Source organism: Macrobrachium nipponense, chromosome 39 (assembly GCF_015104395.2).
Source record: "Macrobrachium nipponense isolate FS-2020 chromosome 39, ASM1510439v2, whole genome shotgun sequence".
Lineage (NCBI taxonomy): Eukaryota > Metazoa > Arthropoda > Malacostraca > Decapoda > Palaemonidae > Macrobrachium > Macrobrachium nipponense.
The window spans coordinates 21,136,572-21,208,660 of record NC_061099.1 but is presented as its reverse complement, the minus strand read 5'-3'; the positions used below and the strand labels follow the sequence as shown (position 1 = coordinate 21,208,660).

The following is a 72,089-nucleotide window of genomic DNA, read 5'->3' as shown; positions in this document are numbered from 1 at the left end:
CTCTCCAGCCAGGCAGGCAGGTATATAGTTTCGCCCGGTGTCTCCGGTTTAGAAACCGGCGAGCGCGTGTGAATGTGTGCGCGTTCGTTTGTTTGTATGAGAGAGGGGGTAGAGGAGGAGTCGTTCCTTTATTGAATTCATCAACTATACAGTTACCACAGCATCATTCATGAAATTGTGTCTATTTGTGGCATAATATTACACGACACGGAATACATTGCGTGTACACATAGTACGTGAATATTTATATTATATATATATATATATATATATATTATATATATATATATGTGTGTGTGTGTGTGTGTATACATACATATATGTGTGTATAATATAATATATATTATATATATATATATATATATATATATATATATATATATATACACGTATACATATGCGCTCATCACAGGCCTTTTCAAACCGAAGCACATCTTGATCGCTCAGTCTACTGATAAATCGAGAGAAACTTCTAGAAACATTCACGGGAGAAACTTTTTCAGTGATAGAGAGAGAGAGAGAGAGTCCAATTCTAGGCCAAAGCTTTAAACAAACCGGTTTCAGTTAGCGCATTTTTTTTCTTTCCTTCTTTCTTTCTGTACCTCCGTTTTCTCAGAATCGATCGTTCGTAACCGTCAGCTAACGGGGACCACAACCAGCAAGGTCAATGCTGTTGTTGTTTATTACGATTGAGGCTCACTTGCTCGGTCGCTGTTCGTAGGTTTCGTCTGTAAAATAGAAACCGGGCCTTACACGATGGCAACAGTATTCAAATGCTATGGTTTGATAATCAGTTCATAACATCAATTCAATTTCACCAGTGCCAATAAGTCACTGAAAGTTTTGGACAAAAATTTTCAAGTTCACTCATTTCCTTTAGTAGCTAAAATTATCTGTACTATATACTATGATGCTTCAGAGGTTAAAGGCAATAATAATATTACCGATATATGCGGCACTGCAGATAATAAATTCGAAGAATTACAGCTAATTCGTTTTCAATATCGACCAAGCTTAAATCGTGTCTTCTTCGGGCACTTGAAGACTTCATAGTCTGCAGTACAAAAGGCACCACTAAGAATACCAGATAGCAGTGATTAACATATGAGAAAAATGGCACACACACACATATATATACATATACAGACATATATACATACACACATTTATAATATATGTGTGTATGTTTATATATGTCATGTAACTATATATATATATATATATATATATATATATATATATATATATATATATATATATATATATATGCGGCTCGATGAATCCAACTTTGCCTCACACAATTAGACACAATTCAATCCCAGCAAAGAGCAAACTACTTGGGCCTTTTTCATGCAAAACCGTTGCTCCTTTGTCAACATTAAGCAATGAACCTACAGGTTTCTCAACGGCACTGGGTCACAGCCAGAATGGGAAAGGGCACACAGGGGTTCGCAAATATAACAACTTAGAACCGGAGAGTTAAAACAAGAACATATACTTCGAAACATATCTCACATTTTTATGGACTGAACTTTCCATTATCTCCACCATATCGGTTAAGTACTTCATAAAAACGTCCCATTGTTCTCCAATATCGCAACTCGTCACACGGCAACGATTCTTCTCTCCTATTCTTCGCAATCAAGGCATTAACATCGAGACCCCACTGATGGGAACCTAGGAGGATGTATTCAGAGAAAGTTGCGCCAGAGATAGGAGGGGGACCTCCGGTAACCTAGTGATGGGGGTTGCGGAGGGGAGGAAGCAGTGACACGCAGATCCTCATTCTATTCTTCTTCTTCATTTTTTCTCGAGTTAATCAAACAATTTACGTCTTACTGCAACAGATGGACATCACGCCACTTCTCTCTCTTCAAAATCATGCAAGCTAACAATGCAACAGCATGTTGCAATCCAACAGAGATATATGATGGCAATAATTCTCAATGAGACGGCATGCACTGACATTCAAATCTACACGTGGAAAGCCTGCATCTATAGTGTCGAATTCCCATGATAACGTTCGCAGTCTTAGTCTAAAATTTCTTGACGAGACTTACGAATATGGATACTTGTGACAACAAATGAATTATTCTAATTTTGTGGCTCACTACTACAATTTCGTTCAACAACACAAACCGATATGCCATATTCCAAACTGCATTAACTATTATAATGTTCCAGATATTACCGTTCAGTTTAATATTTTCCATCCAATTCTTGATCCTTTGCTGTTCCTTTTCTCAGTTTCTTCCGTATTCACTAAAGGATTTGTTCTCAAACCTTAATACTAACTCGCTAAGTAAATGCTATTTCTAAACCTTTTAATGCCTGTCGATGTTTATTAATTTTATAGTAACAGCTTTCACAACATGCAAAGGTATAAGTACTGCAACCCACTACATACGCCAAAACCCCAGTGACTTGACTAGAGAGTTTCTGAGAATAGCGTTCATTTATGAAACAAAAAATATATGGATTAATTAAAGTCTTGTTTCTTAGCTCTAATCTACATTTCCTTGCTTACATTTATAAACTCTAACCTCTTTTAACATTAATAACAGTAGTCACCAAGTGAATCAACTCTTGCTAACATTAGGTGACCAGTCTTTGCATACCAAAAAACAGAACCAAAAAAGACACTGATCCATTCAGTGAAAAGGATCCAGGTGGAAACCAAGGTAAATGCACTTTACATTGGAAATAAATGCTAAACCCGAAACTTATGTTTACACTGTACAACAGTTCTTGCATTCGGACCAAGTTCCTTTTTAGCTAAGGTCAAATTTTGTTGGAAAACGTGAAAAATCAAGGTTTGAGGAATATTTGGAAAAATTAATACTATACTTAAAATGAAATCAAAACTGTGCAGCAATACTGGAAGTAAAATGGCAGCCTACAGCACTTTAGTATGGTAAAATGCATGAACGAAGACAGGTGGATAACTAATCATAATATGCTGAAGAAGTATCATGGGGCTATCAACTGTAAACAATTAGCATTACCTATACAGCACTGACTTTCCTATTTGGCATCAACACAAAGATCGGTTATCTGTACTAAATGTTCTGCAAAATTCAACTATATACACATTCACCTAACAGTGCATGATGTTGCATACACTGTAAGCACAAGACATGAGAAGCAGCAGCACAGCCACTGGGAAAAATCTGAATGATAAGGAAAGCTTGCAGCCTAACCTTTCCTGTTTAAAAGTTCAGTATCTTTTCTCCTTTCAAAAAATCGATTTCTAAATATTTAATACCCTCCTAGGCAAACCAATTAATGATCTACATATATGAAAAACCTTTGTAAGAGGAAAATGTAGTGTTTTTTTTTTTCATAAATCAGTGACAGTCACCTTGGTTCAATGTTTTTAGTTTCCTTTCCTTACATTCAGTTAGTCATATAAAAGCATAAATTACCTCTAAACTCATAAGTATAAAATGTATGCTAATGAAGAACAAAAATTTATTTTAACCAGAGCTTCAACCAAGCATTACAGACCTCCATTACACTCATTTTACGAATCAACTATTAAAGGGCAGGTCAAGTTGGACTGTTTTTTATAGTCTAGCATATGTCCACCCAACTGAAACCTACAGAGTAGCTCACTCCATGAAAAGTCAAAGCTCAGTCCTAGACTACCTAGTTACAAACTTAATTGGCATGATTTCTTCTTGATCTGGCACCAGTTTCTAAAGTAAACTGATAATGCGCATAAAACTTACAAAGAAAAAAAAAACCCATGGTCCATCTAACTTAGGGTTAACCATTTTGGAAAGCTGTGCTTCTCTGGTCTGACAGGATAGGCTAGGCTAGCCGTTCATTACTGTTCTTTTTGGTTTTAGAGAATTTGAATACATCATTTAGTAATTATATACATTATATAAAATGAGCAATAATAAACTAATTGACTTCACTTACTAGAATGCGAGACGTAAATGTGACGCATCAAAGAAAAGTATATTTGAACACGGATTAGGGTAGTACACTAAAAACCAGAGATTACTAAATTCCAAACAACGCTCGTTTACTTGTCGTTGTGTCGTCTGACATATGGCAGTCGTTATAACGGCTCACTCTTTCCGTGTGAATGTGTGCGTATGCCTGCATGTTTGGGTTTTTTGTCTGCTAGTTTATAGTATTTAAACCCCCCCCCCTCTTTATTTCCCAAACATAATATTAATGATAATTCGTCATTCGCAGGATGATCCGTGCACTTCTGTTGCTAGCTGTGCTGGCGGCCGTTGCAATGGCCCAAAGGCAGCTCATCAGGCCAGACCCACAGGCCTGCAAGAACCGTATCAAGCATGCAGCAACCTTCAGGAACGGGCACTACTACTTCTTCTCCTGGGGTCATGGACCTACCAAGGAACACGAAAGGGACTGGCTTGATGCAAGAAACATCTGCAGGTTAGTTGACAGACTATGTAAGGTATCTGGTTTCACACCGGATAACAGGCCTTGTTTGTTTTCTAGTGTCATTTTAAACGCTGGTTGCGAGTGGTACTTTATTGCTTCATATTATTTTGTACAAAATAATCTCCAGATTGCAAAATGACTGTCACGCAGTGTTTGTTATTTCATAACTTCCGGCATTAGATAATACGTCCTTTGTGTACAAACAGTCCTATGTAACTTTGCCTAAGGAACCTAGAAAACAATGCCATATTTGAGAGGAGAATCTAAAAACGCATTCCATAGAATATATATATGATATATAGATATATAATATATATATATATATATATAGATATATATATATATTATATATATATATATATATATATAAAAGTAGCTTAGACCACATTTATCAGTGAAAGTTCTACTATTGCGTTAGGTGGAATGTCAGAATTAATTAAAATATAAAAACCCTCTAGTAGAACGTATTTAAAACTCAACCAACCGTTTTCCTTTCATGATCATGGAATGAGAAAATGTTTTGGTTTATGCTGAATTTTACCTGCTGCTGTTATATGATTTACTGTTACATTCTTTCGTAAACATATCTTACTCTCATCAAGCTACAGTGATGTTACTACATCTAGACCTTGATTCTAATAGCCAAATCTATAACATTATACAAAGCCTATAATAATTCATTGAAAGTAGGATTATACAATTCCTAAACTGTTATTAGAGTAACGTGTTTGGAATGGGTTTTTCACTTCATCTAATGAAGTCAGCATAATTTACAAGTCATTTTTCGAACTTCAATGGGAGTGAATTTTACACTAAAGAATGTAGGTGCCCTTTGAGGAGCTAGAAAATAGTACACATAAAAAGAAAATGAAGTCCTACACTTGAATATCATCCTGCAGATTTGGTAAGAAATGAGATTTGTGTATTCATTTATAACCCATAAACATGCAAAATGAATGTCCATTGTCAATTAAATCGCAATCTTCATAAGAAATTATCCATTACATACGCTACGCACGTACGCGTATAGACATATTAGTCTTAGATGCGTACAAGTATTTTGATGCTGCCACACTGACATTTCATCAAATTTATTCTATTCTCAGGAAACATTGCCAAGATTTAGTCAGCTTGGAAACCCAGGACGAGGCCCAGTTCGTCTACCAGGCCATCCAGCAGAACAACGTCAAGTACATCTGGACCTCTGGTCGCAAATGCAACTTCGACGGCTGCGACAGGCCTGATCTCCAGCCAGCCCTCGTTAACGGATGGTTCTGGTCTGGTTCCTCCGACCGTATTCCCCCAACCAACTCCTCCTTCGGCTGGAGGGGTGACTGGTCTCGCACCGGAGGCGGCGGCAGACCCCAGCCCGACAACCGCGAGTTCGGAGAGACCGGCACTGATGAATCTTGCATCGCCATCCTCAACAACTTCTACCAGGACGGCGTCGTGTGGCACGACGTTGCCTGCCACCACGTCAAGCCCTGGGTATGCGAGGACTCCGACGAGCTCCTCAGGTTTGCCCGTTTCACATACCCAGAAGCTCAAATCCCCTGAGCTGATTTGGCCGCCGTATCTAGGGTATGATTCCCATCACCTACTCACCACCACCTCCCTAAACTTCTTCTTATTCGTTCTTTTCAAAACAGGAGGCCAGTTCTCAGAAACTTACAGCTACTAATTTTTTTTCTACAAATTAAATCCAAGCTGATGTGTTAAGGATAGCGGATGAGTTATTTTAACTTTTTCATATTTCAGTCAATCAATAAAGATTGAGATAAAATCTAATACCACTAATCCATTTAAAAATCTGGCATTCCTCTTCTTTTGAATCTTGCACCAGTTTCTATCAGTATCTGTAGATAGAATTCTTAATCTTTATCACTTATTATAAGGACTTATTCATACTTATTTAATTTTTGTTACTATTTAAAGAAGAATGAATGTTTCAAAAGAAATTATTTAATCGGCAGGACCCGGTTGATCAGATTAATACAAGGTGTAAATATATTTGGTAAAATTCAACATTCTAATTTGACGGTATGTCTGAATAAACTTATTTTTAAAAAAATATTGTGATGTTTACTATCCCCCGTCGTCTTACATCCCAGAACTAAAATGATCACACACAATCTACCAATTTAATGAGAAGAAGAAGAAGAATGGGTAAACGCCCTACTGGTAGTTTCATTAATAAAGAAAACGATACGACGTTTGAGTAAAGGACCTCCTGCTTATGCGACGCCAAATCCTTTTTCTTCATTCAAGGGAAATCATTATTAACTGAGAAGCACAGACGTTTGTTAGGAATCCTTGATAGAAGTTCCATGAAATTTATGAGCTACATCATCGATTCCTTTCCTAAAGAACATCATCAAAGCAGAAATATTTCATGAATCATGAAGCTTCGCTATAACAAATGCGTTCTCTTCATAGCTTGATTCTCTCTCTCTCTCTCTCTCTCTCTCTCTCTCTCTCTCTCTCTCTCTCTATCTATATATATATATAATACTATATATATATATATATATATATATATATATATCCTATATCATTTCTCCAACTTGTAACTACATAGAACATGAATTATGTTGAACTCAAATGCACTGTAAATGAAATAAGCCAACATAATCTAGTGTTAAAGGTGAGATTTAGACATTTATGTGCCAAACCATTTTTCACTTGATGTTCTAGTGGGTTAGAACATAGTCAGCTATCACTGGGGCGGTGGGGGAGGAAAACAGAAAGGTTTTCAAGTGCAGATGTAATAAGGAATAGGTGACACTGAGGCCTACCGGTAAGAGAAACTTGATAATTGGCAGATAGGTTGTCTGAGGGACGAACGAACCGAATTGGACAGAACTTGAAAGATAATGAAGGGAACCATCTTCGAATTAATAACTTTTCAAAGAAATTTATTGTTGCTCGGGAGACCATCTAAAAAAATTCTAAAAATGTGGATAATTTTATGTAGCATAAATTTCTTCATTACTTGTTATTTTTACTTTTTAAATAATATATGTTTACTGATACTGTATAATAACTACGTGCATCCATGGGTGCAGGTTCATTTATATTGTGGTTAAGTGCTCTTAGCATATTATCACGCTTTGATTTCACACACTGAATATCATTCCGCGGAATACAATAGAATTGACTTCCACCTTTTGTGTGTCGGTATATCTTCGTAAGTCTCTCTCTAAAACTGGCACAAGGAAAAGTCTTTTATCTTCTTGCTTAGTGATGTATCAGTAATTTCAGCTCTGCTTAATATTCAACAAACTGTAGTCATCAAGTTTGTAACAAAATATTATTGCTGTGATTTACGGTAATTAAAGTCTTTTGTTTCCTTCGTCTGCCAATACTAAAGGGTTTATGCTGCAATTTTCTGATATGCAATTCGTTATACATGACGGCGCAATTTTTTCTCTAAATTTTACAACAGAGTCGAAGAGTTGAAATTGTATATAAGAAATAAAAATCTTTAAAGTAATTGTCGGAGGATAGATTGCCATCGGCCAGTTTTGCGATTCTTGGCTCCGCAGGTAGGCATAAATCTATATATATATATATATATATATATATATATATATATATATATATATATACATATATACATATATATATATACATATGTGTGTATGCGTGTGTGTATATATATACATATGTAAATATATGTATACTGTACATGTATACACGTGTGTGTGCGCTAGTGAGTGAGCATGCATTTCCTAATAGCTAGTAGACTCTTACAGAATTCCTTATATTTTTTAAGACGTTAAAATATGTGATGAATCAACTTCTCTTTAATTCGAGGTATAACACTATTGTACAGCATTACGTAAGCAACAGCACCAATTCGCAAAATATTGCCAGTGACTTGTTGGATATTTCAATTTTTCCATTTCTTCCCTTTTCATGTTATTTACTTACTATTTGGTCAAATTTAGAGAACATAATATAAATTATTTGAATTATTCTTGGTTGGGAGTAAAATTTCTACGAAATAAAATCGAACGATGTCATCCATTTATGGATTTGAAACGTCATCATGTCGCCTTTGCTTTTCACCCGGGGCGCGAGAGAAACAGCGCTCAGGGGGTGCCGTTGCAACGGCACCACCTCCCAGCTGACCTACACCAGATACTGCTCGCAGAATGTGATTGGCCGTTCACCTGGTCACTGTAAAATGAAGGTATGTGCAGATGAGATGTGTGAGAAGACATTTACCTTTTATGGACATTCAATAGGCTTTGATATTCACGTCAATAATAATGATAATAATAATAAAAATCGGTCGTCAGCAAGTGTAATCTCTGCATCCACAGCCAAAATCGAAAGCTGTAGGTTTTTTTCTTTCTTTCTTTTTTTGAGCTTTGATTCAGGTCAGGCCACATTGTTTGAATATGACTTGGCAATATCTACTACAAAAAAGAGAGAGAAAAAGAAGTAAAATCTTATTTATACTCAAACCAGTTTTAGAAAGTCATGAGAGACGAAGGTCTCATGGCAATTTCATTAAAAAAGTAACACTCTGCTACTTATATGCCTTTCTATGTATGTGCATAGATCACTCTAATAATTTCATATGATGTAACAAGTCCGGATTAGAACACATAAACGTACAGTAACTGAATGAATGAATACATGTATGTTCCATACCCCTTTAGATATTTACGCAAACAATATATAGCATATACTTCCTCCACCACACACACACACACACACACACACACACACATATATATATATATATATATATATATATATATATATATATATATATATATATATATATATATATATATATATATATATATATATATATATAAAGTCACAAATGTCACACTTCAAATCTCATTTACTTTGCTTGAGGGATTAACTGAGCCTTACTCGCCCAACCAAAAACCATATATATATATATATATATATATATATATATATATATATATATATATATATATATATATATATATATATATATATATATATATATATATATATATATATATATTTGTGTGTGTGTATAAGCAGATTTCGACGTACCCTCCTGTCGAATTCAGGACTTGTACTTAGAACTGCAATTAACAGAATATTGCCCTTAACCTATTTTTACCTTTCAAAAAGCTTGCTTCGAATCGTGATCGTAGTAGTTCTTCTGTCTTCTTCCTTTCCTTCTTCTTTCTTCCTTCTTTTCTTCTTATTTCTTCCTTCCTCCTCTTCTTCCTCTCCTTCTTCTTCTTCCTCTTCTTCTTCTTCGAGAGAGACGTCTCAAACGCCTCAGATTAATATGACTCATAATTCACAGTCGATGAAACAAACCTACTTTTAGAAACCATAATCAAGCACAAACCAGCTAAACTAGACGCACTCAGACAACCCAAGGAGACAATTTCGTTTGAATATATTTACGAAAAGAATTGCAAAATGCGGGGCAGGTTGGGCAGGCCAGTTAAACGAAGGCAGGTCGAGCAGGCCGAGTGTGAGAGGGCGGACCAGCGACTCGTATTACTTTCCTGGAACGAAGGGTCATTTCGATTCGAGCGAGACTCAGTAACCTGCGGTCGATGCTCTCATGGAGTTCCCGAACTCGCTGCAAAATATGTGAGACATGGTTCCACTACGAATGTTCAGGCACTGAGGTCAAATACACACCAATACTTCAGAGTAATAACATACTATTGTACATCTGTAACTATTGCAAGAGGCCCGAACGCATAAAGAATAAATCACTGAAGATGAAATTGAAGAAATAAAAGCATACAGGCATTAGCAAAGTTGATTTAGGATTCGGCTCAGAAAACTAGTGACGTATGGAGCAATACTGATGAAATTCAAAACAAAATTGACAATGTTGATAAAGATGTAAAGATTATGACAAATGTGGACAAAACTTATGCCGAATCACTCAAGACGAAAAAAAGGTGCTTTTGATCAAATCTACTGACGAAAAGAGGACAGCAGCAAATGAAAAGAAACAAACTATTACAAGTAAAATAACGGCGCCAGTTGAACATGTTAAAACGACAAGAGACGGACACTTATTTTAAGATATACAGATAGGAAAAACTTAGAAAAAAAAAACAATGACAGAAATTCAGGGATTCAGTAATATATCGGTAAATGAGAAGGGTAAACTTAAACCCAAAATAAAAGTAGTATACGTTCCGAAGGAAGAAGATGACATTGTCAATAACATTATAAAGAAAAATCCATGGATAGGTACTCTCTTTTCTGAAGACGACGACTTAATAATTATAAAAAAAAGTGAAAGCCAAAGATGACAAACATAAGCACTATATATCATCAAATGCACACCACAAATACGAAAGGCTATCTATGATAGAGGTGATAAGTTGTGTACACTGTGTAGCCGATGTAGAGTTTACGACTGTTACATGCCCTATCAATCCTATAAATGTCAGGAATTTAGTCTCTGATTTGGTCATAGGGCAACAAATTGTAGAAATAACCAAGTTTGCCCTAAATGCGGCGAAAATCATACATCAAATGAATGTATGTACTAGCACCCCCTTAAAGTGTAAAAATTGTGAAAATAAGAGACAGCGAGACGGAGCATAAAACGTATGATGGAGATAAGTGCATAATACAGGTATAAAGAACAAGTATCAAAGGCGAAAAGTAGTAATAAGGATCATGGCTTTGACTGATAATCTTCTATGCAATTTAATAAATACACATCTTTAGGAAATAAAACCAACATTATTAGAAATCTTATAAATGATCACAATCTAGATTTATGCATGCTAACGGAGACCTGGCTAAGTAATAATGTAAGTGATTATTCTAAAAAAAATAAATAAATAAACGAAATGACGCCAGGGTCTCACAACTTTTACTATATACCGAGAGAAAAAAGTATAAAAAATTTCCATAATGAACCCAAATGTGTTCAATACATTCGAATATATCAACACTAAAATTACACGCATAAACAGCTTATAACACTTATAACACTTTACAAACTACCGAGCACAAGTAAGAGATCATTCCTAGACGAATTCAGAGACCTCCTAAACTTGTTAGTGGATAACAAGAATACAATGCTTTGTGGTGACTTCAATCTGCATTTAGATGATACTGATGACAATTATGTCACAGAATTTGTGGAGTTACTTGAAAGCCACGACCTTGAACAATACCATTGACTTGGTGATAAAAAAACAAAAACATTGAGATTGTGAGTGACATACAAGTGTAGCCTGAATGTTTGATATCCTCAACACATAAACTATACTCTGTTTTTTTTCATCTGTCCATCCGCCTGTGGTGTTTGTGTATGGTAACACTGCGTCTCGGGCTTTAGATAGTTACATTAGCTTACATTTAACGATTATAATAATATCCTATTTCGAATATTAACGGTGTAATTAGCATATAGTAAATTATTAAAACACTTTTCAGTTGGAAATGTACACCCAGATATTATTTTATTTACCTAAAACTTACACTCATCGTAACTATTTAAAGCCCGGAACGCAGTGTTACCATACAAAAACACCACAGGCGGATGGACAGATGAAAAAACAAAAACAAAAAAACAGTATAGTTACATTCAGTATAGATATATGGAAAGACTATGCAAAGAAAAATACTATCACTTACAGAAACAAAATCAACTTTTAAAGCTGATAAATTTATTGTTGAGAGCAAAAAGAAAATAAGAGAAAAAAGCCATGAGTACAAGTGTAATTTGAGGAATACCTGGACAGGTGACCAGACATGAGTAAGCTGATTTACAGACTACAGCAAAAGTATATTAGCTTCAAACTACAACGATAAATGTCCAGAAGTGAAAAGGCAAATAATAGTTGAAGAAAACGCCAAATGGTTTAATGGTGAATTAGGTGAAGCTAAGAAAAAAGAAAAGAAAATTGGAAGGCCTATGGAAAAGATCGAAAAAATCAAGAAGTAATGAAAACTGGTCACTATAAAACAACCAGAAATCAGCACAACGACTTAAATATGAAAACCAAGAAAACATGTTACAATCAAATGTTTAGTGAAGAGAAAAACCCTAAAAAAAATCCACGATAATTTAGCCGGAATATTGGAACTCAAAAAAGAAAATGTTCTTCGGGTGAGAGAGCATTCGAACATTGTGCAAATAGACTATACAAGAAAATGCCGCCTGTAGTGAAGAAGTGAAGATCAAACAAGAAGAAAACAAATTTTAAAAAAGAACTAAAGACTCTCCTATTCTGCAGGAGCTATGATACTGACGAGAAAACACTAAAAGAAAAGTATAAAATATAAGAAGTGCCTTATTTTGAAAACGTACAAGGCCCGCCAGAGAGGGAATCATCCCTGTGGAGGGCTGCACATAAAAACCAAACACGTAAGCAAGTAAGTAGGTAAACCCTTCAGCGGGTGCTCTTGTTTGTTGCAAACTTATTTTGTTAAAAAAATCTAATGTTAAAGAAGAATGACATTACATTTTAAGGAAGAGACGGAAAAAATAAATAAAAAGAAAAGAAGGGGTGTTGGTGGAGGAAAGAAAGAGGTAAGCGCTCTTACACACACACACACACACACACACACACACACACGCATGCTTTGTGATATACAGGGCTTATCCTAAGTTTGTGCAAGACTATTCCAAAGATTGCTGATCGAACCAGCTCTTGAATAATGGGTTAAAATGAAAGACATTGTAAGCCTTCACATAGACGTGACTTTCACCTAGGTCTGGCTTGTGCTACCACAATCCACTGACAAAATGCGAAGCTATGACGCTGCAACAGCAATTAATCGCAAAACCATGAAAAACTTTTCTGTGGCTTCATCTTATACGTAGGATTTAATTCCGACCTGTTTGTAGTTTCTTAGACTTTATTTCTCCGTTTATTTAGATTAGTTTGACATTTTTTCTTGTCTACCCATTAAAGTATGTCAATTTGGTGCATGCCTTATTAAAAAAAAAAAAACAGATGAATGTGAAGCCGAGTTTCTGTTAATAAGCTTTAACTACGAAATTTACTGAAACAAGCGTTATTAAATGCAAAGATTTTAAACAAGAATTTTCACAGGAGAATTTTCAGTATTAGTTGTAGAATAAGTGGTAAACATTTGAAGCAAATCCCTTCTGTCATATGGTAGAAACAGTCATTTAGGTGAGTAGGGGCGCAGAACGCCACTGCAGCTGTCAAGCATAATTATAATATTATGATATATGCCATAAATATTACCCTTATGAAGCAGTATAATCAGTACTTTGCTTATGATTTTTAGAGTTATATTATAGCATTTTCTATTCCACTTCATCTATTCTTGGAAAAAGTGAAAATGTTTATCTTCTGCAATTCCAGAAAATGGTAATTTATTTTTACTTTCTCCAAGAATGGATAAAGTGTAATGGAAAATGCTATAAGATAACTCTTTAAAATCAGTAGCAATGTTACTGATAATACTGCTTCATAAGGGAATGTTTATGGAATATCAGATTAATTCTACATAAGTTGTGAGCGAAAAAATGTCGAGTAACACTAAATGCGCAAATTTGAAGAAGAGGCGTTACAAGGATATCACATTGCCAGCAGGGCTACCCCGGATAAGCTCGCTAATGTTACTACTACTACTACTTCGCGTACTGGTAAACAAACAAGGCCGTACGGTGTCGGAGTCGGTGAACTGTCAAGTCAACGATGGCAGATACCGACAGTGGCCTACACATAACCCATCTAGCTGAGGAGATTGTTTTAAAGATTTTGGGCTATTTGGCCGTTGAGGATTTGTTTCGTATATCGCTCACGTGTAGTTTTTTCAGCAGATTAGTTTGCGACAGAGAAGTAGTGAGGTAAGAAAAGTGTTATCGCAGATTTGACGTGGCCGACCCACTATAGGCTAGCTATACCTAGTCGAATTCACCATGAAAATATATTAGTACATTTTTTTAAATTTTAAACTAAAATCGTATTCAGGGATTAAAAGTATGGTTCTCTCGCTTTTGAACATAGGCTACGGCGTTCATTTCGCTAGCAAATTACTAGTTGCTTTAGAGATAGGCTATCTGTAGTAGGTATATAGCCTAGTAGCTAGGCTACTACCTACTAGCCTAGGCTGTTTAATTTAACCTAAAGTGCTGGGTCCTTACCAGGCTGGTGTATGCCCACCTCCGGACAACGCCCCCCAACCAGAATAACTTTCAAGTTGTGTGTTTTGGCCCATTGGCCCATCAAAGGGACTTTATAGCGTAGTAGTTAGCTACAGTTTATAGTACAACCAATCGACCTGGTACATGACTACTAGTATTAGCCTATACAACAAGCTTCCTCTTGAACTGAGGCAGATTGAGGATTTGAAGCCTTTCAAAAAGAAATCTAAAACCATTTTGGTTTAATTGATGCTATGATATGGAAGATCAAACAGTGAATGTGGAATTTGCAGTGCGATTAAATACATCCAAATGGATAAACTGTTGATTTGATAATGGGTGTCCTGCAAGCACTATGGGAGTGGTGCGGGACCTGGATAAGCTGTCAACAAGTAAGATATAAATAGGACTAAGGCCTAACCTAACATAACTTAGGGCGTCGGGTCCTTGCCAGGCAGGGGAACACACTAAGTTCCATAAAAATCCATTTACTAGTATATAGTCATTCTCAAGATATTTTCATAACACAAAGAGGAATGAATGAAATTATGTATTACCACCTCCCAACTTTGTTGGTGGATGTGATCTGTACATTTTGTAAAAATCTTTGAAATACGTATTGCATTTTGCCACAAGTATGTAATTTCACTTTAATCTGGAGTTTTAGCATGTTACTGACAGTAACTTCACTGCTGAATTTATTATTTTCTATATGTTTTTTTTAGTTAAAAGATGTTAAATTAAATTTTAGTTTGAGCTATGCCAGATTACTTTGTAATTAAGTGCTTCTTTCTACAGGGAACTAGATTTCAGTAAAGCTTATACATATACAACAGAAGATCTCAAGGCATTCCTGGTTCCTCGAAAAAGATGCCTTCACATTTCCACTTTGAATTTATCCAATTGTTATTGGATAAAAGCTTCCAATTTCATTGTGAAGTTGAAGAATCTTCAGTCCCTGCAGATGAATGCAGTTCCCCTGACATTTGTACAGTTTGAAGCAATACTGAAAGCATGCCCTAAGGTAATGGTTATTTTACAGTCATTTCATACTTGCATGATAGACAAATGGTGGTGTTGGTCGATTTAATGGAATTGCTGACATAAAAGTAAACATTTAGAAAGTGGCGGTTACTCACAATATTTTTTATTTTACATTAACAGATTGAAGACTTGTCTATCTGTTGGCCTGAAGATGCAGTGCCAGTTCCTCTTAGTAAATGGAAGGAAACAGTCGACAAAATTGATGAGGTTCAAAATGTCATAAAGAATATGCACTCTGTACGAGCCCTAGTCAATTTTAATTTTGCTCATTTTATGGTTTTCTTAAAGCGCTGTCATGCTTTGAGAAGACTGGTTATAACTGGTCATCATTCAAGGAGATTCTGTGTATCTGCTAGCAGTCATTCTGAAAGTAAGTTTTCTTCCTGTTTTGCATCAATATTTTGCAGTGAAATTTTGTGTAGAGTTATGCAGTATGTGCAATATGTATACTTTTTTTGGTTTGCACATGCAGTTGATATTAATGACTACATATCAGCAGTGCAGGACATACTTTCAAGACAAAAGTTATCATATATTTTTAATACTGGGATTGATGATGGAATCATAGGGTGGCACTTAATGTCATAATCTGGTTTACAATTCATGTTAGAAAAGAAGACGCTTAGAGTCGTGTTTATATTTGGTTTTTTACGATATTCATTTCATTTCTAAGAGTGGTGACCTTCGGGTAGGCTTTGGGAAAGCACAGTTGTTCTAACATTTGGGAAAGTTTGATTTGTAAAGAAATTTGGGTTACTATCATTGTCTAAGATACCTGGTACGTACATCAAATTGAAGGGCAACTGCAAAGCTAAACTGCTATTTCATTTTTTTCATTTTATGTTTGGCACAGAAGTTTGTACAGATAAAGTGGATAAGTATTTGGACCAACCATTATCAGGAAGACTGCTATGCTTGTGGTCTCTATTGAAATAGGCATGTTTGTGATGTGTAGTATTGGGTTAGATGTGTGCGTAACCTAAGACATAAAATGATTCCTCAGTTGTATTTCACTGTTCATCTTGCTGCCTCTCTCTCTCTCTCTCTCTCTATTTATATGTTATTGTTTTGTTTATGTTTGTATGTATTATAAAAAGCTTGTTTGGGATGTGTTCACCACCAAGACTAATTTTTATGTAATATTGCCTCTGTCATATTTCACCATTCATTCCTTAAGCATCATAATCATAAAAGTAGTAAGTGGGTCATTGGGTAAAGACTTCAAGTTGGATAAGCAATCAGTTGAACAGTGATGATTGCTTTTTGGGTTTATGTGAAAAAGATTACTTTTTTTCGAAATGAGAAATCCTAGTTAAAGGTATAAATTTGCATCTTATGATTTTCACTTTTGGCAGATATTGTTTAATATGTTAATTTTTGTCTTTTATAAGTCTCATGTAAACTTATCAGTGTATGATTAAATTCCTTTCAGATCAAGATAAATGGAACTTTAGACTTCCGTATCTTGAGAAGCTTGTTGTGGATCTAGAAGATGTTATGTTTCCCATTCCATATCTTGGGTGAGTTTTATATGATCCATTCCTAGAATATAAGTGATAGATTTTTTAATGTTGAAACCACTTTACTGCACAGTTTATATTCATGTATTTTAAGTTGTTTATTTCTTATGGTAGAAAGAGACAACAGTCTAATTTTATTTGTCTGGTTTGGAATTATAAGATAACAACCCTTGGTTATTATATAAAGTTCTTACAATTGATTTCTCAGTGGACATGAATAGTTTGCTTACCTAGTTATCATGATAGTGTATGTAGCAAAATTCATTGTTTTAATGAAAACTGAATAGTTCCTGAATTGTGTTCATACCTACTACTGTTGTTTCTTATGATTATTATTCCTCTTTTGTATTTACATGTCCTTGTATTCAGAGAAAATGTTTTCGTTGGTGGTTAAATCCTCAATTTTAATTACTATTGTAACATCGCTTCATCAGAATATTTGACTCACATTTCAGACTCCCTTGAGGTTGAGCCTATAGCATAGTCTCCATGTTAATATTCATGCCCAGCAAGAGTATTTTAATTATATTGAAACATTTGAATGAGAACAAATAAATTAATCATCTAAAACACTGGAAAGTTATTGTCAGAAAGCATGATCTGTAGTATAAATTGTGTAAGATGCTCTCCTTATGATAAGGCTACTGGGTGACTGCCACTTTCTTTCATTTTCTTTATATTATGTAAACAGGGACTTTAATGTCTGTGTCTTGATGACTATGACATTGAGGTAATTACAGGTAGTTTGTTTCTATTAAAAAATTGTGGTAAAAAGATTCAAGAAATATTCTGCAAAAAAGACACTTTATAAATGTAAAACATTTATGCAGTAAGATCATGAGAGTTAGTCAGCATTTTTTAATTTATTTTTTTATATAAAGTGGAGCAAGCACCTCAGTGTGGGTGTGTACACTTGTTAATATAAATTGAAAAGTATTGTACTAAAGGAGTGTAAGGTTTTAATGTTTAAATTTCTATGTTTCTGTATTATGTTCTTCTACTGCTTTTATTCATGTTCTAAGATGCTGAAGACCTTTATAGGGGTATTCTCTCTGGAGCCAAGAGTGATGAGAATGATGAAAAAGGTGGAGATGATAAACAGAAGAAACCTGTGGACTGGAAGATTTGTTGGATCAACAATCGATACCCAGCAGCAAATATGGAACTTATAAGTGAGTACTGTAAAGAAAGTTTAGCTTTTGATTGCATATCCAGCCATGATTTTCACTGTTATAGCAATTATTGTTTCATGTGGGAAACATAGTTATCCTTTTCCAAGAAGAATTAAGACTAGAATATTGACTGGAAATTTTTCAGTGCTCAAGAGTAGGAATTATGAATTTTGAAATTAGGGATAGGTATGTAACCTAGAACAACATTTTCTAATTAATAGTACTTACTGTATCTCGTCCATTTTGAGAGTTCCGTTGAGGGATAATGTCGTCAGTGCACCTCACATGGTGCATTGCAAGCATTATTACTAAGGTTTATTTTCATTATTCCTTTGGCCCCCAACTGCACCCACATTTTAGCCTTTTATTCTACCTGTTTCCTACTCAAATCTTTTATTTTATGGATCGCCTTATCATGCTGTTCAACCACTTAAACTCTCCCTTTTCACTGTTTTATTGACAGCCTAAATTTCTCGAAATTAATAAGTCCATTTTGAAATTTATTCATGTAGCCCACATACATTTAGAAACAGTGAAACTGAAGAAACAGTCAAAAGAATAAAAATATGTAACTGAAGATGAAGTAAAAAATAGAGAGGAGTGCACCAAAAACCTTCAGAAAATGCATGACCAAAAACTAGGAGAAAACTGCTGATAGAAGGCCAATAAAAGGCAGAAGTGTGTGGTATTACATCTGGGAAGGAGATGGGGGAGATTCATGCTTGTGGAATTGTACAAAGAGAAACGGAAGTGACGAGAGCCATAAAAGTTTGGTTAATGACAGGCGAGGAAAAGGATAGATGTATACAGAGGGAAGGAGGAAAGTTAAGAAGCAAGGGAGAAGAGTTTGAAAGAATGGTTTCAGATTGGTAATTGTGGGAAGGAAATATTCTACACCTTCATGCTTGGAAATTATCTAGTCACAGCTCAGCTTTGACAGTCAGGACATAACAGACCTACTGTACAAGTTTACTAAATACTACTGAGTGAAGCTAGTGTTCTTAACGCCTTTGGAGTGTTAATCTTTTGGAACATTTTGACAAATAAGATTGGCATAAGTTATCGGTTGATTTTAATCTTGGTTGGTAATTTTAAAAGAACTTTTTTTTTTTAGATATTGTTTTTCATATGGAAGGAAATTGAATACTAGTCAAACAGTGCATACTTTAGATACATTTAGCAAATTTTTTAAACAAATTTCTTTATTTCAGGTGGTGAAATTTTTTCCAAGTGTTCCAGATTGTATTTAGGACTAACATTAGATTCATTTGAAAAGATCAAAAGCCTTGGGGTTCTTCCTAACATCAGAGAATTAATGGTTGTAGGAGCTGCTGCTGTTACAATTAATTTAACAAGCATTGTAACTTCTTGCCCAAATCTTCAGAGTTTGAATGTTCTTTTTGGACTCAACATAGCTCTTGTAAGTCTTTGAGTCATTTATTTTTGTATATTGTCATTTTCTAAGTTGTCCATTTTATGTCGGGTTTTAGGCTGCTTTAATATTTTTCATTTTATTATTTTCAAAAGACATTCAGGCTTGTAATTTTGTGTCACACTTTTTACATGTAAAGTCATATTTTTCATTCTCTGTAAGTGCATATGGATATACTTTTCATTCATTTGTGCCTGTAAAGAAAATCTCAGTAAATTTTGATAATTTTCCATAACTGAGGATGCAGCTTAATTTCAATAGAAAAGTATACCTAAGAAAAACATCCTACAGAGTTATACTTATTTAGCAAAGCATTGGTTTAAATTCTTTTTCATTAGCCATTGAAGCACATTTTACTGTACAATACTTAATAGTTATGGGTAAGAGAAATAATTATAACAGTTGAAGTTCAAAAAAAAAAATTAAAATAATTATATTCATACAAACCCATTGTTTATTATATTAGCCATTTTTGTGCACACAACATTATCTCAGATATGTCAGTCCCTATTAAAATAAAATAGTTACCTGGTATACTGCCTAAGGCAGTTCCCTTTATCTTAGGCAACCTTGAAAATTATTATATTCAAGATGTGTGTCCACAAGTTGTGAGAAAAAGTAGGACTGGGAGGTGGGAACTGACTTTATAAATCAGTTCCTCTGACATACAGCTGATTTCTATTTTGACTAACCAGTCATATTTTAATGCTAAAATGAACATACATTCGACCCCCGTTTATTCATGGTTCAGCATTCGTGGATTTTTCTGTGGAACATATGAACATTATTTGCAGAAAATTAGCCTAGTTGCAGATTTTTTCTTAGGACTAGATGTTTTAGGATGATAGTCTAAGTTATATTTGGTGTTTGAACTATTAGAATAGGCAGTTATAGTAATTTTAAAGGGGTCTTTGTTATTTGAACTATTAAAATTATTTGAACTATTAAAATAGGCAGTTATGAGGGTTTTTGGAGGAAAATTCAGTATTTGCAGGTGGCTGTGGTACACATCCCCTCCGAAGACTGGGGGACGACTGTATATTCAATACATTACAATTTACTTTAAAAGAGAGTAGAAAATTGTTAATTTATGTGAGAGAGAGAGAGAACTGGAGTACGTATCATGTTCTTTGCCTCTGTGAGACCTACCCACTATGAGCCTCAATCATTCACATTTTCGAAAGACAGGCACAATGTTAAATATGTGGCAACACCAAATGTAAAAAAAAATTTTTTTTACTATTTATATTGCATTTTAACCGACAGTGTTTTTCAGATGTTACTGCTAATAGTTAAGTTCTTTGTAGGTAGCTGTTTTTCATTTTACCCAAGTGACTTTACCATATTTTTTACACTTTAGCCTTAATACTGAGTAGCCTAGGGTATTTTGAAAATTTAGTACCTCTAAATTCATACTCTATCCGAAGCATGCATTGATGGTTGTAAGACTTATAGGTCATAACTTTGGAAGAGGGGGTGTAATGGCTGTATATTAAGAAAATTATTATGGTTTAAAATAATTTAATATGTTACACAGCAAACCTAGTACTCATTATCCTAAATCTCAGTGTTGTTTGGAAGTATTGAGCTATTAAAAACATGGATTTGGTGGTTGAAACCAGTTGTAGTGCCTGAAAGTTCCTAAGGATTGGTCATGTATCAGAATCCATCTTTCAAAGATATACAGACTGGGAGTTATGAGGCAAAAATCTTGTTACACAAAAGTAACTCCAATAGATTTGAAATTTACATGCTCTTGAATTAGTGTGCCACCTAATGCCTCGCCTCTATCAGGGAATGCTGCATATTGGAAGACCTATCTCAAAATTGTGCCCATGAGAGTACCGAAATGGACAAGAGAGGATAGTTAATTTAGAGGAGATTGAGACTGCAGATTCAGGAAGCTCTCCTAAAGCAGGGACCATCGATCTCACTGCAACTGCAGGATTTATGAGCATTACTATAGCCACCTGTGTGTTGCAATCCTGAGATAGAAGCTTGCAAAAGTATTTAGGCACCTCCATGTGCATACTGTGAAACTACATTGACATTACAATGAATTAAGAGGTGAGAGGTTTGAAGAACTCTGATCTCATGGAAATGCTGGTTTCTGTCTGCCCTGCAGACAAGAGAAGTGGAAGTAGTACATTTTCCGAAACCCCTGGTTGTCTGAGATACAGATGAATTTCTCAGACAGGGTAATGGGAATATTCTGTATGTACTTGGCATATTACGAGAGCAACAGGATGACAAGTGTGCTGGGATAGATCTATCTGCTTCCATTTCTTGGTGTATTATCTTTGTTAGTGCTAAGATTCATGACCAGATTATAGTGAGATCATATTATAAATGAGAAACTGGTGGAGAGAAGTGGCATTGAGAGGCTGAAAAAGACTAGAATATCCAAGTACCCAAGCTTTCTTATGTGTATCCTCATTTTTTTATTATATGCTTTATTAGGTATTGTAGCATGATTAAAATAAGTGGAGAAAAAATTAGAAATATTTGAGACTTTTGATAAAGTTATGAAACCTCCCAGTTGAAGGGTATTACCTGTAGTAGTTTCCTTTGTGGTACAATGTACTGAGTAGTAAAGACTCTGTGCAGCTTCCCTTTAACACACATCAGATGCTTTTTTTCTTTAACTCTTCATGTGCTCCATTCACTCTTTTCTAATTGAAGTTGAATTACAAATTCATTTATTAGATGATTCAGATGGTTTTACTTAGTTTTGATGTGTCAGCCATTCTCAGTTGTATATTTTTAAGTGACACTCCGTTATGGATCCCATTGTCAGTCTTTTTATTTTTGTCCTTTTCAGGATATTACTAAGGTTTTTGAGAAATTACCTGATATTGAGAAACTAAGCCTGCACTGTCAGCCATTGCAAGGACCACCCAAAATTGCATCAGGCATTGCACAATTTCATAATTTAACCCATTTGTCAGTACCTGTTTGCGCACTGATCGGTGAGTTAACATTAAGCTTGTATTCCATTTCCATTATGTTGAATTGGGCTAAGAATTATAATTGCAAAATAATCTTGGAATCATGCAGTAGTGAATATTTTGACCAGTTCTTTATTGTTAGAAAGATAATTAGATGTCAGTGATGTTCAAGGTTTAACAGTTTTGATTTTTTTTTACTTTCACATTTTTAGAGTTGTTTTGGCATCATAAACCCATAACTTTACAAATGCCTCAAAGGGTTTCAGCTCCCTTTTCCAGACATGCTGAGAAAAAGAACTTGGCTTGGTTGTCTGCAAATCTGGGCTGCTAAGTCTGTCTACCAAAGGAACATGATAATTCCAAACATGTCAACCACACTAATCAGCCATTTTAGCTTTGCTCTGGAACTTGACCAGTTCTTAGTTTTCTTTAATTGATTCTGGCATTTTCCATTGTTTCAGCTTATTCTGTATTTATCCTTCTTCTCTGTGGTTTGATGATGAGTTTGTCATAATTGTATATAAGCTTGGTCATTTGGACTTTAAGTGCATATACAAATTTCTAAATAAGTGTTGAATATTTGAATTTCTTTGTTGTCTTAATGTCACTGCTGTTGCTATTGGTTAGGAATTAGTCATTTTTTATAATAATTTTAAGTTGATATTGAAAAACAACATGTAAAAGTTACAGGCTCAATACATTTTTCCCGTACAAAGAGTCACTGACCTATACTGGACTTAGTGCATTTAATTTTTTGTTGTTGTTGTTTCTCAACTTGAATCTTTATGGAGTCTTAGTTACAAACTTATACAGTGTATGTATGTATACATAATTAGTAGTGTAAGGGTCTGTTTTAGCAGTTTGAGACTTCTGTAAATGATAAGTATGGATTGCTAATCTGCAAAGTGCTCTTTTAATTTTAACTTGCAAAAGATTACATATGTGAAATTTCCTCTTTTTATTTTCATCAGTTTGTTTATGTCTTTCAAGTTTTCTTCTTAGCATGACCTATATTTTGTATGATCTGTCTCAGACCAGAATGGGGAACATCTTCCAACCCCAGCCATATATAGCAGCAAACCTTTCATTTGTACCTAAGAGTTTTCCATGTAAGGAAAGGTTGGTAACCATGCTGTCATTTTGCCTCAGCTGATGGCAGTGGTCATAAAGCACCCTTTAAGAATAGTTATAAGTAAAAATATACCACTCAAGGTTCCAAAACACCCTACAGTAGGTATGTAATAAAAAGACAAATTTTCTTTTTAAAAAATGTCATATTTAAAGAATTATGTGGAAAATAAAAATAAATATTCCATTAACAAAGAAGTGCTTAATGAAATTCGTATGCATTTTTGAACACTTATGCATATATGGTACAGGATCAATATTTAGAAATACTAGTGGAAATTGCTTCACCTGTATGAAGTATATTTATGTGTAAACATTTTTTTTTTTACATAATGACAAAACATAGTATACTGTATTTGGAGGCTTCTCATAAATGATAGTTTTCATTTCATGCTGAATAAATGCTTTTGATTTTCAGAGATACGTAGTAAAGAAAAGAGACAAGTTTTTGAGGAGGAAGTTGATTACACTGACTGCATTAGTTTTAAGCGGAGACGAGTAGGCTCGAGGGAATCTGCCACTGTTGAGTTAGCAGCATTTAATGAAGTCTTTGAAAACTGCTCAAAAATAAAGATGCTTCAGATTGGATTCAATCAAGAGTAAGTTACTGGTTATTTTTTTACCATCTGGCTGGTTACAATTGGTGAATGTCTTATACATAGTCATCTTTTTTTGCCATGAATAAATACAGAGCACTGAATCTTTGAAAAGTGAGAATTCTCAAATAATACATATTCAGAGATTATTGTGGGTGAAATTTTTTATTTCACTTTCGTAATTGCTGATTGCCATTTTTCTCATGAGCTTATGCCTCAGATTTCTTTAACATAAGAGTTTGCCTAACATGAAAAATACTTTTTATGATAGCTCATATTTATTGTCTATAAATTGCCACACTCTTCAGTCCATGTAATCAAAATGTCATCAGACAAGTAGATACATTCAGGTGGGTACACACGTGTACCTGGGATTTCAAGGCACTCAGCAGTAAGCTTTTTCCCAGGACTTTTGGTTGCTTCTGGTTGATTAAATTTATTAATTTTCATATTCATCTCATTTATTTGCACTTTCAGAGGAATTTTGGTAAATCAGTTACTCTAGTGATTTTGATCTCTGCTGAGTAGTGATTTTTGCTACACCACTTGTCCTTTTCTTTGAGGATTTCCTTAGGGTTTACCTATACTATACCATATTTAGTGGCATGTAAGACCTTTCTGTACCTTTCAGCAAGGAAGGTTAAGAAAATTTTTGTGTTTAAATGTAATCCTTTAATGTTTATGAAATATACATCGCTACAGTAGGGCAAAATAAAATTATAAAAACTTGGATAATTTAGCAAGTAGGAAAAAGGAAAATAGAACAACTTAGGTATAGCTGAAAACATTTAGTAACAAGCAACTAGTCGAGATGAAAATATTGGAGAAGTGGCGGATCAGACAAGCTTAACAGTCATTTACCATGATGATATGCATGAATTCAATAATAAAGCATGGCAGGAAGAAACAACAGCGTCTTTGGTACAGCAGAAGGCATGCAATAAGAAACAATAATAGTATAGGTATCATTCATAAAAAATATACTGTGATTGCTTATTCACCTCAGGTGCATGGGCAAGTGACAACTCTCCTGCTCATTAGCATACTGGAATTTGAACAGTACATCTGTTATTGAAAATATTTCAGGATCAGTTGATTCAGGCCACTATGAATTGTAGCTTTATTATGAAACAAATGTAGTAATGCATACCAGCCACTTGCAATCCAAGCTGCCATCTCCCAATCCTGCCTTACTCAGAGCCAATACAGAAAGTGATTAGCTGGCTGACTGTTGAGCATGCTGGGATCCCAGACGTACTTGCCACTGTTTTCTAAACATGGACTGAAGTGTCCCGGGAAACCGGGAAAGTAGGCTGTTGTAAATACATATTAGTAGGTTTTTTGTCTAATTTCATGTTAAAAATGAGCAAGTTTGTGTGTATCATGCATTTTGTGCTGTAATTCAAATTCAGTTTTGGTGAAGCAGTGCTATTGAACATTAATATGAACTGATATAGAGTATTCTTTTGTTAATTCAGGATTTCATGCAGTCCATTGAAAGTTCAGTGGGAATGTTTATCAAACATGAAGAAGCTTGAAAGTTTAACCAAATTGACCTTAGACAGCATTCCTATCACAAGTGGTGGTTTTCTAATTGAGGTTTGTAGAATTCCTTAATTATTGTTTGAGAGGCTAAGCATGCTTTGATGTTATCTTTTTCTAGCAAATTTTAGTTTTTATATATAGTTTTAACAGCCTCAATTTATATGCTATTTTTTCTTTTTTCTCCTTGCAAATTAATGAATTAAAAAAAATCTGTTTTTACATATGTATTACTCATTCACAACTTTGAGAAATAATATACATTTTTGAAAATTCCTCCTTTGCACTACTTTTGGTTAGTGATTATTCAGAATTAACATTAAATAAAAAAACAACTTTAGTTAGTGTATTAAGGCCTTACTGTTTTCTTTAAGAGCTGTGTGTTGGTAGGTAGAATATGGAATTTTGTTGTAATCTATTGTTTGTTTTCAACTTTTTTCTTTTAACTTATTTTGAACTATTTGCAGATTGCTAAAGAATGCACTAAATTAGAATTCCTTCGCCTGAAGCGGTTGGGGCCTTCTGGAAAGTGTGTTTATACAGCCCAGCTAGCAGAGGTCTTTACCTTTCTGCAAGAATTTAGTTCATCTAAGGTAATTTTTTATCCAGAAAGTGCTTATTTCAGTACTCTCCTTTGTACTGTTTACAGACTTATGAGGTGCATTTAAAGTCATTTTTTAATGTAATTAGAGGATTTTCTAGTGGTTCTTTTATATACCGGTAAGTATGATTAGGTCTCTTGTAAAACCTATTTGTCCATCAGAGATATTGTTTTTTATGCAAAGGCCAAGGGGCCAAGCCAACCAATGCTCTTATGTGCCCCAGGCCTGAAGAAGCAAGAAAGGGAAAAGAGAATTGGCTCTAACACAAGAAAGCAGCAGACCAGCATCCTGTAAAATGAAAGCAAAAGGTAGGAATAATGAAACTGGAGGAAAGTGGTAAGGCATGGGAGTGATGGGAAAGCAATACGTATTTAGATAGTACAATAATGATTTTCACAGATAAATGTAAAACTAGCCTGGGAGTTATGAAATTCTTTGAAGTAGAAAGGAACAAAATTAGAGTGATGTCTGGTAAGCAAGATAACCATATCGGGAGAGGCGGAAGATTTAGGATCAGGAAAATAATACCGAGAAGAGAATTCTGTTTGGCAGTAGCGGGAAAGAAACAGTTGCAACACTAAGTACATCAATCTAGAATACTGATTTTAATTGATTAAAGCAAAAGAGAAGTAAGATGGGAGAAGACCAAGGCTTAAACCCCAAAGAAGCAGTGGCTCTGTCTTGAAGGGAGGAAGTTTCTTAAGAGCCAGGGGAAACAGAATGAAAGAGTTTAGCGGTTAGTAGTACAGGGAAAGAAACAATATTTGCAATAATATTTGTAGTAATTTTGTGTTACCTCATATAGATTTAAACTTACATTTGTAAATATACACTCCTCTTTAATGGATTCTTGAATTGTACAAATTTCCCAGTGCTATGTCTTCTGGGATAGTGTATATATAACAGCACAACTCACATATTTGGAAGACTCAGGTCACAAAGGGTGAGATGATCAGGGTGCCAGAAGGACTGGTAATGAGAACTCCCAAAGATGTGTAGTTCAACTAGGTCTTTTGATGTTTTTAAATCTATCACCAGTACTTTTAAACATTTCAGAATAATCTAGTACTTTCAAGTACTTCAGAATTTACGTACAGTATATGTTAGGAATAGGAAACCAATACTCAATGTAGAGAACTCTCCTTAGGCTTGATTATTGCCATGAGTACCTTTATATTATTTTGTTTTCTTTGATATCTTTCTCCATTTCTTAATTAGTATTTTGCATACATTATACTGCTTACTTTTTAACTACACTCAGGCTCTTTTTACACTTTAGCTTGGTGTCTTTTTGTGATTTGTGAAATACATTGCAGCAAAGATGAGTTTTCTCACAAGAATTCTTGTCCTGTAGAAAGCATGGTGCTCTTCAAATAAATCAGTGGTTTTGATATGTAGAAAATCACAGAAAATAGAGTATTCTACTTTTTTGTATTCTTTATAGCTCTGTATATGTACGTTGAAATTTGATAGAAGAATATGTACAGTATTTCCTCTCAAGTCTTAAATATTTCTTCACTGCTAGGAAGCTGGCACAAAATCGTTTTACATCCTGCCTCTGCAGTGTTAGCAGATATTGTTTTCTATTCTGCCAATGGAAAAGAACCTTAGTACTATAACAAAAGAAGTGGTTCAGTGCTGTGATGGTGTGCAGTTTTTTAAACTGCTTTTTCATTTCAGAGTTGAACAAAACTACTTGGCACCAGGAACAAACATATTCAAAGCATTGGAGGAATGCCCAAAGCTTCAGAGATTTGCACTTTTGTCTGAAAAAGATGTGATGGCTTTAAATTTAGATGCTGTTGAGCATCTTATTCAGAACCACTTGAGTCTTATCTTTGTATTCATCCTGGGAGGCATGTTGACAAGAGACAAGAGCGTAAAACTTATGAGGAAATATAAGAATTTGTAAGTATGTATAGCATTGATATTATATATAATTATATAATACAGTGTTACCTCATTTTTCTAACGTTTCTTATGTCAAACATTCCATTTTTCTAACAAAATTTTCAAGAAAATTTTTTATCCTTTGTCGAACAAATACTCATACTACTTTGAACTGACCAATTACGTATCTTGTTTATACTACTTGTATTCAACGGCCTGCTGCATCTTACAAGAAAAACTGTATTTAAATGTGTGTTCCTTTACAATATACAGTTTAATGATAGCCATAGCCAACAAAATAAATAAAAGAATAAAATATTTCAATATAGAATTTAGAATAAAAGATGTACAAAATCACACGTCGCTGCAGTGACGTCACACATAGCTAACTTGAGAATGAACGAGGGAGCAGTGATATTGAGGAGAGAAGGAGAAGAGATAATTAAAATATTACTGTATGTGTGTAAAAGCAACAACAATTCACATAAAAAAGGAAATTTCACAATAAATTTAACATAATGATAAAATATGAAAACAATCAAATGCAATACGTATACAGAAACAATAAAAATATATAAAAAAAAAGAACCAGTGTTCGGTGCGCCAAGTGAGACTGTATAGTCTAATGATAACCAAATTCAACCAAACAGTAAATGAAAGAATAAAGCTTTTCACAATAAGATTTAACATAAACAATGAAAAAAAAATGTCATTGCAGTGATGCACAAATAACTTGAGATAAAGGGAGGGTGAATTTATATTTTTGAGGAATAATGAATGAAGGATTTTAAAATATCAGGAGCCCTGAATATTGTTGAGGAGAGAAGAGATGATACAGTAAAATCTTTACTTCAGTTATTCCCTTTGTTGTCCAGACTAAGTACAGAAAAGTGCAAGGTTGGGTTTTTAGTAAAAAAAAAAAAAATTTCTTATTTCATTCGCAAGTATAGGAATATAATGGTCTTGTTCAACATTTTTGTATGAAAATGTGAACATTATAAAAAATATTCACATGCAAAAGTTGAGCAGCGGCGTGAGTTATTTTCATAATCTTGTAGGGTAGGGTAATTTATCAAGTTACATTTAAATTGTGGATATTGTAGTGTCAAATTGTTTATGCGTTGCCAACTATATAGTCAGAACTATATGTGTTGAATAAGTATTCCATTCATTGTGACTAATAGTATTTTATATTTTATTTTTATTTCAGAGAGTCCCGTCCAGCCCTCATTGTACGTGTCAAAAATATTTTGAGAGATGTTTTTGATGATAAAATCAAGATAACCATTCAATGCCGGCTTGCCACTTCAATGAGATGATCATGTTTCGGAGTTGGATGTATGAATTTTATGATACTGATTAAGTGGTCCAAAAATAAATATATTTTCCTATTTTTTATTTGTGTTTACATTCAGAATATTCTGCATATATAAATGTATGTGTGCACATAGCTACTTCTCTCAAGTCTTAGTTCCTCACAAGTTTACAGTACAGAATTGAAAACAGTAGCTCTCCAGGTGCTTTCTGTATGTTTCATCGCAACCCCTTTGTATTAACATGGCCTTTTTTTTGTGTGCCATTTTTAATTCCAGGTGAGTCATTCCACTTGTAGAAGAAAAGATGAGTGGGCTTAGGTTAGCTGAAACATGTGCCTGCAGCCCCTTAAGCCATTTAAAATTAACTTGATCATACTTAACATGTCTGCCAACTGATTGACAGCACAGTGGTTTCAAGATTTTCAGAACTGTTTAGGAGTACTACTGCAGTCTCCTGTGTCTTTTGCTACTTCCTTCCCTACTTCCTTCACTCTTCCCATTCAACCTCTTTTCTGTTACTTCTTATTGGAACTGTGGGGTTTTCTCACAATTCCACCTTTGCATCCTTGGACTTCATTTTCTTTATTTTCTGGATCTTCATCTTGCTGTCCAACCACTCCGACCCCCTTTTTTCACTTGTAAATGGTGAATGGCCAAAAGTGCCCCAATACTTGGCTTGCCAACTTAAATTTCCGTAAATTTTATGTGTTAAACATATATATTTCTTATCGTAATAAAATTGGAAACTGAGAAACACTTAAGATTTATTACCAGGCAGCGTTCTCAGAGGAAGCCCGAAGAGAAAAAATACCTTTATCATGTAATACTTATAGAAGATTGCCCTAATAACAACTGCTGTGGACTTTAGTAGGTCTTTCAACATTGTAAAAAGGAAAAAAAAGACAATCAAAAGAAGTTATGAGAGTACAGAATTCATCTGAAATTCATGGATGTATTGGTGTTATGAATTTTGCTAGCCTTGGAAGTGCCAGTTGTTAAAGCTAAAAACACAGCACTACCTTAGTAACAGGAAATGCAAGAGAACCAAAAAGCAAAGTAGAAACCTCTCAACTTTCAGTAAAATTGCAAGTAGGTAATAACCTGTTAATCATCACTAAAAACTAACTGTAATACTACTAGTAGTATTATCATAGCTTTTTGGAGGTGGTTGGACAATGTCATGATTATATAATGCACTGTACAGCACTGAAATTTGTTCAAAAAATTATTTCAAGAATAGGAATAAAAAACAGAGTAGCCATAAAAAGACTCAAACAAGGGAAATCTTAAAGAAATTAAATACAAAGGTTTAAATAAAACAATGAGCTTACACTAAACATGCCGCACAGGTGGATACATACTGTGTTAACACCCTTGTGGGTTACAATCTAGGAAAGATACAAAAAATACAATCTAGGAAAGATACGAAAAAAAAAAAGAAATCTTAACTATGTACGTATTGTGTATATGTAGAGAGAGAGAGAGAGAGAGAGACGAGGATCGAGGAGCTGTTACAGAGGCAAATCCTCTTTGCCGAACACAACCTGAGTCTGTGTTACTACTACTACTAATGCTACTACTCTGCAATCGGCATTCCGGTAAACAAATCCCTGACATTACGAACTTACGAAGTTTTTATCAATGTTGAAGCGATATTTGACATTATGCTTCGTCTTCGCATTAGGACAGGCTTCACATGTAAGTGCAATGGCCAGAATTTGGTTTAGAGTAACTTACAGCTTCCATGTTGGCCTTTTAGGAAGTGATTTGTAGGAGTTAAGGCCTACCTACCTACCTAGTACCTAGGTAGTAGGTAGGTAACCTATCCGTATTTACCAGAAATGTCCTGTTAATTTAATAAAAAAAAAAAAAAACTTGGTAGGCTAGATCTAGGGTACTTATCCGCGGCGGCCTAGACTATGGCAGTTGCGGCTTTTCTATGCAGTTTTACCTACTGAACAAGAATTTCAAGTAATATTTATTCGGACGACTGTAATTAAACCCCCAGGGGCCAGTATTAAACACGGCGAAATGCATTGGACGCTCCAATCCTTAATGGATGTTGTATCCGTGGTTACGTTCCTTGCAGTCCGTGCGGAACTAGGTAGTATTCTTTAGAAATACCAAAAACTTTTGACCAAGCGGTATGCCATTAGGTACCTAGGTCGTAATACTAGTACCCCTAGTAGGGTAAAAAACTGCATGGTACAGGGGTGGACCATATACGATCAATGTGTACAACCCCAAGAAAAGTACATTATAACGCGTCCTGACACCGGAGTAGAGGTCTTTAGCTCCGTTTCTCACCAACAACAAGTCGCGACTGATGCCCATCTCCGATGTCAGGACGCGTTATAATGTACTTTTTTTGGGGTTGTTCACGTTGATCGTACATGGTCTACCCCTGTACCATGCGGTTTTTTACCCTATAGAAAACACGTATCCCCTAGCCTAGCTAGCTATAGGCTAGGGGAAACAACAGAGTGGACTAGCTAATCCAGCCTTGCCCGCTTGTTGATCCACCCTCCAAAAAGGTACTTTTGCTTATTCCGAAAGGAGAGCAGAGGTCTTGAGGTGTTGCTCCCACCATGAATAGCTAACTCATGACTGGTGCCCATCTCCGGTGTCAGGACGTGGTAAAGTACTTTTTTTGGAGGGTGGATCAACAAGCAGGCAAGACTTGATCAGCTAGTCCACTTGGTTGTTTCTCCTACTGCGAGAAATTGTATGTCTCTGTGTGCTGCTTGGATGGGCCACAACTCTTGACTGATGCTCATGGCAGCAAATTTAAGTAGGTACTTTTTCGGGAAGGTGGCCACTAGGTATGTCCCTGCTTGGTCATTTATCCTATTATGGCCTTGACTAATTAGGGGAAAGAACCGAGTGGACTAGCTGATCCAGTCTTGCCCGCTAGTTGATCCACCCTCCAAAAAAGTACTTTAACACATCCTGACACTGGAGATGGGCACCAGTCGTGAGTCATCGGTGGTGGGAGCAACACCTCGAGACCTCTACTCTCCTTTTGAAGTAAGCAAAAGTACTGTATCGGAGTGTGGATCAACAAGCGGGCAAGACTGGGTGAGCTAGGCCACTCGGATGTTTCCCCTACAGAGACAGGTATAGGCTAGGCCAACCCAGGCCTAGCCGTAGCTTGTGTTGCAACCGATCATGTTGAATATAGTAGAGTATAATTGTAAATATATAGATTTTTTTATCTGTTTAGGTAATTTGTATACTAGGGGAAACAACTGCCTTGGATCCATAGTACTCAGGAGGATCAGCCATATTCACTCGATATACGATTGGTGAAACAAGAATACAATTACATCTTTAAGCTTACCGTTCAAAAGATTGAAGTTTTCTTTTGAAGTTTCGTCAACATAATGTGATATATGAAAGCGCCATATGAACTAAAATAAGCATGTGAGGTCTTTGTAAAATGTGTTTTCAAGGCAGTTTTTAAATCCAATATGGTGTTGTCTGCCTCCGGTCCCTTTCGTAACTGGCATTGATCCAACGTCCTTCCTAACCTTCCCAGCACTCATTTGAACAATATTTGCATATATATGTAACGTTTATTGATGTTACTCAAGATTGCAGTTGTAATCAGCACAATAGAACAGCATTTTGTTGCCTTTGCCTATATTAGTGAAAGTATGAAACTTCTTATTCCCAGGTCATGGTTTGAACTGAAATACATTTTTACTTTGTAATCGGTAGTTTTATCCTTACTGCCATCACAACTGAATCGGCAAAATATGTCATCGTAAACATGACCAATTATCAGCTGATATCACAGCACACTGTTTACAAAATTGAAATACAGTACTCAAAGTATGGCAGTGGGTGACATTCTTGAGCAAGAAACACTACCAATAAACTGAAATTGAATACTGTAGTAGCTAAGTAATCATTTGTGATGATTTTCTTATAAAACAAAATCTGAAAAGTGATTGAAGTAGAAATTGATCATGGGTGGTTTTTGATATCTGAAGGGAGAGATACAGTGGACCCCTGTATTCGTGTTCTCCCGATTCGCGGACTCATGGATTCGTGGATTTCTCTCTGGACCATAACTACCCATTATTCGCAGGAAATTTGCCTATTTTGCGGTATTTTCTATGAGAAATACCCAGATATTCCTGGTTTTTTCTATCAATTTCATCATAAGATGCACTTTTTGTAATAAAACTATTAAAAAACCATGTAAAAACATTTTTAGTGGGTTTTTCTTGAGTTTTACCCACCAAATAGGTCATTTTCAGCATTTTTAGAGGAGTTCCAACTATTCATAGATTCTAAACATTTGGGGGGGGGGGACGTCTGGTACGGATACCCCACGAATACAGGTGGACCACTGTAATCAGTACCAATCTGTCGTCTATACCACTAATGTTGGAAGGAATAACCTACCCTAATTAACTGACAAAGATATTGATATGCAGAAATTATAACTGGACTGTTGCTTGTTAATGTGACTATGCTTATTGGTAAATATTTATGTTCTTTTAGTGGTGCTGCCATCTGTCTGTCTTTTGTGGCATTCAAGAACTACATTCCCACCAGAAAAAGTTTTTGCTCATAGACTTGCCGTTGAGTGGGTTAGAAATGCATGAAATTTCATAGAACTGATTAGAGTCCAATGGTTGGAATGGTTTATATCAGTTTCCTAAAGCTAATTCTGTCATGTTCTTTATTGCTAGGCCTCCATGGCAAGGTTGCACAGTAAGTTATTTCAAGTAGGGTTGTGCCATTACATGTGCACCTCACTATGTTCATCATCAAGGTGCATCAAAGTGTCTAGAGAAATGCATTAGTGTATGTATCATAGATTAATAGTGAAACCATTATGTCTTGCTGATGGTGAAGTTGATGTTGTGCTAGTGAATCCTTTCCTTCAGCAAAAGATGGGATAATTTTAAAATTGTCTGCACATCTATGTAAATGCAGATTCGTAGTTATATAAATTTTGGTTAAACCAGTGAATAACAGGATATAAACTTTGTTAGGATGCAGGCTAGATCTGTACTGAGCACTTTCTCCAGCACTTTGGAAAGTTGGTGGCCTATAGCTCTTGTACTTTTTTTTTTAAGTATTAAGTCTGTGAAATTATGTTCAATTGTTTAGGAAATGTGAACATTTGTTGTGTGATTCCTGAATCTCCTCTTTGGCTTATTTTATTGAAATATTTATGTAGTAGTTTGTTTGTTAAACTGGCTTAAGGCTTTTCAGATTACAGTACTGTATTTAGTTTAATTGATATTTAGCCATATTTTGTTAATCAGTTTCCTCATCTTGAAAGTGTGGGTATATAATGGAAAGTGTAATTTACTTCCAGTAATTGATTCATATGAATTTTAAAATTACATATCGTCACATTTATGTTCTTAATTTTTCAGGATGCATTTCCTTAAGCAAATTTTGTTAAGGGGGGGAAAAACCCCACACCAATAATTGGGCAGTCTTGGTTGATACTTCACGATTTTGGTTTAACTATCGCCATGTGGCCAATGTGCTATCGATGTATCGATCAGTCAAAAGACTGGGAATCCCTGATAGGTAAAGTATTTTGCCTAAACTGTATCTTTCACCACTCTTATTTTAGATGTAGTATCCTAAACTGCTTATAGATAGTGAAGTAGGATTTTTAGGTCAGATTTCTGCTGGTTCATGTAGAAGAAGCATCAAAATTTTCAGTGTTTCATTTTCAGTGCTGAATCAGAAAGGAATATTAATGTTACTTAGTCATGGTAGGAAATCAGAGAAAAAATATTACAAGAACTTGCAGCAAAATTTTTGCAGGTTTGCTTTTAGGAAAAATGACATTTTTCCAGTTTCACATTCATTACTGCATGACCCAGAACAGAAAAACACTTATCATATATGTAACTGTATGGATGAAGATTGGGTATTGAATGAACAAAAAGGAAATTTTGAAAAAATTACAAGAGTTTTCAGCCAAGTTTCCATAAGTCCATGTATAAAAAAAAAAGTAATTTTCAACATTTTAATTTCAGTTCTCTTGACCCAGAAGGAAGATTGTCATAGAAAGAGACAGTGTATATGGAAATTGGAGACTGAAAATTTACCAGAATTTCCCTTCAAAATTTCTGCATATGCATGCATAAAAAAAATATAAAATTTCTGGTGTTTAATTTCAGTTCTCTCCCATGAAATTAAGATTCAAGGTTTGCGGTTATTGAGATTCTGTCTATGATATCCTGAAGGTCGGTATGCATGAATTCTGAAGGTGAAAGAAATTCATAGAATAAATGAAGGAACTGAAGGACAAAAATTATCATTTCCGTAATTTTATTGTTTGTCTACATCTGGAAAATGTCAATTTCTTAGCTCTTTGTTTTCACAGTCTATTATAAACATTCTTACTTTGTAAATTATTCTTGTTTGTATTTCAACAAGTTAAAGAAAAATGTCTAGGAACCTGCAACACTTTGGTTGTGTCTTTTAATTCTTATAAAAGGTTTGAAGTGTTTTAATTTATTTTTGTATGAAGGTAGTCTTGATGTTTTAAGATGACTTTGCATTACTTGAATGATTATTTTACACTTTGTCCCCTCCTGATGGTTAAATGTTGTGGTTGTGTTTTACAGGGTATTTTTGACTATTTATATGTAAGAACTTCATGTAAATTTTCTTTTCTCAAATAAATTAAGGTTGGTTAAAAATTTTTGTCTTGCAGCCAGATCATCCTTATGGTGGCAGATGACATGGCCTGCAATCCTCGAAATCCTCGTCCAGCAACAGTCTTTAACAATGCACATCAGCATATAAATGTATATGGTGAAGATGTGGAAGTGGATTACAGAGGATATGAGGTCAGTCCTTATATTTGTTAGTAATGATGCATGAAGTGCAACTGATATTTGTTTCACCACAAACCCATCGCTCATATATAGCATGGTTCTTGATCAACAATGATTAACCTGTTTAACAAAGCTAAACTGGAAGCTCTGGGTGTTCTGATCATTCATTCAAGGCTCTTGGCTTCTAAGGAGGATGCTTTCCAGCACCCATAGGATCGTCTGTACATTTAGTTTTCTGCCATTCGACTTGATTTGCAGTGCAGTTAATAATGTTTTGACCATCACAACATTGATTTGTTTGTTTTTTTGGTCAAAGCACCTAAAGAGATTCCCTAGTGTCCTCCTGCCCATTGTGCTGGATGATGGGCCACAGTTTGAGTATGCACAGAGTGGTTCCTGTTTCCCTCAGGATTTAGCAGTCTGGCGCATCTGGAGACCCATTAGCATTGGATTGCAAGGGGTGATTTATAATTAATATTAATTTTTTTATACTTTTAAAATAAAGTATTTTGTCAGAATCCTCATCATTTTGTTCACTGAATTTTTAAACTTTTGATTTCTTGTAAGTGATTAAATGAAATCTAATACCTATACTACTGTGGTCCCCCCGTATTCGCGGGGGATGCGTACCAGAACCCCCCCATGAATAGTTGGAACCCCTATAAAAAAAATGCTTAAAACCTTTTTTGTTAGTTAAAACTCAAGAAAAACCCACATAAAAGTTTTGTACCTGGTTTTTTTAGGTCACAAAAAGTGCATTTTATGATGAAATTGATTAAAAAAACCAGGAATTTGTGAATTTGTGGATATTTCTCATAGTAAAATATCACGAATAGGCGAATTTTCCGCGTATAATGTAGGGAAACGTTCCAGAGAGAAATCCGCGAATCTGGAGAACGCAAATACGGGGGTCCACTGTACAGGTAGTGTTCAAGTTATGATAATTCGTCTTACGATAATCTGATTTTATGATGAGGTTAGCAAATAATACTGATATGAAAATACAGGCAGTCCCCGGCTTACAACGGGTGCGGCTTCTGACATTCCAAGGTTACAACGCTTTTCAATTATATTATTCAGAAATTATTTCTAGGTTTACAACGCATGTTCCAGGGTTACGCCGCCAATCTGGTGGAAGATATATGACTCCAAAAATTCAAGATAATCAATATTTGAAAGGTTTTTTTTTTTTTTGGTGAAAAATGCAATCAAAGATGCAGTTACATAGTTTTTAATGTAGCCAAAGTATTAAAAATAAGGTTTTCTTAGGAATTTTAATGATTTTCCAGCTTACGACGATTTTCGGCTTATGACGCGTCTCAAGAATGGAACCCCCATCGTAAGCCGGGGACTGCCTGTATTTTGAAATATCTTTAAATTTTGATCATAACTGGTGCAGCCTGCAGCGTACAACCAGGCAGCAAGAGACAGACCAAATTACTATAGCCTAACTTTATCCCATCTTCTAGTCCTTGTTGACGAGTGTTTTTTGCACTTGGCTACCAATCCGGTACGTAGTCCGAAGTTCGATTCTTGCCTCGGCCAACGTGGAATCAGAGGATTTATTTCTGGTGATACAAATTCATTTCTCAATATAATGTGGTAGGATCCCACAATAAGCTGTAGGTCCTGTTGCTAGGTGACCAATTGGTTCCTAGCCACATAAAAATATCTAATCCTTTGGGCCAGCCCTAGGAGAGCTGTTAATCAGCTCAGTGGTCTGGTAAAACTAAGATATACTTAACTTATCCCATCTTCTAGTTAAATAAGTTAAAAAGAAAAAACAGCAAAAGAGAATCATGAAAGTTTTATTTTAACGTTTTACTCATTTGGTAAATGTGTACAGCCATGAACAACCAAACGAGAAACGACGTTTTGCTAAGTACAACCGAATTAGACAACAACATCCATTGGCTTGTATTCAGCCATCGTACGATAGTAAAACAGTTATCGCAGTTATGTTATAAATAATGTTATGCATAATAGGGCTGATATATTTTTAGGTAATAACTTTATTTGCTATAGATCAAAGATCAGCGAGGAAACATACTGTTAAATTTGAACAAAGTTGTAGCTGAAGCTGAGAACTTTTCAAGCTGCTAATGACTGTTATTGTGCATCGGTAACAAAGATAAAACTCCCTTAAACTTATCTAATCAAAGACAACCATAGATAAAGTTGAGAGAGAATCATTTAAATCAAAACTTCAGGTCTTGAAATGAATACATTTTACTGCTGTATTCACGCCATAAAAGATAATAACGTAACGGTAAAGCTTGTACTACGAAGAAATCAAGTGAAAATAGCAAACGGAATCACGCAATTTTCCTTACACAATAAACATGCCCACAAATCAATCTGTTAACGAAAAAATAATTTAGTTCCCAATGAGACAGATTCATATTTCGACTTAATACGTCTTATAACGAAAAGATGACCTTGTCTTATATAAGTAAAGTACTATCTAGATATTCTTTTATGCTAACTAGAAGGAAGACCATTTGCTCCGAATTCAGTTAAATACGACAAAATAAACTCATATTCGTCATCTACTGATTTCCAAACCAATACATTGACCGCTTTGTTAGTATTTTATGATACAATATGTAATATGAAAACACATACAATATAATAGGATAGAGTAATGTATAATTTTTAAAAGATTCATGGAAAAGATGCATATTCGTTATGTTTTTGTTCCATAATTATATGTAGGCCTCTGCAGCCTGATAGGCATCGCTCATTTATGCTGATATCGGTCCGAATCTGAGTCCAATTCACCATGGTATCTATAAGCGCCTCAGTGGCGTGGTTGGTTTGGTGTTTGCTCCTCACCTCGGTGGTCACGGGTTTGATTCTCGGCCATTCCATTGAGGAGTGAGAGATTTGTATTTCTGGTGATAGAAGTTCACACTCGACGTGATTCGGAAGTCACGTAAAGCCGTTGGTCCCGTTGCTGAATAACCACTGGTACCATGCAACGTAAAAACACCATACAAACAAACAAACAAACCATGGTATCTATCATCATATACTCTAGGCTAACTTGTTAATGTTATTCAATTTCTCTTATTACTGAATTATCATGAGCCAATATGCATTGAACCTAGAGAATTAGCTGAAATTAATAATTACTATGCCATATATGTATAAGTAATATACTGTAGTAGAGTATGCTACCCTATATGTAAAGATGGTACTGATTACCCTAGTGTAAGGTAGGCTATATTCGAGATACGATTTTTTCGACATACAATGGGTTTTTCGGAACCTAACCCCATCATAAGTAGGAGAATACCTGTATTGAGAACAAACCCCATGAGCGAACCTTATTATAGTTAGTTGATGAAGGCTTACTTTTGTGGCCTTGTTGAAGTACACACAGTACAGTGGACCTCCACGAATAGTTAAAATCTGCACATTCTTAGAACACACTTTAAAAACGTTTACAACCGCCTATCTTAAACGTTCAAATACCAAATGTATACCTTAAACATGCTCACATGAGGAGCAATAACAGGTTTTGGGTGGACAACGGTGTGGCTCATGGTGAGTAACAATATTATGCACCATCGATTTGCAGGAATCGAGTGGGAAAGAGGTGCCATTACTTTTATAGCCCATAAATTCACTAATGGCAACTTTTAGACAGGCTAAGGTGAGAGACTGGGTGGCTGAGAGCTTAGTTGTGGTCTTGACTTCAATGGAGGATGTCATACTGCTTCTGTGTTTCACATGATATCTTTTATAAATTTGCTCATAAATATACCAAGGGGTTGCTGTTGGTTTTAGTTCTTATCTTTTATGATAGTATGTCAGTTTTAGATGTAATTGTGCAAAGAAATAGAAAAAACATGTATAAATCCCAAGAAGTTACTTCATCTTTGTTCTTGGTAAATTTACATAAATATTTTACAGCAAATATGCTCAGAATTTATTAGTGAATTTATGTCTTATCTGTTTTGACATTGTGTGAGCTGTAATTACAATTTTACAAAATAAAATAAATGTATTTATTAGAAAAAACGTATATAGTTGGTAAAAATTATGATTGCCATGTAAAAGAGGTCCCACAAGGGGTTGTTGATAGTCATTTTCAACTTCTCGTGGAAGGTAGGGAAAATTTTTTAGAATTTTCTTTTAAAGTATGCGCAATTGCATATCTTCCTCTTTCCACTGAGGTGTTTTTATCTTAAATTGGCCGACTTCAGGGTTCCCCCGTCTGGGGTGCTGCATATTAATTTTTTATAATGGCTCCTAAGGGTTAATGTTTGGAATTATGTTATTTCAAAGACATCGTAAACATTAGTACCCTTAAAAAATTATGCATATACATCTAACCCGCCCTTCCAGCCAAAAAGCAGAGAGAGAGAGTTACCTCTAGACATACTATCTTGTGCTGAACTAGGAGAGAGAGAGGAGAGAGAGAGAGAGAGAGAGAGAGAGAGAGAGAGAGAGAGAGAGTTTCTCTCTTTAATCTCTCTGGAATGTTAATTTATTTCTCTACTAGCGACTGACAGCGAAAAAGTTTGTTTGTTTTTGTCATCCAAAGATGTATTACCTTTACTGCGTATTTTTAAAACACTATGAACACATACACAAACAGTGTGCATATATGTTAATATTAACCAATTGGTTAAAGAGACTCAAATTGGCAGTATGCTGTCAGGTTTCTTGATATTTCTGACAGGTTCACCCTCCCCCCTCTCTCCAAGTCTTTCAGCAAAAGATTGGGGTCATATGTATTCCTTTAAAATTTTACACAATTTATTGATTCTTAACCCTTAAACGCCGACTGAACGTATTATACGTCGACTGAACGTATTATACGTCGACTAAAATTGTCTGTCGGGTGCTTAATTGGCGCACGATACGTCGATGACAAAAAGTTTTTTTAAATATTCGCAGAAAAATAGTTATTGGCCTAGTTTGTGAAAAATTTTAAATCATGGCCTTGAGGGATGCTGGGAGTTCACGGATCAAGCTGTTGTTTTGTTTACAAGCATTACCCAGGCATGCATGCGCGAATTTCTTTCTTCTCGCACTAAAAAGCATCAGCGACACATCTCAGAAATACTTTCATCACTTTGTCGTAATATTTGCACCATTTTATATTAGCTGTTACATAGAGTTTTATATATGAAAATGTGTGCAATTTCATTTAGAATACAACAAAAAATAACTCATGGTTGTAGCTTTTATCAGTTTTGAAATATTTTCATATAAATCACGATAAGTGCCAAAATTTCAACCTTCAGTCAAATTTGACTCGACCGAAATGGTTAAAAAACGCAATTGTAAGGTAAAACTCTTACATTCTAGTAATATTCAATCATTTACCTTCATTTTGCAACAAATTGGAAGTCTCTAGTACAATATTTTGATTTATGGTGAATTTTTGAAAAAAACTTTTTCCTTACGTCCGTGCAGTAACTGCTGAAAATCTCAGAAATTCTTTCATCAGTTTGTTGTAATGTTTGCACCGTTTTATATAAGCCGTTACATAAAGTTTTATATATAAAAATGTGTGCTGTTTCATGTAGAATACAACTAAAAACAACTCATGGTTGTAGCTTTTATCAGTTTTGAAATATTTTCAAATAAATCACGATAAGTGCCAAAATTTCAACCTTCAGTCAAAATGGTAAAAAAACGCAATTGTAAGCTAAAACTTTTACATTCTAGAAATATTCAATCACTTACCTTCATTTTGCAATAAATTAGAAAACTCTAGCACAATATTTCGATTTATGGTGAATTTTTGAAAAACATTTTATTTACGTCCGCACGTGGTAACTGCCGAAAATCTCGGAAATTCTTTCGTCAGTTTGCCGTAATGTTTGCACCATTTTATATTAGCCGTTACATAAAGCTTTATATATGAAAATGTGCGCAATTTTATGTAGAATACAAAAAAAAATAATAACTCATGGTTGTAGCTTTTATCACCTTTGAAATATTTTCATATAAATCACGATAAGGGGCAAAATTTCAACCTTCGGTCAACTTTGACTCTACCGAAATGGTCGAAAAATGCAATTGTAAGCTACAACTCTAACATTCTAGTAATATTCAATCATTTACCTTCATTACGCAACAAATTGGAAAACTCAGGCACCATATTACGATTTATGGTGAATTTTTGAAAAACACACTCCTTATGTCCGCTCACGGTAACTCTGCCGAAAATCTCAGAAATTTCTTTCGTCAGATTGTCTTGATGTTTGCACTGTTTTATATTAGCCGTTACATAATGTTTTATATATGAAAATGTGCGCAATTTTATGTAGAATACAACAAAAAATTACTCATGGTTGTAGCTTTTTATCAGTTTTAAAATATATTCATATAAATCACAATAAATAGAAAAAATTCGACCTTCGGTCAACTTTAACTCGACTGAAATGGTCAAAAACTGTAATTGTAAGCTAAAACACTTACAGTCTAGTAATATTCAATCAATTACCTTCATTTTGCAACAAACAGGAAATCTCTAGCACAATATTTCGATTTATGGTGAATTTAAAAAAACTTTTTTACGTCAGCGCGATACGAATTTATGCATCATTTGTGATAATATTTTCTCGTGTTGCTTTGATCGTTTTACAATTTGGTATACGTATACCAAAATCATCGCAATTTAGTGTAAAATACAACAAAAAAAATTAACTCATTAGCTTTAACCGTTTTGCTCACAGCGCGATTTGTATACAATTATATATGAAATTTTTTTTTTTTGCACTCATATATTCCAATGTTTATATATGATAATGATTTTTTTTTTATTTCTGAAGGTTTCATACTAAACTTTAGGCAATGACAAAAAAGGATCCAAAAATGAACTCTTAATGTTAAAAACTAAGTGTGCTGTGATTTAAAAAAAAAAAAAAAAAATTCCGCTTCGGTGCTAACTCCCGAACGCCGCCGCATACAAGAGAACACTTTGGTAAATAGCGGCTCGGCGTTTAAGGGTTAAGCTAAAATGTACTAATTATCTATAATATTTTCTTTTAATGAGTTGATATATTGCCTGTTACATTATATTTGAAAATTAGTAAATCATTTATCATACAAAAAATATACATCTCAGTAAGAGAGAGAGAGAGAATTATTATTTAATCTTAATCTTATTAAACTTTATGCAGTATTAATCAATATTAATATCTGAAAATTAGTCAATCATTTTTTTAATATAAAAGGGTATTTATTCATAAAAATAACATAAAAATACACTAATTAGTGAATATTTCTTGACGGAAAAGTCTGCAAATTGCCTGATTTTTTGTGAATAATTTGGAGATAGGCTCTCCCAGAAAAGTCTGCGAGTAGGTGAGTCCACGAATTGTGAGAATGCAAGTAAGGGGGGTTTACTTTATTAATTTTAGTAAACAATAAATTAATACAGCTAACCCTCATTTATTTGCAGTTCACCATTTGCATCTTCAGTTATTCACAGATTTTCCTTTGGAACATATCACATTATTTGCGGAAAATTCACCTATTTACAGATTAATTACTGTATTTTCATATTATTTTTGTGACTAAATGTTTTAGGATGATAGTTTAAGGTATACGTATTTGGTGTTTGAACCTTTAGAGTACGTAGGCAGTTTTAAGCATTTTTAGAGGAGGTTTCAGTATTCATGGACTTTTGGTATTCACAGGAGGGTGTGGTACACATTCCTTAAGAATACTGCAGGATGACTGTACTTACATTTTCATTTCAGTCCAGACTACAGCATTTACAAAGTCTAGATGTGACTGTGATTCCTGGGGGTAGTGCGATAGAAACTAAAGATATGAGTGTTTCTTTGAAAAGTAATACCTATTTGTTCCCAATTTCAGGTAACAGTTGAAAACTTTGTGAGACTTCTTACTGGACGTTTAACTCCAAGCACTCCTCGCTCTAAGAGACTTTTGACAGATGATGGCTCGAATATACTGATTTATATGACAGGCCATGGAGGAGATGGTTTTTTAAAGTTCCAGGATTCAGAAGAAATAACCAATGTTGAATTGGCAGATGCTTTTGAACAGATGTGGCAGAAGCAGAGGTAAAGGTTTTTATTTTAATTTAATAGTTTCATAGTCTATATGAGTGAAGATCGCAAATTTTATCCTTATGTTGATTTATTCTACATTTTAATGAGACTTGTAACCAAAACTCATTTGTCATGTATTTCTAATTAACTTCTGTAATTATCTACATTTTCCTTAGGTTATTCTAACCATAAAAGAGTACAGAGGTTATTTAATTACGCATTCTTTGTTTTCTGATTTTTCAAGATTTACACATTATATTAATGTTCTTTCTTCTCCTGATGAACTTTGAGGCCAAAAGAAAATTTTCATTGCCCTTCATATATCATTTTATTGTAGCAGATAATAGGAACTTTCAGTATTTTAAAACCTGATCTTCAAGTACAGAGATTCCTCTACACATGCCAAGTATAAACTATAAGGCTTCAGAAAATAAATGTTAATAGTATTTAGGTCTGGTTACAGTAGCCAGTTTAGTTTAATGAGATAGTGCTGGTGAAGGACTAAGTCTAGTTTTATGATTAACCCTTAAACGCCGAGTGGACGTATGTTACGTTGACATTTTTTGTCTCTCGGGTGCTGACTGGACGTATTTTACTTCGACATACAAAATTTTTTTTTTAAATTTGCGGAAAAATACTTAAAGGCCTACCAGCCCCGAAACTCTTGAATCACGCGCCTTGGGGGATGCTGGGAGTTCACGGATCAAGTGTTGTTTTGTTTACAATCGTTTACGCAGGCGTGCAAGTGCGAATTTCTTTTCTTGCCGCACTCTTATATTTTAGTAATATTCAATCATTTACCTTCATTTTGCAACAAATTGGAAGTCTCTAGCACAGTATTTTGATTTATGTGAATTTATGAAAAAACTTTTTCCTTACGTCCGTGCGGTAACTCTTCCGAAAAAAATCATACATGCCATTATGGTAATGTTTGCACCATTTTAAAATTAGCCATTACATAAAGTTTTATATATGGAAATGTGTGCAATTTCATGTGCAATACAACTAAAAACAACCCATGTTTGTAGCTTTTATCAGTTTTGAAATATTTCATATAAAAAATGATAAGTGACAAATTTTCAACCTTTGGTCAACTTTGACTCTACCGAAATGGTCGAAAAATGCAATTGTAAGCTAAAACTCTTATATTCTAGTAATGTTCAATCATTTACCTTCATTTTGCAACAAATTGGAAGTCTCTAGCACAATATTTCAATTTATGGTGAATTTATGAAAAAAATAACATTTTCTTTACGTCCGCTAACGGTCCCAACTCTTCCGAAAAAATCATACGTGCGATTGTGGTAATGTTTGCACCATTTTAAAATTAGCCGTTACATAAAGTTTTATATATGAAAATGTGTGCAATTTCTGTAGAATACAACTAACAATAATTGAAGGTGTAGCTTTTCTCATTTTCGAAATATTTGCATATAAATCACGATAAATAGAAGAAAAACCATGTTCGGTCAACTTTGACTCCACCGAAATGTTCGAAAAACGCAATTGTAAGCTAAAACTCTTACAGTCTAGTAATATTCAGTCATTTATCTTCATCTTGAAGCAAATTCAAAGTCTCTAGCACAATATTTAGATTTATGGTGAATTTAAAAAAAAACTCCTTCCCTCCACGCGCGGATTCTCCGCCACAAATCTCCGAATGCGTACGTCGCATTCTCGGAATATTTGCTCCATTTCATAGAGTTTTATATATGAAAATGTGCGCAATTTCATGTCGAATAAAAAAAATATTTGAAGGTTGTAGCTTTTCTAATTTCCGAAATAATTGCATATAAATAAAAAATATATAAAAAAAATTCGACATTCAGTCAACTTTAACTCGTCAGATATGGTTGAGAACTGCAATTGTAAGCTAATACTCTTACAGTATAGTAATATTCAATCATATTTCTTCATTTTGAAAGAAATTGGAAGTCTCTAGGACAATATTTAGATTTATGGTGAATTTTTGAAAAAAAATATTGTTTACGTCCGCACGTTACGAATTCATGCTATTATTTTGTGATAATATTTTCTCTGTGTTGCTTTTTTATCGTTTTACAATGTGTTATATACCAAAATTATCGCAATTTAGTGTTCATTACAACGAAAAAAATTAACTCGTTACCTTTAACCGTTTTGCGCATAGAGCCATTTGAATACAATTATATTTGAAATTTTGTTTTCGCGCTATCATATATCGCATTATTTATACAGTGGTCCCCCCCGTATTCGCGGGGGATGCGTACCAAACCCCCCCGTGAATAGTTAGAACCCGCGAATGTTTGGTACCCTTATAAAAACGCTAAAAACAGCCTATTTTGTTAGCTAAAACTCAAGACAAAACCACTAAAATTTTCATACGGTTGGTTTTTTTAATAGTTTTATCACAAAAAGTGCATTTTATAATGAAATTGATAAAAAAAAAAACAGGAATTTGTGGATATTTTTCATAAAAAAATACCGCGAATGCGCGAATTTTCCGCGAATAATGCAGGGAAACGTTCCAGAGAGAAATCCGCTAATGTGTGAGTCCGCGAATCCGGAGAACGCGAATACGGGGGGCACACTGTATATGATAATGATAATTTTTTTCATTTCTGATGATTGATACTAAACTTCAGGCAATGACAAAACAAGGAGCCAAAAAATGAACTCTTAATCTTGAAAACTAAGCGCGCTGTGATTTTTTGAAAAAAATATTTTTTCCGCTTCCGCGCTCACTCCGAGACCGCCTCGGCACACGGAAGAGAATTTTTAATATACCCCTTCGGCGTTTAAGGGTTAATAGGTATCACTTGTATATCCTTGGCAGAGTGTCTGATTCCAGCTGCAATTTTTCATCCATTCCTTTTTGTCTCTTCCCTGTTATATAATATAATTCTAATCTTGCATACCCTGATTTCTTGATATGCAGTGATAAAATCTCTGTACCATACTGTAGTTATAATGTGTATAGGTATGTGCCCCTCTTTTTGACAGGTACAATGAAATCCTCTTCATCATTGACACATGCCAAGCAGCATCTATGTATGAACACTTTTACTCACCAAATATATTGGCCATTGCATCAAGCTTAGTTGGTGAAGATTCATTGTCGGTAAGATAAAAATTTTCAATTTTGGAAAGCAGCAGTTGAGTAGATAACCCCTTCCTCTTTTGACTACTGTTTGTGATATTAATATGTATCTTTGATGTTCATTTTAAAAAGTGAATTGGAGTGGTGTTCAGAAAAAAAAATATCCACAGTTTCCATTGATTGCATGGACATTCATTTTTGCAAGAGCTGGACATTATACAAGGTCCTGATTTCCAGAGCACTTCAGAAGTTTACTCATTCAAATATGTCTTTTAAAAGGTGTTAGAATGTTAAAATTGGTCACTTAGGTCTTCTCTTAATATCATCAGATTGTAGTCCTTCCAAAAATTCTTGCATTTCTTTTCATGGTCTTCTTGTGGCAAGTAAACTGAAAACTGAAGCATTACCTTCTCTAAGGTCACCTTAGCATCACTGTTCTTTATTTACCCACCTCACTTCTGTCTTATCTTCAGCCATTTCAGTTTTGACTGGTATGCCTACTTCATTTTAGCTTTCTTTATTGCCATTTCATCAGAACTCCTTAATTCTCTTGTTACTGTTAATAGATTTTGTGTTAGCTTCTTTATACCCTCTGTCAAGATCATGAACACAACTAATGTCCAGGTCTCTTGTCACCATATCCAACTTTTTCTATTTATTGTTCCCACATTTATTAGGCTCATTTGTAATTACTTGTATTTTTCATTTTCCATGGAAATTCGTGCACTCCCACCTACTTAAATTTTGTGGTACAGGTGTTGGGGTTGAATTCTGTACTGTCTACTAAATATAATGTATGGTGTCACAAGAGGCGCTTAGGATTGCAAGAGAGAGATTTCAAATTCAAAGTGTATTACAATTACAATGGGGAAGAGAGTTGAGAACCCTGTTGTGAAGAGAGAGTACTTCTGTTATCGCGGTGACAAACCATACTGTGAAGCAGAATTTGAGAGAACAGTAGAAAAAAGTAGACTGCATGACTGAAATGACAAGAGAGTTGGATTACTGGTAAATAAAAAAAATATGACATCAACAGAAAGAGCAAAGACTTTTGATTGTACTTGTACTACTCTGCAGAGGAGACATCTGATGCTGACAAGGAAAATAGTTTAATGTGTGATATATTATGTTTAGAGTTATGGCAGAGTGTGTGATGGTGACCAGAGATGTTAGTACCAAGAGATTTGAAAAGGAGACTTAAAATCCAAAGATTGAGATGAGAATTTATGAGGATCAGCTGATCACAGAAACAGTAGATACCAAAGTAATAGGATGAACATCTGTAGGAAGGCCCAGGAAATCATGGTATATGGGGATAAATAACTTCTTACCACATAGAAAAATATACATTTTGTAGTTTACTGCAAACTAGGCAATGTTCTTAAGGCTCCTTGTCTGTTCGTAGGATATGGAATTAGTGCCAGTGGCATAATATCATTTGTTCCACCATTGTTGGGACTGTTCTCTCTGGATGTTGAGAACCTCCAGGGATTTGTATATTTTTTAAAACACTGAGTGGTATTTTCATTTTCCTAAAAAGGTAATTATGAGTAAGGTCACTGTTGCAAGACATCCTCTGTTTAGTGAAATTAACTTCCACTAGCTGTTTTAACATGAAACTTCCAGCAGTCAAAAAACTACTGTACGAGCATGTAACTCACCGTAAAGAGCCTTTCCATCCATGTCATGTTTAGCTACTGTGATGTCACAATGCCCATTACTGGAAGGCTTTTCTTCAATTTGCTATTAAATTATGTAATAGTGTTTGTAGCATATTTCTGAATGTTGGGACACTAAAAGTTCAAATAGTGCTTTTATGCTGCTTCAAAGCAGCATGCCCCATTGCCTTAGTTTTGTAACCTGTATTGCTGTGTATATGTACAGTAATTTTTTTCGACATCTAATCATTCTTGTTTTGTAGAAGATTGCTATGCAAGTTAATGGTATATGTGGTCATTCTTTATGATGTTTGTCATTTTTTATGATAGTGAAATTGTTTCCTTGTCATTTCAGCATCATGTTGATCCAGCAATTGGTGTGTACATCATAGATCGTTTTACATACTATGCCCTGGACTTTCTTGAGAAAGTTACACCTGACAGTAAGAAGACTCTAGCCCAGTTTGTAAGTATTTTATTTACAAATTATGGAGTTTCCATTGAAAGGCATTCATGTATTTATTGACATCAGATTACTATATATGTAGGCTCAATTTTTAGGAGCAAATAGTATTAAATACTCCACTTTTCCCAAATTCATATATACAGTAGTACTGTAAAGGAGAGGAACTATAAAACCAGAAATTCTTGATGATGGGATCCACTCTTCTCAAAATATTAATTGTGACAGATATATCCTTTTTTAACACAGTGACGACTACTTTAAGCCTAGCCCATAATTCCTGTCTCCTTTTCTAAATGTTCATGTCTGATATTGTAATTTTAAGCCTATTAATAGTTATATTAGGCATTATTGTTATTTTTTGGTGTATGGCATGTGAAAAACTTATGATATTTAAATTAATGCAGTTGTGCCACACAAATGAACTCACTATTAGAAGATCTGTTTGACCAGTCTAAAATAAATCTCACATAAATGTATGTACAGTAATTGATATTGTCCTTTTCAGTATGAAAGCTACTTTACAACATAGTTTCAGTCCATGGAAGCTATATTACAACATTTACTATGAGATTTAGGGTCTCTGTAACACGGTTTTTTGGACTTTGCTCCTTGTCAAAGCATCGGATGTAGCTGAAAGTTGACATATGTATATTTTACAACCACACACAAATTTTGTCAGCATTATCAATAACCTAAACCCGATAGTTTGAATTTTTATAGAGTAAAAATGATCTAGCCGACGCCATGGCCAATGATTACGAGCCAAGAGTCGAAAAACATTCATTACATAAGGAAAGTAAACACCTTTTGACGAAATGTTGCCCCGCCCATCCACCAGACAGAAACTCCATCGGCTCTGAAACCCAAAGACTTTATGAATGGCGGAACGATACATAGATGTGGGTGGGGTATCAGTGCTAGCGTAGTAATACAACTGTAGCAGTAGTGCCGCAGCAGTTATACAGGCAGTCCCGGGTTACGACGGGGGTTCCATTCTTGAGACGCGTCGTAAGCCAAAAATCGTCGTAAGCCGGAACGACGCTTGGAAATATGTCTTAAACTAATAAAAAGTTATAAAAACCTTACTTATAATCCTTTGGTTACACTACATGTTGTTTCCTGTAGTTTTATGTACAACCTGGAGTTGTTTTCATAAAAGAATGCTGGTTCTTGAAGGTAAAAACTATTGTAATCCCTCTGGTGACACTACATTCTTGAAGTTTTTATGTACAAACCTGGAGTGATTTTGCCAAATCTTGAGGGCTACAAGAACAGCTGATTACTATTTACGTATCATATAGACTAATTAAAGTAAACGTATTTTTAAATAGGCTTATATATTAGTATCAACAAAACATTTCCTGCCATGAGTCAGAGGCCGTTTAATGAAACGAACACTTCTCTGTCCTATCTGTTCAGAAAATAAACGTTACGTCAATCCCCGAGACCATTGTTCGCAAGGCGTCTCTCTCTCTCTCTCTCTCTCTCTCTCTCTCTCTCTCTCTCTCGCTCTCTCTCTCTCTCTCTGATCAAATTACACTCGAACCTTGACATACGATTGCCCTAATATACGAATGTTTTGAGATACAACAGAAAATTTGCGAAAATATTAAGCTTTGATATACAACGAAATATTTGAGATACGATTTTGCGATGAGTGTTAGTTGTATAGGCGACCGATAAATGGCGTTCAATCTGTTTGTTTGTTGGTGCTGCATGTTAACACGTACGTTTTTAGTTCATTGTATTTGCGCCTATTTTTCGTTTTATTTTGTCTATTTTATTATTAACCATGGGTCTCAAAGCTAAAGACAAAGCAGGTGATAAGAAAAAACCCAAGAAAATGATTTCGATGGAAGCAAAACATGAAATTATAGCAAAGCATGAACGTGGCGTTCGTATCGTCGATTGGCAAATGAGTATGGTCGAAATCCTTCTACAATATCCACGATCATCAAGCAGAAGGAAGCTATAAAAACCTTCCAAAGGCATCACCATTATTTCTAAACTACGAACTGATTAAAAAAATAAATAAAAATAGTTTAGCATGTTATTTCATTTGTGTTTATTATGTAGTTATTAGTGTACATACATAAATAAAGAGAGAACAACTCGTTCCCTGCCACCCTTACCCTACCTCTCTCCCTGCTGGCCTCACGTCATCTTTCGTTGTGGTAAGTAAAATTCCTTTCTTTTTTTTAATTGATTTTGTTTTATTAACATTTATTATCATTTATCACATTGCCATGTTATTTTATCATTATGTGTGTTATTACTCGTTTATTTGTGTATAAACGTGTATATTATATGTAATTTAGCTGTGTTTAGGTGTGTTTCATAGCGCTAGAACGGATTAATACATATTACATAATTTTTAATGGGAAAAAAATGCTTTGAGATACAACTGTTTTGATATACGACGATGGTAACGGAACAAATTAAATCGTATGTCAAGGTTCGCCAGTTTACTGGATAATGTCTCTCTTTGGATACTTCGATTTTGCCAAATCTTGAGGGCTACAAGAACAGTTGATTACTATTTACGTATCATATAGACTAATTAAAGTAAAACGTATCTTTAAACATGGCTTATATTATTAGTATCAACAAGTTTACTGGCATGAGTCAGAGGCCGTTTAATGAAACGAACACTTCTCTGTCCTTAACTCGGAGCGTCGGAAGACGCCTCTCTCTCTCTCTCTCTCTCTCTCTCTCTCTCTCTCTCTCTCTCTCTCTCTCTCTCTCTCTCTCTGATCAAATTACTGGATAATGTCTCTCTTTGGATACTTGGAATTTGCGTTGTAATCTAACCAGAAACTTCTTTTTGTTGTTATTATTTACTGGAAACAAGCAATGATTTTTTCATTATTTGCACTTTTGGACTGTTATATGTAAAACTTTGCGCACCGCAAGCTAGTATGTATTCATTCGCTCGGAAACTAGTTCCGCATAGGAGGCGTCACTAAAAACATAGAAAAATCAAACCACAACATAAAAAAGATCGAAATTCATCATAACCTCAAAATTTTTGTTGTAATAATAACCAGAAACTTATTTTTATTAATATATTGTGCTAAACTATAAAGGATTTTTATCATAGTATGCGTTTTTAAAAGTGTCGTTAACTCGGAGCGTCGGAAGCGTCAGCGTCGTAACCTCGGAACAAGCGTCGTAACCCAGGACGGATACCATTGAATATTTAGAAAAAGCGTCGTAACCTCGGAACGTCGTAAGCCGGAACCGTCGTAACCCGGGGACCGCCTGTATGTAATATACATGAATTAAATGTTTAGGCCAACTGCTGGGATCCTTGAGGATCATTTAGCACTTCTTACAACTACTCGAGAAATTAGTTTTTATAGCCAGAAGTTAAATTTTCTAATCCAACAATGCCCATGGTAGCCTTCAGTGTTATCCTGAATTATAATAAGGCGAAAGTGGGTGGAGCCTCATGAAGTCATCATTCGGACGATAATTATTGGTGAAGGTTTAAAGCCAATATATGGTACGGCTATTTTTTTTCAGTAAATAGGTAGACAGCCAATAAATAAAAAATTGCTTGACATTGGATATAGCAGTTATCAAATCAAGCTTGTCTACTATGTTTTTGAAAATTACCAACTATTCCCTTCATCTTGTCAATCTGATTGTGACCTATAAAGTAGACTGTAATTTCTTAGGAAACCTATTTTGGAAGTTAGACTAATAATCAAAGTGTTTTTGTATTTTATTAACATAGTTTTGTTGGTTTGTTCAATTATGACAATTATCAGTGAGAGGTTCCAGAGTTCATAAAGGTGTACTACTGCTTTGCTTGTATTTAAGTTTGTATGTCATTGTTGCCAGAGGTTTAGCCTTGTTACGTATAGCCAATATCCATCGAATCCATCGAGAAAGAGGGAAGAAATGCTATCATAAGTTACGTAACGAGGTGCGTTCGAAACCTTTTCTCTGAGTAAGTTGGCCCGTCTTCAAAAAAAGTCCCTTTTACATTATAAGTATCAAATTTATTCAATATGTTAATGCAAAATGCAGTCAAAATTTTATGTGTAGAATATAATATGTATTCTGAATAAGCGTTATATTTATGATATGCATAAATAAAAAGTATTGCGAAAAAAACCGTGTTACAGAGGCCCTGAATCTCATAGTAGGTGTATGATATAATAAAAAACTACGGTCTTAAAACAGTAACAAAGTTGGCCATCGCTTGAAATTTGGAGCATTCTATTGCCCAATACATTGGTAGTATAAAATATATATTAAATACAATAAATTAAAAGAATATACATATCTATAATTCTTTTTGACTTTTCAACTTCAGATTGCTTTACATATATTTTTTACTTGCTTTTTGAAGTTTCTGTAGTCTTAGTTTTTCCTTGCTTTATGGTGCCAAAATCTTGTTACTCTGTTTTAAACAAGCCAGGCAATCAGGGATAAATATATACTTATGTATACTATTAGAAAGTCTCCACAAGTGCCACATATGGTATTGCTAATTCTTGAGCTCTTATCTTATTTATTTGAATTTACTTTCCATACAAAAAAAAAAATGTAAATCCTTCATAGTTGGTACTGCCTTGTAAGAATTTTAACTTAGTGTCGTGATTGAAAGATTCAGACCTGTACCATTTTATCTTTGAAGTGCTACGTAATCTTTATTTTTCAGCTATACATTACTGTTTTTCTATCCTTGAATGTTTACACCACTAGTCTTCCATATACATAGCAGTACTTTTATGTGCTGTTTTCGATCAAATGAAAAGAAAAAGTTTATGTTCTGTTTGATTGGCTTGAACTGATTACGTTTATCTATGACATTTTTAATAATTTCTGTTATCAGTGATTCAAATTGCAAGCAGTTTTATTGCATAATGAGTTTCTTTTAATTTACAGCTTCAAGTTTGTCCAGCGAGTATGCATATCTACTGTTGTGTCCGACGAGACCTTTACAAGAGAGATCCAAATAATGTACTTGTCACAGAGTTCTTTGGCTCGGTGAGGAATGTAGAGCTGTTTGATAACCTTTTGAACTTCCCAGTCTGTGGTTCCTACAATATGTCAAAGTTTGTACCTGTGTAAGTATTTGTGTTCAATTAATATATTTTTGTAACTTTTTTACAGTTTGTTGTTAACTTTTCAAGTTTTATTTCTCTTTATTTTTTATAATAATTTCATGAATGCATTTGAATACAGTGCAGATTATAATTTTGTAATTTTGATTATTCTCCAAGATAATGATATTCATATTTATCTAAATGTGTTATAAATGCATTTATTTATCACTCTTCCATATAAATTAACCATATTTGTGAAGGTCAGAAAGATAAAAATTTTGTTAAAATTGATAGTTAGCCACCAGTGTACAAGTTCACTTGTAGCTGTAGATATTGTAAAACCTAATCAAAGTTGTCCGTATGGAAGGTAGGAAGATTGTGACAGAGACTTTCAAGAATTCCAGGGTAAATGGAATGCTGAAGGTTATTGAAAATTAACATTTTATAAAAAAGACAGTAAGTCCAAGCAGGTTTATTTGAATCAATTCCAAATCAGTGTGCATGTGAGAAGTTGTCTTTCTCTGCATCTTCTCCCACTTCTGTTTGGGGTCAGTGTTTCCAACAGCTTTTGTTTATCTGTCTCAATCACACACGTTGTCCTCGGACAGTTGTTTGCATTTCAAATCTTCAGATCTGCACATAGAAAGTGAGTATGCATAAAGTACTTGCAGTTCAGTGTTGGCTTTTGGGAACTGAAGTCTTATTCCGTACAACAGCTGGATAAGTTTTTCATCCTAATAGAAAATAGCCATAGAATACCAAATCTACATCTAAATTTTGCAAAGTATAAGTATCTAGCTAGCAAACAGTTATGTGGTAATATGCATCTACAAATTAGCATGGACAAGGCTGCTAGGATTAGGTGCTACTTATCTACTTATGGGAGAAGATAAGGTCTGTGAGAATTTTTTATTTAGTCATGATTGTGCTATGCTTATTAATGTTGTTGCCTGTGTAGCTGTACCATACGGAGCAGCATTGTGTATCTTTCACATGTTGACCTTCATTCATGATTTGTTAACCATTCATATACCTTTTTATGATCTTTTTCTGCAGGTATTAGTGGTTTACATTAGTGCCACAACCTGGCCAAAGGATTTGGATGACCTTTAAAACTGTTTGGATCAAGAAGTGTAATTTCTTGATCCTATTCTCCATTGTCATTTCTATAGCCATGCCCAGCTATGTATCCCAGGCTGAAGGAGCCAAAACACTATTTCCAGTTGAGATGAATATCTAGCAAGTCTGTGTATAAACCACATGGAAAGTCTTTTTACAATTTTTGGTAAATTTGCCACTGTGACTGCCATGACTAGCCCGTCTTCCAAGCACCTGAGATCTTTTGTAGGATCTATGTACCCATACTGCCACTGTTGCCAAAATCTGGGTTAATGCTTCCAGAGCTATGGTCAGACTGAAATATTGCTTGAAACTAGAATGTACCTGGCCACACAAAACATAGATGGGTATCTCCTTGAAATGGCAAATCAGAATGATGAAATGTGTATTTTGGAGGTTTCAAAGGTGCTTGGAGTCCCATTCCTGCTAGACAACTGATGCATTGACTTTCCAGTCTATCCTACAGGTGGTCTGCTTGCAGGTACTTGTTTAGCAGGCTAAGATCAGTGATTGAGTGTACATCTCCAGTAGCCTTTGGTACCAAGAACAAACAAGGATCCATCTTACATTTTATAGAACACTTGTTTCTGTCATTGACTTTCACCTTTCCTGAAACCCCATGGATCTCCAATATATGTCCTGAAATCCTCACATTACAATGACAGAGCAAGAGTGGAGCCACATTTTACCTTGCAGAGATTGTCTTGGATAACTAATGACATTGGAGTAGCAGTGGTTTCCTTAAACTGTGCAAATGAGGCTGTCGACCCAAAATATCCATGTACAGCAAGGTTGTGGTTTGGCAGACTGATAGGCCTAGTGAAACCAACATACCCTCCAGCCTCTGCGCATCTGATACAGGGACAAAAGACAAAGATGGCGACTCCTACCTGCTGGGTGAAAACCTGGACCAACAGCCCTCAACCTTTTATCATGCTCCCTGGCCACAAAACTAGTGACTTGGGAGCATGAAAAGGTTTGAGAACTAATGGTCCAGGTTTTCACCCAGCAGGTAGGAGCCTTGTTTCACTTCTTTCATTAGTATGCTGTTCTGAACAGACTGTATAAATCTGTTGATGTACACTTCAGAACACATTATCAAAACAGTCAGCTAAATCATGAGTGCTATGAACAGCACTCATAATTAGCTGAACTATTTGATAATGTGTTCTGAAGTGTACATCAACAGATTTGTACAGTTTGTTCTGAACAGCATTAGTATGCTGTTCAGAAGAGCATTGACAAAATTCAGGTCTTAAAGCTAACATAGGTTTAGCTTAAGATTTTTTGTCATCTTTTTTGTAATTTGTATAAGAGTTGCAGTATTAGAAGTTTGTTCCGACACGCATACAAACCTTCGGTCCTTTTACAATAGGAAGATACTAGCGGCAGCTGGATAGGTCGTAAGCTTTCGAACCAAGGGGTTCGGTAGTTAACTGCTTGTCCGACAGGCGCGCGCGCGCGACTGGGAGGTAAACAAATCACTTTTTGCTTTCGGCCTCACAGTGGATGGACGTGTGTGTTCGCTCTCTGCCCGCTGCTCGTCGTTTGCTTTCTAGTTTGTTTTTTGTAATTGTGTATGAAAGAGCTTGTAAGTACAGTTTTTCTCTCTTATCATATTAATTACGCTGCAATTGAATTATGATGGAATCTCCACGCCTCGCTACCCCAAGGAGACTTTGCCCGGGTACCGAAGGGCGCAAATGCGGGAAGTTCAGATCATTCCCCGAGATTGACCCTCATGTGTTGTGTGCTCGGTGGCCGGGCGCGAATGCACCCGGGCCGAGCCCTGTGATGTTTGTATTGACTGGTCGGAGGCGCAGTGGACATTGTATGAGGGCAGGAAGAAGCGAAGGCCTCCAAAGGAGTCGTCGGGAAGCTCTCCCGCGACTCCTTTGGTGACGGACACTTCGTCTTCTTTCCTGCCGACCCGCTCAACTTCCACGTCTCGCGCCTTCCCCTTCGGGGCGGTTGTCTAGGTCCTTCTCCTCTCCCGATGTGTCGAGTGTGGAGGAGGGCGCTAGATACCCCGACGTAGAGTTGTACTCTGGGTCCTCTATCCGCTCGTCTTCGCGCGAGCGGGTAGAGGATCCTCCTAATCACCCGACTTTTGCCTCCTCAGGTGCGGTTTGCCGTGAAGGATGACCTAGGACAGGTGTGGGCATCGTTGTGACTGCAGGGCGTGCCGAGTGTCCAGGGGCTGCTCTATCATCTCGCTGGCTCCGTGGCGGTTACGCATGCTACGGTCACAACCACCACCACGACCCTGACAACACCTGGCTACGCGTCACCTCCTCAACCTGGTGTACACCCAGCACGCGGTCTCTGTGACACCCACACATCGGTGCAGGGGCCAGTCGCCGTAACTCGGTGGGAGTGTGATGCCGCCACCTGGGTTTGCCGTGCTGCCTGCGACCGGACTTCATGTGCCCGAAGAGCTCGCCCCTGGGACCTCCCACCGGTACCGATGACGTCTGTGCCGTTGGTTCGACCAGCTGTATCTGCCGTACCTGCCGTGACCACCGCTGCTGTTCCTGTTCTGATCCTGCCCGTGTCTGCTGCCGTTCCTGTGATGCTCGCACCTGCTGATGTTGTTCCGTTCCTGGCGCCGCTGCTCCCGATGCTGGTCTGTTCGGACAGGTACGTCCGGGCCCTGTTGCTTCGGCAACAGCAGCCCCGGCTCCGTCCTGGATGACAGACCTGACGTCGGTCCTGAGGAGTTGACGACGAAGAAGAAGAAGAAGAGGAGGAAGGTGTCGTCGTCGTCTTCACTCGTCTTCATCGTCTTCTTCGTCGTCGTCGTCGTCTGCCGCCTCTTCCCCTTCTTCTTCTAAGGCTCCCCCGCCTAAGAAGAAGAAGGTCGCCTCCTCCCCCCCCCCTAAGAAGTCTCCTTCGGGAGCTTCTAAGGCCCAGTCTCGCTCTGGTGAGACGGGGGGTTTCTTCCGCTGGTCGCCACCTGCTCCTTCGGGAGCAGGACCCTCTCTTCTCTACCGCAAGGAAGAAGACTGGACCGGGGGACCAGCGGTGCCGGCTAACACCGGCACTGTTCCTCACCTGCTGTCAGTGGTTCGGCCACAGCAGCGAACGGATCCGGCTCGGCCGCTCCGTTCGCGAGAGGTACCGAGTGTACGGTCGCCTACCAGCGACCGTGCAGCCAGGAAACCAGACCTCTGAGTCCGCTCAGCGTCAGGTTCACGGCACGGAGCGGAAGACTGGTGACAGCCGCTCACTGCGACTCTCACCAGACCAGCTCTCGCTCTCGCGGCGAGCAGCTGGCTACCCGGAGCGGACGCGACGGTCCATGACCGGCCACGGGCTGAGGCTGGGAAGAGGTCCCCCCTCCGTTCGCCGGCACCAGCCACGGCTGGTACCAGCGAACTGACGCACCGTGAGGACACGCACCGGTCTCACCGTGACAGTGGAGCTCGCCGGTCGCCTGACCGTCGCTCTTACAGAGAGCGATCGGGTACGGTAACCAGCACCAGCTCCTCTGACACCACGAGACCGGGGGCCGGCCGCTGTCTCGGTCCAGCCGTTCTCCACAGCGAGACGGCTCGACTAGGTCTGCAGCTCGATCGCCACCGCGGCGTTGACGATCGCCTGCAGTCCTCCAACGCCCGCTGGTTCTGCCAGTGAGCGAGGAGAGAGCGTCAGGTCTGCCTCTCCCATACCTTCAACCTCCTCGGGTTACACCGGGAGGGGCGAGTATTGAGGAGTGATCGTGAAGGGTGCGCCCTTCAGGATCCCGCCACGTCGTCGTACGTACCAGGCTCGGTTCTCGGACCAGCCAGGTCTTACGCACAGGTGGTTGGAGGAGGAGCCGAGAGGGGGCTGTCGCTGTCCTCCTCTCCTTGAGGGAGGAGGGTCTCGGGAGGTGCTCCTGTTTGAGGGACTGGACGGTCCGACTCCACAGGATGCAGTCACCTCCTGAGTCCAGAGGAACTTTGCCGAGGTTATTGCGCTGATTCGTCAGCACAACGACCTCGGGGAAGGATCGCCGCTCCCACCATCCGAGCCCACGTCCCGGCTCGAGTCGTTCTGGGGCCCGAAGAGGAGAACCCAGACCGACGGTGGGTTTGCCGCGGTCAGAGCTGGCTGACTCAGTGCTGGACCAAGTTGAATCGCTTGTCTCTGGACAGGACGGTTCACTGAAGTCTGGCAGGTCTAGCCAAGCACTACTTCCACCTCCTCTGCTACGACATCGGCGGTTTTACGTGCCATCTGAAGATCCGATGCCGCCCAAACAGGTGAACCCGGAGTTAGCGAGGCTGACTCCGGGTGTGTCTCTGCAACAGCTCCTGTCCGAGAACCTGTGGTTCTCGCAGCAAGAGGCAACTAGGCCTGGAATCTACCGCCATGGCAGCTTTCCAGGCCGTCTCCTGGCTAGATCTGTGGTCCCTCACAGTATCTAAGGTCGCAGCCAACTCTGGGGGAATTTCTCCCGAAGATGACTCGGCCTTAGGAGACTTTGCCAGTCTGGGGGAAGAGCCATCTCTTTCCTTGCCCACCAGACGGTGAACCTGTGGGCCAACCTGGTTCTCCGACGAAAGGGACGCTGTCCTTACTCGGGGTTTCCAGGGCGGGGACCGGGCGTTGAAGCGGCATTGGGACTTCGACACGGACCTTTGCGGAGGTCCACGTCTTTCATCCCAGGAGAGATGGTGGATGCTGCGGTGGACAGACGGCGAACTGAGGATAGTGACCGTCTGGTTCACCAGGCAGTCTCGAAGGCTTCTGGGCAGCCTCGGACTGCGGCCAAGTCTAAGAGCTCGGCTAGCGCTTCCTCCGGCGTGCTAAGACGGTTGCTGCGTCGAAGCCCAAGCGAGGAATGACTCTGTCTTCTTCGACTTCTGGCAAGGGGGGCCGTAACCAGCCCTCCTCCCAGCCCTCCTCATCCCGTGGAGGCTCTGGGAAGAAGTCGAAGAAGGGGAAGGGGGGAAACGCTAGGGACGGCGTTCCCCCTCTACTGCTGCCGGAAGTGGGGGGGTGCCTGGCCAGCCATTGGGCAACTTGGTCAGCGCTACGGCGCCGAGACCTGGATTGTAGATGTCCTTCGGGAGGGATATCTATTACCCTTCGAATCTCGGCCACCCATCACCTCCAACGTCCCCCGTCCAACAGCAGTCGTACGTCCACGGGTCACCGAAGGACGTAGCACTCAGACAGGAGATCAAGACCATGCTGAGCAAGAGAGCTGTAGAGATCGTCACGGATCAGTCACCGGGCTTTTACAGTCGACTCTTTCCTGGTGGAAAAAGTCTACGGGAGGCTGGCGCGCCCGGTGATAGATCTCTCTCCCCTGAACCGGTTCGTTCGCCAGACACCCGGTTCAACGATGGAGACGGCACGCTCAGTGCTCGACTCCATCAGGGAGAACGATTTCATGCTTCAGTGGACTTGAAGGATTGCGTATTTCCAAATACCCATTCATCAGTCCTCCAGAAAGTACCTCCGCTTCATCCTCGACGGGACGGTGTACCAGTTCAGGGCACTGTGCTTCGGTCTCTCAACCGCCCCACAGGTGTTCACGCGAGTGTTCACTGTGTCTGCTTGGGCCCATTCGCACGGGTATACGTCTGATGAGGTATCGCGACGATTGGTTAGTCCTGGCGAGTCCCGCTCGCAGTTGCTACAGGACAGGGATCGATCTGCTTCGAGTTCTGTCGCGATCTGGGGATCGTTGTGAACTTCGAGAAGTCCGATCTCGAGCCCAAGCAGAGGATGAAGTACCTGGGTATGCTGATCGACACGGTAGCAGGGCGAGTCTTCCCCGCCAGACTCGCGGATCAGCAGATTCAGAGAGGCAGCCAACCAGTTCCTGTCTCGGCAGGAACAGGTAGCTCAGCGATGGCAAGTCGTGATCGGACACCTGTCGTCACTCGAGAAGTTAGTCCCTCACGGGCGTCTTCACCTGCGGTCTCTTCAATGGAGAACTAAAGGAGAGTTGGTCACAGGCGACGGATCCCCCAAGCTTTCCAGCTGTCACTGACACAGGAGGTGAGGCAGGACCTAGCCTGGTGGCTCGACGACAGGAACCTCTTAAGAGGAGTGCCTCTGAGCACTCCCCCCCCGGACATGCAGCTGTTCTCAGACGCATCGACCGAGAGTGGGGCTGCACACCTGGAGGAGTTGCTGACTTCAGGAGTGTGGGACGAGAACGACAAGCACCTTCACATCAATGTACTGGAACTCAAGGCAGCTGTCCTCGCTCTCCAAGAGTTTCAGGACCGCTTGATGGGACACTCAGTGGTGTTGATGTGCGACAACACACGGTGGTGGCCTACGTCAACAAAACAGGGGGGCCTAGTGTCTCTCCCGTTGTACAGTTGACTCGGCAGGTGCACGAGTGGGCTCAGGCACACTCAATAGAGCTGTCGGCACGCTACATTCCAGGGAAGAGGAATGTAGTAGCAGGACACGCTCAGCCGTCGGGATCAGGTGATAGGGACCGAATGGTCTCTACACCAGGACGTGGCGGAAAGGCTCTTCGACCTGTGGGGGCGACCAGTCGTGGATCTGTTCGCCACCCCGGCACAACAGGAAGCTCCAGGTGTTCTTCTCGCCGTGCCGGACCCATGGGCAGCCTGCAGAGGACGCTCTTCAACACCCGTGGGACAACCTCTTCGCCTATGCCTTTCCCCCGTTCAGCCTGATTCGCAAGGTGATCAGTCGAGCGCTGGTCCACCGAATCTCAGGATGATCCTGGTGGCTCCCAAATGGCCACAGGCCATTTGGTATCCGGACCTGCTGGATCTTCTCGCAGGAGAACCGAGAGAGATTCCCCCTTGGCACAACCTTCTCGCCCAGCCACACGTCGAGCGGTACCACCGAGCAGTCCAGTCCCCTACGTCTTCACGGCTGGCTGTTATCCACCATCTCTTGCGAACGAGAGGCTTTTCTCGTAGCGCAGCAACAGAGATGGCTGGCAACGTCCGTCAGTCCTCTGCAGCTGTGTACCAGGGGAAGTGGGCCGTCTTCTGTGGTTGGTGTCGTAGACGGGGTCTATCTCTCAGAGCCACTCTTCAGCAGGTAGCGGATTTCCTCGTGTTTTCTTCGCCGAGAGAAGCTCCTTTCAGTCCCCACAGTTAAAGGATACAGAGCCGCCGATTGGCGCTCGTCCTGAAACTGAGGGGGCTGGACATCTCGAACTCGTTCGAGATCTCCTTGCTGATGAGGAGCTTCGAGAGGTCTTGCCCACCCAGGGAACTCAGGCCCCCTGCGTGGGACGTGACATCTCGTCCTTAGGAGTCTGACTCGAACACCGTTCGAGCCACTCCGAGAGTCGTCAGACAGGGATCTGACCCTCAAGACCCTCTTCTTGCTGGCCCTGGCATCGGCGAAGAGAGTAGGGGAACTTCATGGTCTTTCCTATGATGTACGGACACTCCAGGGGATGGGGATCCGTGACGCTCGATTTCGTCCCCGAACTTCGTTGCGAAGACTCAGAACCGTCAGTCCCTGATGACAGGTTTCGAGTCATTCACGATTCCCTCCCTATTGGACTTCACCGATAATGATGCGGATGAGATGCTGCTTTGTCCTGTGAGGGCGCTACGGCGCTATCTGAAGAGAACTCGACACCTCAGGCCTGAGTGTCGACGCCTCTTCGTTAGCACCGGGGTCACCAAGAAAGAAGTATCCAAGAACACTTTCATTCTGGCTGCGTGAGGTCATCAGGAGGGCGTATGAGGCTGATGGTAGTGACGACATCCGTACGTCCCGTCCGAGAGCTCACGAAGTCAGAAGTATTGGCCCCTCGTTGGGGCGTTTCGCAAGAACTTCTCCGTGGCGCAGGTCCTGAAGGCAGGGGTCTGGTCTAACCAGACTACCTTTACGTCCTTCTACCTTCGGGATATTGCCCACAGGTCCTTGGATACCTTTTCCTTGGGACCCGTGGTGGCTGCTCAACAAGTTGTGTAGCTAACCCAGACCCTCGCAGGCTGAACAGCATCGAGTCCTGGTGTGACTGTGGATGGATGTGTGAGTGAGTGAGTGACTGGCTCTCTCTTCCCATCTTTTCCTTCCCTCTACCTGTGGCAGAGGGCCATGGTCGTCACTACGCTGGATGAGGACGAGATGCAGGTGAGCTATATGACAGAGCCCCATCCTATCCCTTTCACTAGGGATAGGAGCAGAATATCCACCACTTCCCTTCTACAAGGGGGGGAAGTGGATGCCTACAAGAGTCAACCCATGACTTTATATTTGCTCCTGTACCAGGAAACAAGTTCTTGCATTGCTGGTACTAAGAGATGCGCATGCCCTCTCTTAGTACTCGGTCCAGAGGTCTGACCATTGATCCTGCGGTGCACACCCCGATCAATCGGACAGAGGCTTGGATCCCTCCCTCGCTCTTACGACCAGGGAGGCTTCCAAGGTAGGGCGAACACCAGTCTGTTCACAAAGACTCAGATTCCACCCACCAAGAAGTGAGTCTTCCTATTGTAAAAGGACCGAAGGTTTTGTATGCCGTGTCGGAACAAATGACAATTTGTCCAAAATTGCATTTTCCTAACTATACAAACCTGAGGTCCTTTTACACATAGCCCCACCTCATGCCACCCCTCACTCTGCAGTTTTTGCTTGGGCCAAAGCAAAAGTGATTTGTTTACCTCCCAGTCGCGCGCAAGCGCGCCTGTCGGACAAGCAGTTAACTACCGAACCCTTGTTCGAAAGCTTACGACCTATCCAGCTGCCGCCCTAGTATCTTCCTATTGTAAAAGGACCTCAGGTTTGTATAGTTAGGAAAAATGCAATTTTGGACAAATTGTCATTTTAAAAATTAATTTGTTACACTAGGAAAGAGGACGCTAGCACCAGAGAAGGAGGTCCACTAATGTATGCAGACCAGCTTCCCATACATCGGATATCATGAGTCAAACTGATTTGGACTGTTACACATCAAGAAGTGTGTAGGTAGTTAAGTATACTTTGAAAAGCCAGGCATGAAGCTTTCAACTAATGATCGAAACTGATATACATTGAAATGTGAAGTGCATCATGTCACATGGAATTTGCATTAAAAATTGATGTCAAGGAATGAAATAAGTTATAACAATATAATATAGTATTCCTATTAAGAACTGACGTGCCAGTTTAAATATTGTTTACCTACTCCATATATTGGTAAGAACCAACTTCTATTTATTCACATTCCATACAGTAAGTATTTAGACAATTTTCATTGTCATTTAAGTTTTCATGCACACTACAATATTTAGACAATTTGAGTTACTGCACTGATGTTCCATAACTTTGATAAAATTGTATTCACATAATCAGTATCATTTAGACGGATTCATTGTAACTGTTTGACTTTATATTTGTTTATAATTGTAAATATACTGTAGAATAAATCTTGTGAATAAATGTTAAGTTCAGTGATTTGTGTCAGTACCCTAGCAAAATACAAATGAAATCATCATTGTGCTACATGAATAGACTTTGGAGGAGGCAACACGTTTGTGGATAGTATTGTGAAGTAAATTTGAGAGGGTAGTTAGCAAGAAGAGAAACAGACTGGATAACATGTATGGAGTGTGTTTGACTACTAGTAATCAAGATACGTATAACCCATTAGTGAACTAAGCATTAGTTAGTGATGTGTACAAAAAAGACGTAGGCTTTTCTTATGACCTGAATACTTCTCCTCCAATCATGAAATCCCAAGGAATGGCTACACCAGCAGGCCCCAGGGAACTCCTGTCACGCCCAGAATGGTACCATCACACCACACCCTCACCGCCCCACCAACAGCACATCACTCGAGAGGACATCATCAAAATCACCGAAATAATCAGAAGAACCCCTGATCAGTGACGCCTACGCCTCCTTGAAACATTCATTCTAGAACAGAAACCCCTCCTAAATATGACACAGGAACCCTTCCTGCTGCCCACCTGTGTAAGGAAGGCCCAGCTGCCCCTCCAGAGGATAACACCAGTGCCCAGGACGGGACCAACACTAAAGAGGATGGCAGTAACACCAGGAGTGATGTCACCACGGTCATAGCCAATGAAAACATGGCTCCCGGTGACGCAACACACCTGAGAAGGTCAACGCGCTTTGAGCGTTTCCGACGCCTGGCCGCCAGCCAATGAAAAGTCGAATATCCCCAGGGTCCTGCAGGAGCATCTGAGCGTCCGCATGATCATGATTATAAAGAGGACTCGCCACCAAGATATTAACGGCTTTCTCAGTGACCAAGAGCCCGTGCTGACACAAGTTTCAGCTTAATCAAAAACAACAACCACCAGATTCAGTCCTCCAGCAACCATCACTGTGATAATGCCCTGGCAGATCTGGGCGAAACGTCGCATAGAGAGAGAGAGAGAGAAACAACTTGTAATAGTAGCAGTAATAAATATAATTCAAAATGACTCCACCAGATTTGATGATCCCGCCCTTTGGCATGTTGCTTGCCAGTTTTGGCAACACTTGAGAAATCCTTGATAAGGAAAATAGAGAAGACTACAACATTACTGAGTCAGATGCAGCAATCCTTTTTAATAAGACTTGTTTAAAAGAGGGTCTACTCCCTAGATAAATTATTTATGCTTGGAAATTATTGATATTGGTAATCTAGGTCTTGATGTAACCCCCAGACTCAAGCGTTTTACACCTCTATCCCCCCAGCAAAAGTTGTCACAGAAATGCCCAGAAATTGTCATAGAAAATAAAAATACCCACAGAAATTAAGTAATTTCTCATCTTTTTAAACTATATAGTTCACTTCAAGTTTCCAAGAAGAGCATTTATCAAGTCTTCCCCAACAAGATAGTCTTTGTCCAGTGATATACAATGTGGTAAGCTTGATAAGTTTGACATTTCATATACCCCATTAAATGCATTTATGAACATACATCACTCAAAATGCATAGTGCTGGTGGCTGAACACATTTTTAAAGAACTTTTAGTTTAAAAACAACACTATTTTCCATACAGGAGCATAAAAGGAGAAAAGTCTAGTTCTGGAGGAGAATTTCATGAAGACCTTATCAAAGCCACGAAGACTGTTCAAAGTTTCATTAAATCAATAATTAAAAAGTTATGGATACTTCATACAACTGATTCTATGGGCAGATAATGATGTTCTAATGCGATTCGGTGACAAATGATTACTGCAAAAACGGTGTGATTAGTGCTTGGTTGGTCATCCTTGGCAACATTCATGGGATTTTTAATGTCCTTTCAAAGCAAAGACCATCAAACAAGAATCCTCTCACATTTTATCGCCCCACCCAAAGGAGGAGCTAAAGAAGCCATTCTGAAAGTGGATGATCCTATATACATAGAGTAGCATACTAGTGTCTCCAATATTTCTCTGAAGACTCACTTATTCCTTCTAAGAACAAAACACTTAAGATGAATGATACCATGGAATTATGGCAGAAGCTTCACTCCTGGGTAGTGAAGTGGGTACCTCTCTTAAATCCTGCTTTGTTTTTTATTTTAAAAGCTGACAACAATTTTATGACAATTCATGGAGAAGGAGAGTAGTTAAAAAAAAAAAAAAACTCCTTTACATTTCTTTTGTATTTTGCTCCTTCTTATGTCACATCTAAATCCAGGGATGTGTATTCACAAATAGTTTGACATTTTGCTTACCCTCATGTTTGTCAAATTCTTATTGTAGAGGTATGCCTACTCTATAGCATGAAACATCTTATTCTTTGAAGACTTCAGACCTAATGACCCTTCTCTATAGTAGTCCTTTGCCTATTACCAATCAGAAAGGACCCTTAGCAAGAGAGATGACTTGTATGTATACCAACAAGCCTCCTGATAAGGATATATCAGTCTCCATCAGTGGTATGTGAAGATTATCAAAGCCAACTGACAAGTGATGTCAAACCAAGCTGTTTTTACTGCAACATTTCTCTAAGGTAGTTTGATTTTCTAATAACCGACGGCTATGGAAACTGTGCATTAAAGTAAGCCTTTGGTCACATGTGTGTATTTTGTTGTTACCTTTACACAGCAGAAATAAAGCCAATTCTAGTTTTTCATTATAAATATACAAGGAAATTTTATTGGCCTAAGGACAGATGTTTGCTGCTAAAAGTAGCCATTTTTTGTAATATGTATACTAATTACGCTACTGGTCTCTTGATCAGTGATCATACAATACAGGGTCTAGTTAGTAACTCCATGGAAGGTTATCAACACTTTTTGATGCTTGAGATTATGTAGCATTTGGTCCAAGTTCTTAGATAGTCTGCTACCTTGAATAAATCACAAAGAATGGACTAGCAACCTCAGTCTAAAAGTCACTGTAGAAATTTGCAGTCACAATGAAGCTTCATAGGAACACAGAGTACATTAAGTTTAATCAAAAACACTAATCTTATGCAATTGTAACCTACATACTTTTAACTGCATACAAATGTTGCCAAAGGCTCAAATACATGGTTTAAAACTTTATGCCTCATAAAAACATCTTTGCTCACCAAAATACTGTAGTATGTATTCATATAATTATGAGTGTACTAAAAAAGGGATTTTGACGGAGGAAAAATCTATTTCTGGGGAGAGACCTGTGTCGCCCGGTGAAAAGGTCCTTCTTAATACTTTTCTGATATAAATAATTTCCAAATATACCAGAGAAAGTTAAACCACTTGGTATGCAGAGGTTACTACCCTGCTTGCGCAGAGCACCTCAAGGGCGTCGTGTATAAAGAAAGGGCGTGTGAAAGCCACTAAACAACAGGTCATCTTCCAATTAGATTACTCCTTCGTCAACATATGAACACGGGATGTGCCGACACAACGGTCTCCACCACACCGCTCCGACTCAACCCAGTCCCCGCCCGATGCGAGCGCCATCTTACATCCTTCTGTCATAGATTTCAGTAATGGCTTGGAAAGGAATGGGATGGGAAACAGGGTAGGGTTTCACCGGGCGCCACAGGTCTCTCCCCAGAAATAGATTTTTCCTCCGTCAAAATCCCTTTTCTGGGTCGACCTGTGTTCGCCGGTGAAAAAATACCAGAGAATGCCTTTCAAGCTCATGAATTGAAATTAATAAAAAGGATAACGAAACATCATTAATAGATTCCATATTCATTAAGTAATAGTAGCATATAAACTAAGTCTAAAGTTAAGATTATAACTTATAAATAGCTTAATCTCTAAAAATGCATACATCAATCTTAATTTCTAAACTTAAGAATAAATTCATAATAATATAACTTTAAATTACTAAATATGTATACCTAAACAAAAATGTAAACGAATCATATACATTTAATAATCTAATATATACAGGTATGATTAAGCCGAATCTAAGAATGAACGATATCCTAAGGGGAAGCATGATACTTGGGTGGCTGAATCTGATCTACCGAGGTGAGAGGCATCGTGGCGAGAGTGGCAGGTAGAAAGAAAGGGACAGTATAGGAATGGGACGAAATTGAAGTAAGGAAAGTTAGTCAGATGAGATTAAACTCCCCGCCGCTATAGTGGAAAATTTTAAGGCTTGAATATTTCTTAGATAGTGGCGTTTAAAGACCCGAGGAGATTTCCAACCCGTATACTTCTTAAGGTCATCAAAATTCATATTTTGAAAATAATTAATTGAGGTAGCTATAGCCCGAATATCATGAGCATGTGGAAAAGATTCTGGATTAGCTTGCTTTATGAAGTAGAGTATTTGCTGTCTAATACCTTGAATTGAGATAGTACCCCCTTTTCCCCCTCTCTGGCAATAAATGACCCAGGAGAACATGAGGATGATCTAGCTAAAAAGGCTTTCAGGGTTACCACAGGACATAGGGATGTATCCTGAGGTAGAGGAATAATTTTCCAAGGAGACCATCTATTTTGAGGATCTTCATTTTTAGCTAGGAAACTCCTATCCGGCGAGAGCAGTACTTCTCCTGATGGGAGGAAATCTAAGTTCTCAGGATTATCTGAGGAGATCTGCTAATTCTGATATTCTGGCACCTGAGGCCATGGCTGTAAGAAACAAAGTTTTTCTCAGTAGAGGAAATGTAAGAGCAAGATTCGTTGTTGATATCCGAGGTAGTTTTAAAACATCGTTTAAAAAAACCCCCAAAAACCACGTGACCTTTTGAGGACGAATTGTAGTCTAAGTCGAGCACAAGCTTTGGGAATGGATGAAAAATAAGAATCTGCTAAATTAATATTAAATCCAACTTGAAAAATCTTTTTCAGAGCCGACTTAATCGTAGTAATAGTACTAGCGGCTAGGTCCTTTATCAATAAGGTTTTAAAATTTTAAAAAATGAAATGGCCAAATTTGGGGTCATTTGAAGATATCTAAATTCTTTATAAACTCCGCTAATTTCTTAACAGCCGAATCATATTGCCTAAGCGTTGAATCCCTTTTGTCAGATTCTATGAATAAGACATTCTCCGGATCGATATTTGCATCTTTATGAGCAGCAAATTTCATGAAGTCCACAAAGTTAGGGTTTGAACTACTCTTGAGAAGCTGACACAGTCTGAGTTTGAACTATTTGTGTCAACTTTGGATGTGGGATCCGTCTGGGATGGAGCTTCAGCTCTAGTAGGAGCGGAAACCAATTGCTTTTGGCCAGTTGGGTGTTACTAGGGCCACTGTTCCTTTGAAGAAACGTAGTTTGTTAACACCTTCATCAGAAGATTCACTGGAGGGAACAGATAAATCTTCTGCCAGTGGTTCCAATCTAAGGTTAATGCGTCCATGGCATAGGCCTGAGGGTCCAGGTTGGGGGCTACGTAGCAAGGAAGTTTGTGGTTGGTGCATGTCGCAAAACAAGTCTACCTGGGGATCTGGAACTAGTCTGGTTATCCACCGAAATGAATTCATGTCTAGGGACCACTCCGATTCTAAAGGCTTGGTTCTGGATAAAGCGTCCGCTATAACATTTTTTACTCCTGCCAGATGTGTTGCTGACAGGAACCAGTTTCTTTTTGCTGCCAAGGAATATATTGTTACTAGAACATGATTCAGATTGGGTGATTTGGAACCTCCTCTGTTTATGCAGTGGACTACCACTGAATTGTCTGAGACTATCCTCACATGACTTGTCTTGTGGTGATGCAATTGTTTCAAGGTTAGAAAACACTGCCATTGCTTCCAACACATTTATGTGAAACTGTTTCATATTGAGTGACCAGATTCCCTGAAACATTTGGTGTTGGGAGTGTAACCCCCCCAACCACTGATTGACGCGTCTGTATGAATCGTCACTTGAGGAGGGGGGAGGGGTTTGTAAGGAACTGATTTGGTCAGTTTCTTGTACTGTCCATGGGAGTAGTCTCTTTATTAAAACGGAGGGAATTGTAGATACTTTGTCTCTTAAATGTATCTTTGCTCTCTTTTTCCAAACTCGATTGATGTCTTTCAGTTTGGCTTTCAGTAGGACGTCTGTTACTGAGGCAAATTGGAGTAAGCCGAGATTCTTTCTAAAGCTCGTCTTGTTATCATTTTGTTCTTGATCAATTGTTTCGTTGCTAATGCTATCTCTTTGGCTTTCTTGGGTGGAAGAGATGCTTGTGCTCTTTCAAGTCCCAATGAATCCCCAGCCAATCGAACTGACTTGCTGGTTGTAGCCGGGATTTTTCGAAGTTCAACTGAAATCCTAGACTTTGCAAGAACTGAATTACTTTGTTTGTTGCTTTGTGGCAATCTTCTACTGTCTTTGCCCAATGAGCCAATCGTCTAGGTAGGCTACTAGCAGTATTCCTTGGTTCCTGAGTTGTTGTAATACTGTCTCTCCTAGTTTCGTAAATATCCTGGGAGCAATGTTGAGGCCGAACGGCATCACCTTGAATGCATAGGATTTTCTGCCTAAGCGGAAGCCTAGGTAGGGAGAGAAATTTCTTGCCATCGGAACATGATAATAAGCGTCTGTAAGATCTATAGAGGTGGTGACGGCCCCACGGGAAGTAAGGTCCGTACCTGTGAGACAGTCAGCATACGGAACTTGTCGCAGAGAATGTAAGAATTCAGTTTGGACAAGTCCAGGACTACTCTTCTTTTGTTCGAATTCTTTTTTGGAACAGTGAACAGACGTCCCTGGAATTTCAGGCTTTTTACTCTCTTTATAGCTTTTTTCTGTAGGAGATCTTTGGTGTATTCTTTCAGATCTGGTGTAGGTGTCTGA

The 72,089-nt window shown here is 37.6% G+C and overlaps 3 protein-coding genes across 3 annotated transcripts in view; all 3 read left to right on the top strand.

Annotated features, from left to right (window-relative positions):
• The window catches only part of LOC135210192 (CD209 antigen-like protein E), a 10,805-nt gene extending 4,590 nt beyond the window's left edge, over positions 1–6,215 (top strand). Inside the window, exons 2-3 of the mRNA XM_064243024.1 lie at positions 4,210–4,416; positions 5,532–6,215. Of these exons, the coding sequence (XP_064099094.1) occupies positions 4,211–4,416; positions 5,532–5,982 (657 nt within the window). The 5' untranslated portion in view covers position 4,210 and the 3' untranslated portion in view covers positions 5,983–6,215. The remainder of the gene's footprint in view (positions 1–4,209; positions 4,417–5,531) is intronic.
• Positions 6,216–14,038: 7,823 nt separating this feature from the next.
• LOC135210189 (uncharacterized) lies at positions 14,039–29,809 on the top strand. The gene is given in 13 exon segments (XM_064243023.1): positions 14,039–14,242; positions 15,338–15,563; positions 15,704–15,953; positions 17,016–17,103; positions 18,145–18,275; positions 19,487–19,695; positions 22,529–22,676; positions 24,202–24,382; positions 25,858–25,978; positions 26,389–26,478; positions 26,480–26,514; positions 28,204–28,431; positions 29,624–29,809. Coding segments are annotated over 13 exon segments (1,968 nt in total). The 5' UTR covers positions 14,039–14,090; the 3' UTR covers positions 29,733–29,809.
• A 3,692-nt stretch (positions 29,810–33,501) lies between these two features.
• On the top strand, positions 33,502–64,854 carry LOC135210380 (putative GPI-anchor transamidase). The gene is made up of 8 exons (XM_064243287.1): positions 33,502–33,571; positions 35,159–35,288; positions 36,430–36,565; positions 44,399–44,607; positions 47,578–47,695; positions 49,688–49,798; positions 54,698–54,879; positions 64,777–64,854. The coding sequence occupies exons 1-8, from the start codon at positions 33,502–33,504 to the stop codon at positions 64,850–64,852; spliced, it is 1,032 nt and encodes a 343-aa protein (XP_064099357.1). The 3' UTR covers positions 64,853–64,854.
• Positions 64,855–72,089: the final 7,235 nt, after the last annotated feature.

Excerpts from the sequence above, each read along its gene's own strand:
- LOC135210380 (XM_064243287.1), top strand. The coding sequence starts at position 33,502 with ATGACCAATTATCAGCTGATATCACAGCACACTGTTTACAAAATTGAA. Across the intron at positions 33,572-35,158 it reads ACAGTACTCAAAGTATGGCA|GGGGGGAAAAACCCCACACC; the intron begins GTGGGTGACATT and ends AATTTTGTTAAG. Across the intron at positions 44,608-47,577 it reads CAGATGTGGCAGAAGCAGAG|GTACAATGAAATCCTCTTCA; the intron begins GTAAAGGTTTTT and ends TCTTTTTGACAG.